Source organism: Euleptes europaea, chromosome 5, assembly GCF_029931775.1.
Source record: "Euleptes europaea isolate rEulEur1 chromosome 5, rEulEur1.hap1, whole genome shotgun sequence".
Classification (NCBI taxonomy): domain Eukaryota; kingdom Metazoa; phylum Chordata; class Lepidosauria; order Squamata; family Sphaerodactylidae; genus Euleptes; species Euleptes europaea.
This window is the reverse complement of record NC_079316.1, coordinates 106,695,373-106,767,115: the sequence shown is the minus strand read 5'-3', so window position 1 is coordinate 106,767,115 and position 71,743 is coordinate 106,695,373. Positions and strand designations below refer to the sequence as shown.

The window sequence follows — 71,743 nt, the reverse complement described above, 5'->3', positions numbered from 1 at the left end:
TAATAACCTTAGGAAGATGGGAAGTCGTCTCCTGGGAGGTAAGCCACTTCGTCCTGTCTGGTAGCCCGTCCTTGTTCTGCAGACGCTCCTTCTCTGGCTTCTTATCTGGAGCCCTCTTCTCCTCCTCCCTTCAGTAGTGAGCGAAGCCAGATTTATTTCCCCATCACCAGGTGCTCATTATTTACAGTGCAGTGTGAAAGTTAATGACCTGAGATTGCTCTCACATGGGGAAGGGCTGCATTGACCACCATCTACCTCCTCGTAGTACAATTGTCTTCCGCAGTTTCCACTACAGAACTTACAATATGCAGGTAATGACTTCGGGACTGGGAGGCCCAGGTAATATAGGGAAAAAGAAAAAAACCTTGTGCTGTAAATTATACTAACAAAAAAGAGAAAATAACAGCACAGAGGCCAGAATAGTCTAAAGTATCCATGTATACACTGTCTTGTCATAAACGAAACTGCATCGATCTGAAACTATGAAAGAGTTGGTACAAAAACAATTATGCTACTGCGAAGTATGGCAGTGCACCAAAATATTTATACAGAATAATAGTGATCAAAGACTGGTAAAGAACAATATAAAACAAAGGTACAGAAATAGCAACAAATACAACAAGCTTATACAAAGCTTAAATACTGATTTTAAGGAACACCAACACCAATTTGCTGAGTCTGTTTGCAGTGTTTTGGGGGAGGGGCTGAAACATCAAGCCTCAGCAGTATGCCAACAGTCAAAAGGATAACAGCGCAGATAGCACCACTGAAGACGGAAACAGAAATGGCTGGCCCTAAAACAGCAGCCGGAACAACAGGAAAGGTATACAGTCCACTTTGTGAAATAATAAACTTTACCGTGTGGAACAATTCTTAGAAACAGGGTTCAGTTTGTACAAAACTATTTTTTCTATTTCAGATATAATTTTCTCCCAGAATTCCTGGACTCTAGGACATGACCACTGACAATGAGCAAAGTCCGCTTTCCCCCCGCATCCTTTCCAACATTTATTTGGATACATCTGTTTTATCTTATGCAACCTGACAGGTGTCATGTACCACCTACTCATCACCTTGTACGCCTGTTCTTTAATATTGACTGCAGCTGATCTAAAGGGATAGGCTCTCCAATTTTTCCCCTTTTCTTTTTTGGGGTTGCCCCACCACTGTTTATTTCCCATTTACTAATATAAGATGGGGTCTGTGGGAGACTTTCTAAAAGTAATTTTATAATTTGGCAATAATTTTCTTTGGGTAACCTTACCTAGTCCGTGCCATTACTTCAAAGCATGTTGGAGGCCTGTGTAAATATTGTTGAATAAAATGTGTCAATTGCAGATATTGGTACCATGACAGTATCAAGGGGCACAACTTTTGTTGTAGTGCGGTCTTGCTTTGGACCGTCTTCCGCTCTGTAATATCCTGAATTCTGTTTATATGAAGTTGCCTCCATGTGTTACAATTGTCCCCCTCTCATCCTGGAGGGTATAGTGCACTTCTAGTGAAAGTAATTATTGAAGAGAGCTCTGGTATCAATTTTTTTATATATTTGTCCCACTCCCTTAGGGTATTCTGCAACATCGGGTTTTTATCCATGTGTTTAGTACGCTCCAGTGGTTTAAGCCAGCCTAATTCATCCAAAGTAATATTGATGCATGAAGTTTGCTCTATCTGAGGCCATGAGCCTTTATCTATGGGGCTTAAATAGTTGAACATACTTTTTAATTGAACCGCTGCATAGTATAGCCACCCCCAAGCCACCTGCACTTGTTGGCATTATTAAAGTAGAGGCCAGTAATCTTGCCTTCTTCCCTTTCCAAATGAATGTATGAATAAGTCGTTGCCATGTTACAAAATCCTTTTCCTCGATTTTAATAGGAAGAGTTGTAAATAAAAACAAGAACTTGGGTAAAATAATCATTTTAATTAAATGAATTCTAGCAAACCAGGACAAATTCAACTTAGACCACTCCGTTAAGGGTTTTCTTATATCTGTTATTAATGGGCCATAATTTAATTTATACAAATCATTTATATCCTTCGATAAGGTGACTCCCAAGTACTTCCAGTTTTGGGGTAGATGGTCTAATCAGAAATTTGTCTTCAACTTTAGAATGTTTAATTCAGACATATTTAATATAATTATATTAGATTTTGAATCATTAATCTTATATCCCGCTATAGCTCCGAAGGACTGGATCATCTTCATTAGACAAGGTAAGGTGGATGTTGTTTTTGTTATGTATAAAATAACGTCGTCAGCAAAAAGACTTATCTTACATTGTGTGCCGTCAATCTTTATTCTATTCCTGCATGCGTTCTGATCGCTTCAGCTAGGGGTTCGATTGAGAGAGCTAATAGAATAAGGGAAAGAGGACACACCCCTGTCTTGTGCCTCTTTGTATTTTAAACTCAGATGACTAAGTTATTTATTGTTAAGTGTGCCATGGGTGATTTATATAATGCCTTAATGGCTTGGCAAAATCCTGGGCCAAAATTTAGATGAGCCAATAATTTATGAAGATACAGACTTTCTAGGCGGTCAAATGCCTTTTCTGCTTCCAAAGAGATTATAGCGGTCTCTAAGTGTTTATTCTTGCAATGTTCTATAATATTAAGAGTTCTAATATTATCCGTGATCAATCTGTTTGGGATAAAACCTGTTTGATCTGGTGATATATACTGATGGACAAACCGATTATGGCTGGTGGCTAGCAATGATGTAAATATCTTAGCATTGTGGTTTAGGAGGGATATTGGGTGGTACGAAGATGCCAAGGTGTAGCCTCTTTTCCATCCTTTGGCAATACAATGATCCAGGCGTCACTCCACGAATCAGGAATCATTCCGTTCTTAATAGCTTCATTAAAGATTTTCTTCATAGGTTTTATTAAAATGTCTTGGAATTCTTTATAAAACTCTGCGGTGTATCCATCCCTGCCCAGAGTTTTATTATTTTTCAGCTTTTTAATAGCCGATTTGATTTCTTCCTCTGATATCGGGGATAGGGCTGTTGAATTTTAAAAAATTTGGTATAGTTCGGATTCGGCTGAATTCGGCCCGTTTAGATTTGGGATATGCCGAAGTCCGAACTCCACCGCTTCGGGTCTGTGCAATTCGGCGGGAATTCAAAGTTCGGGGAAAAAATTCGGCCGAATAAAGCCATTAAAAACACAACCGTACCTTTCTGCGGCTCTGGGGGGGGGCATTTTGGGGGTAGAGGTCCCAAACTTTCAGCGGAGCTTCAAGGGACATTTCTTGAAAGACCCCCCAAGTTTTGTAAAGATTGGGTCGGGGGGCTGAGATGTGGGCCCCGAAAGGGGTCCCCCCACCCTTAATGTGCATGTCTGAGCAGAGCTTGCCGCCCACGCACAAAGCTCCCAGCCCCGAAGCAACACAACCTTGGAAGCAACACCTTTGCAACTGTGCAAAGCAACACCTGACACCTGGGAGTTTGCAAACCATGGAAAGGGACAGAGGCAGCTAGCTATGCATAATGAGCAGGAGGGGTGGAATTTCCCCTTTTGCATGGGACTCCAAATGCATTCTTTAAGTCACCATTTGAAAACAAGTTTTGAGCAAGCATCCAAATAGACCTAACCACTCTTATGAATGAGGGAAAACCTGAAGACACACAACTGAAACCCCCCCTCAAACCAGGGAGAGAGAGACTCGAGGGGGAACACACCCCCAGGCAGAACCGGCAAAAGCCCCCTTTGGCTTCCCCCCCACCCACAGAAACTGCTCCCTCCCCACACACACACAGACTCTGCTTCCCCCCCCCACACACACACAGGAGAAAAATTATAGATTAAAGCCCCCAAAGGGGTCTTACTGTGGCTGTCTTCTGTTCCATCAGGAGGGGCTGGGGAGGACTTGTAATCCAAGACGATTCCAATTAGGCACGGGACGTTTTGCTCTGGAGATGCATACAGGATCAGCTGATCCATTCATCCCAATAGGGGAAAGGGGAAAGCCCATATCTCGGGACCCCCTGACCTAATGTTTACAAAACTTGGGTGGTCTCTTAAGAAGGCTTGTCTGAAGCTCCGCTCAAAGTTTGGGATCTGCACCCCCAAAAATGTGCCCCCTGCAGCCACGGAAAGAGAAAAGGGGGGAGCCAATATTTCTGCCCCCACTGAACCCATCTTTACAAAACTTGGGTGGTATCTTAAGAAGGATTGTCTGAAGCTATGCTGAAAGTTTGGGGGCTGTATCCCCAAAAAAGCGCCCCCTGCAGCCACATAAATGGAAAAGGGGGAGGGAAAAGGGGTGGAGCCCATATCTCGAGACCCCCTGACCCAATGTTTACGAAACTTGGGGGGTATCTTAAGAAGGCTCATCTGAAGCTCCACTGAAAGTTTGGGGTCTGTACCCCCAAAAATACGCCCCCTGCAGCCATGGAAAGAAAAAAGGGGGAGCCCATATCTCGGGACCCCCTGACCCAATGTTTATGAAACTTGGGGGGTATCTTAAGAAGGCTTGTCTGAATCTCTGCTGAAAGTTTGGGGTCTGTACCCCAAAAATACGCCCCCTGCAGCCACAGAAAGGAGTGAATGTGCACAAGCACCCCCACACACACACACACACGAGGATTTCCCTCTCTCTCTCTCCCCGGCCGGGCCGCACATCAGCTGATTCCTCCAGTACTCAATCCTGACTGATTGGCCAGAAGAAGACCCAGCTTGGCCACCGATTGGCTGGGGATGGAGAATGCTGCTTACTGACGGTTATGCTGCTTACTGCCGCCCTGAATTGGCCGGATTTATTCGTGAACTCCCGAACTCGCTGAATTCGGCTTCCCCGGTTGCCCTCCATTTTTGAGTTCGGTTCGTCCTGAACTAAAAACCACCGAATCAGGGGAAATTCAGCTGTTTTTCAGTTCGGGCCGAACTGAATCAACAGCCCTAATCGGGGAGTCTAAAAGTGATTTGTGCTCTGGTGAGTTTTTTCATGAAGCACTGCTCCAAAAAAAATTATATTTGTATATGATCTGAATTATTTGACGTATATAGATCCATGTAGTATTGTTTAAAGATTTCTAAAATCTCTTCATTTTTTGTTTTAATTTTTCCTGTTTTATCTTTAATTGCGCCTATCAGATTAGATGCCTTCCATTGTGCTACCCTACTGGCCAGCAGCTTGCTAGCCCTTGCAACTGATCCCCAATAATTTTGTTTCATGAATAAGAGATTTTTTGCACTGCATGTGATTCTAGCTATTCTAGTTTAATGTGTTCACTTTGGAGTTTTTTATATGTTTTCCTCCCACCAAATTTTTTATGCCTGGTTTCCAATTTCTCTATGGATTCCAATAATGTCTGTTTTTCTTTTTCTTTCTGTTTTTCATACTAAGCCAGGGAGATCAGTTTACCTTGGATTACCACCTTGAATGTGTCCCATACCACCTGCGATGTTACCCCGCAATCCTTGTCGTTCAAGAAAAAATCCTTAATACTTGTTATTGTTTCCAAAATTATCCTTTCCTTCAATAAAAGAGAATTATTCAGTTTCCAGTCTGAAAATTGCTGTTTATTTTCCAGTGAGCTCGTTGAGCAGGATACCCAAGCATGGTCGGACCAAATAATTGGTCCAATATCTGCTGTTATTAAAAGATCTATGCGGGAATAAGTTTTATGAACATTAGAATAAAAGGTGTAATTCTCTCTCTCCTGTGTAAGATTCTCCATGCATCAGAAAGTCCTAAGTGTCAGGACCTGCCTCTCGGCCTTAGCCTGACTTTGCTCCTTGCTGGCTCTTGGTCCGAGCAGGCCAGAGTTTGGCTCGATATCAAGGCCTTGGTCACATGCACCTGGTTCTCATGCCTTTGTACAGTAGTTGTGTCTTGCTTTTTATGCCCAGTATGATATGTCTATCCTGTTTACCTCAACTACCATAGCTGCATAGCCATGTTATGTCCTCCTACCCTGAGAAAGCTTATCATGGTTTCTACTTGCCTGTTTATCTTTGCCTGTCCATCGTTGAAGTCTGCAGTGCATTTTAACTATGTATCCTTGCCCTGATTCCTCATTAGTAGCCTTGTATGCCCAGGAGGCAGTCGGCTTCTAATTTTGCTCCTAATAAAGTCTAAACTGATTCAGAGCCTTTGCCTGGATGTGTTTTGCTTGAGGGATGCTGAGGACAAACTCCTGAGTCTGATACTAAGGTCTCTAATAAGTCTTTAAAGTTAGATTTCGAATTTTTTAGGAAGTCCCTTGCTTTTTTATATTTGGATTTATCCTATACAGGATCGGGCACTAAATTAAAATCACCTCTTATAGCCAGCTCTCCTTCCCCAAATGAGAGTAATTTAGAAAGAACCTTCTCATTATACTTACGTTGTTGATCACTGGGGGTATAGATATATCCAAGAGTAATTTTTTCATCATGGTGTATACCTTTTATAAATATAAATCTTCCATTTGGGTCTATCATTGAGTCTTGTAACTGGAAATGGTAATTTTTAGAAATTAGTATTGCTACTCCTCTTGCCTTAGAGGATCCAGGGGCCTGGAATTGTTGGGAAAACCAAGGTATGTTAAGAAGTCTCAAAGCAGTTTTTATGTGTTTCTTGTATAAATAGTACATCTGGTCTCTCCTTATTCAAAAATAATGAAATTATTTTCCTTTTGATCGGATTATTCAGCCCCTTGCAGTTATATGTCATATACTGGACGACTGAACCCGTCATTTCAGTTTTTTGAAAACTATTAGTATAGCTATATCATGATTTAGAGTGCATTCTAAATGTGATTTTGTGGTTCTGTCAAGTTGTAAAATCTGAACTCCTTTCCCCTCCTACATAATGTTGTAGTTTTGATCTTTAGTAGCTTGGTGTACCATGCTTGATGAAACAGTAACGTAAAACTAACAAATGGAAAAAAACTGGACACTCTAAAACAAAACATTAAGAGTGTCAACAAGCACACCTGAAAGCAGGTGTTTCCTCTCGGGAGTGAGGAAGTTCTCATGACTCCCTCAGAGAGTTCTTGGAACTCCCTATCCAATGAAGATTAAAGTCTTTGGGGAGATGTGGTTTACACACTAGAAATGTTCTCCCCCCACTCTATCTATTCCTATATGAAATTGATAGATATTCTATAATCAGTTAGAGCCCTCTGTCAAAATATCCTGTGAGATCAGCTGGGCCCCTAATTTAAAACCTGAAGGCAGGCAATGAGCATTCATCACATCTGTGGCTCTTTTGTCATAGTCAGCTTCACTAAAATTATAAGTATAATAAGACAATCATTCAATGAAGCAGTTAAGAGTACAGTCCTCCTCCCCTCGTAGTTAACTTATGCTAATTGGGTTTCAATGTAATAAAAATACTAGGGTAATGTTAAGTCATCAAATAAATAAATCAAATTATTCAACCTCATTTCAAGAACTAAGTTATCCTTTAGTCAATTTAAGAGCCCATAGAGGCCAGTCAGCCACGTTTAATCTGAAATGGCTGTAAGCTACCTTAGCCTCAAGATTTGATTTCAAGCCTTATTCCTGACTTTGTATGTTTTCCATGGCCTAAGTTAGAAAATTCTTCATAATTAGCTTAAACTTTCAGGACAAAGGGAATATATTTGTTGGTCATTTAGAATTGGAGAAAGCAACATGGTTTAACACAGATGTTGCTCCGGTAACTGACTTAACAAATTTTATAAAGCACTTTGACTGACCCAGCAAAAATGATAAAATTTATAATCTCCTAATTCATCTGTGACTAAAACATGCTTCATATTCAGCTTTTTTTGCGGGGGTTAAGAGAAATCTGTGTACTGGACTGTTGTCGCCCTAAAAACCACTTGTTGTATCACCTTCCTTGAAGATTAACCCTCTTCAAAACACAAAAAGTCCCTAAAACCATGTAGAACGTTCTTCACACTCAGTTTTCAACTATAACTAAAATATGCTTCACATACTGCTTATAACTAAGGAAGTTCATTATACTAGAATACCCTTCTAGAAATGCTCTTCCTCAAGGCTTAAATATATCTAGACCCATTAAAAGATATCAATTCCTATCCCCCCTTTTTTATAAAAACAAAATTAAATAAGTTTAACAAAACATTTGCAGCTGTATCTTATTTCAGACTCCGCTGCACCCTTTTCATACACAGAATAAACTTCCGTTCTTTTTAGCTTTGAGAAAGATAAAAATTGCCTTTTTACTCAGCATTGACCTTAACCCAAATTAAATATACTTAGTATACAGCTGTAACAAATATAGTTCTGAGGCAGTATGTCCCTCAGAAAACATTCAGTACAACACAGTGTTTATAACTGAAACATGCTTCTTATGTAGTTATTGCTCTTGGGTCAAATAGAATACTCTTGTTAGCCAGCTTTAACCAATTAACTTAAATATAAAACATATTTGGTGGGCCACAACTACAGCCATACACTTGGTAAAAACCCTGGGGGCGGTAGAGAGCCCAAAGGGGAGAACTGTATATTGGTAAATGTTGGGTCCTTGGCGAAAACAAAGGTGCTTCCTGGAGGACGGGTGCACAGCAATGTGAAAATAAGCGTCCTTGAGTTCAAGGACAGCAAACCAGGAGCCCGGAGCTAGGAGTTCAATAAAATAGGGGCAAGGACACCATTCTGAACTTTTGAACATGTAAACTTTTATCGAGTCTCCTGAGATCAAGGATGGGCCTACGACCACCATCCTTCTTATCGAAAAGGACTACCCTGGAGAAAAAACCAAAACTTGGAGGGGTCAAGGGAACCTGTTGAACTGCACCTTTATGTAGCAGTTCGCAGAGCTGAATAGTAAGCTCCTTAAAAGGATTATCCTTGGCTGAACATGGGGGTGGACAGTGAGGAAAACTTAAGTTCCAAACGATAACCAAACTGGATGATTTCTAACACCCATCTATCAGCAAATCTGGGACCATTCATGAGTTAAACGAGATAAACGGTCTAAAAAGGGGGTAGGCTCAGAGGGTGTAATTGGACACAGTCAGAAGCGACCCTGTTGCTGGTGGTCTTTCTGAGGGCCAGGGTTGGAACCAGACCTGGGTCTGGAGAAAGGGTTGAATTTCTTATAAGGTTGAAATTTTCGTTGGTAGCCCTGAGGGCGAGGAGGATACTGTGGTCTGTATGAATGTTGGTTCCTGAAGAACGGTGGGGAGAATCCCTGAGGGCGTTGGTTGAATCTGTTTCTTGGTTGTTGCACCTGCTGCTGCTGAGCCGGTAGTATTCCCAGAAACTTTGCGGTCTACTCATCCTTCTCAACACCTGTTAGGAATTCAGTGGTGTTGGCGGAAAGCAGGGTAGTACTTTCGAAAGGTAAGTCCTCAACTTGTGTCCGAAGATCAACAGAGAGGGCTGTGTTTCTAAGCCAGGAGTGGTGTCTAATGGTGACAGCTGTGGCCAGGGCCCTAGCAGCAGTCTCTGCAGCGTTTTTGCCCACAGCGATTTCTTGCTTAGAGACTTGCAGAGCCTCAGCCTGAAGCTGTTGAAGCTGGACCCTGAACTCTTCCGTGAACGGATAGAGGAGAGGACCAACCTTCTCCCAAAGATGGAGCTGGTACCCAGCCATGATGACTTGATAATTGGAGATTCTGTAACCCAGCGAAGCTGCACTGTAGACCTTACGCCCCAAGGCATCAGCTCTCCCTGTCCGCTGGGGTCGAATGTTGACCGAATCTCTGACGAGATTGCATGATGATGATTGCATGATTGATGATGGTCGGGGGTGAACGGATAAGAACTCGGCAGATTCTTGCTTGATACGGTAGAGATTTTCAAGTTTCTTGGAAGTGGCTGCCGCAGAAGAAGGTTTCTTCCAGATCAGCACAGCAAGTTCTAACAGACCCTCCAACAACGGGAAGGAGACAAAAGTAGGTGCATCAGGGTATAAACAGCTGAGAATCTTGTATTGGGGTCTATTCTGGGAGGTGGAGACATCCAAATCCAAGGCTTTGTCAGGCTGTTATCTCAGTTTAGATGTTTCCTTTCGTTTCTCTGCTGAACCGTCCAGACTCAAGGACGGCTACACATACCAAAGACTGGGAACGCCACTCCTGGGAAATAATGCTCTGTTTATGCTTTGTAATCTCCCGCCGTTTCTCTGCCTTATATTTCCAAATAACGGGCAAGACAAGCCATAGCTGTCATCTTGCCTTCCATGCACTGTATTGCCTATTTGACCAGTAAAGCCATCTGCTTGGAATCTGATTGTCTCTGTGGTGATTTCTGGTTCGATGGGTCAAGAGCTCACATTATGACAGCTATCACTATCCCTTCTTTGTCAGTTCTTTAGTCAGGCTGGAGCCCTGGAGGGTTCGCCTGCCACTCGGATGGGAGCTAGGAGGGCGCTCTCCGAGTGAACCATGACTACTGCTTCTTGGAACCCTGGAGTCCTCCTCAGAGGATCCTACCCTCCTACGGGACATAGTAGCTGAACTCTTTAGGACTAATTCAGAGGTTCGCCGCTTGAGTGGACTGGTCCAGACGCAGTGGCGATCTCTAGTGAGGGTTCTCTGGATGTTAACGTCGGAGGATACTAATGCTTGTTTAGACCTCCAGGATTTTGATCAGTTGCTGGATGATGCCCGGCTGGCAACTGAGGACTTACAAATACTAACCGGTTTATTGGATAAGCTTATTGCCCGTGAGACTCTCTCATCCACGGCTCTAAAGCGTCCTGTCGCCTTGGGGGAAGGTACCATGGCGGGAGTCGCAGGTTTTTCCTTGGTACCCAACGCTACTGACTGTCAAGCTGAAGCCAAGAGGATCGCTATCCAGACAGCCCTCCTCTTTGCGGATTGTACAAAGGATACTACGATAGCCACCTTGGCTCAACGTTTGACCCCGACGTTCGGGGCCGATGCACCCGCGGTCGCGGTCCGAGTGCAACCATTGTTAGGTGGGGAAACCGAACCCCTACTCACGCTCCTGGAAACAGAACTTTTACCGCACATTACCGCAGCTGCCGCTCTGAGACTTGAAAGCGCACAGGCTCTCGTGGATAGGGAAGCTGCTGAAGCGGCTAAGGCGGAAGCCGAGGCTCAAGCCGCAAGGGACAAAGAGCAGCAGTTGGCTGCGGATCGGGCGCGGACAGGAGGCCGCCCCAAAGACTCCGGACGGAGCAGTCCTCCATTGGGTCTGTCGTTTTCCCTGGTATTTGCCCCGTCGCGCACGACCCAACGCGCACGCTGCCTCACAGAACGACGCCAAGACTCCGAGGAGTCTGAGGAAGAGGACTTGTATGGGGACAGTTCTCAATGGGCCACAAGTTTTCACACAAGCAAACCTCATCGTACAGGTGGCCCGGGTGAGGATGTTCACCTGTTACGAGCTCAGAATCGGGAGCTATCTGGCCGTGTAGATCAACTCCAGGAGCTAATGGAACGCTTGCTTCAGGACAACAGGCAGTTACAGCAGGCCCTGACAACCCCGGCACAACCTGTTCCACAGGGGGCTGCAGTACCGATTCCACAGGGAGTGCCAGCCCAGCCACCCGCTAATGTGCCTGTTCAACCCCTGGTTCCCGGAGGTCCCGTGCTACCTGCACCCAGGGCACCCGTGTAACCGGGCCAACCCATGCCCGGTCCTTGGAAACAACTCAAATTAAAAACTACTTACAATGGATCTCTCGAAACCCTGCCCTGTTTCTTGCATCAGGTAGACAGTTATATGCGAGAACAAGGACAGTTCTTCCCTACAGAGGACAGCCGGGTTCGCTATGTGGCTTCCCTTTTGACAGGTAAAGCAGCTGACTGGATGGTCCTCCAGTTCGACACCCGATCCCGCTCTATCCGTTCCCTCAACAATTTCATGACTGCTTTACGGAGGAGGTTTGAGGATCCCTTTCTGGGGGAACGAGCCAAAGCGGAGCTTCTACAACTAAGACAAGGCTCTACTCCAGTTCGAGAATTTGCCAATGAATTCCAGAGACTAGCAAGCAGAATTGTGGGCTGGCCCGAAGCCACCCTAACTCACCATTTCAGGGAAGCCTTACACCCTGACATATTTAACTGGTCGTATATGCGGGGTGATCCCGACACCCTCGAGGATTGGATTCTATTAGCCGAGGAGGTGGAAAGCCGCCGGCGCTTTATTTCCCTTGTCCGCCAAAGAAACAAGGAGAAAAGCGTCCAAAAGCCCCAGCCCAAGGCACCGCTCCCCAATCCACGGAAGCCCGCGCGTCCGCCCCAGGATCGCGAAACACGGTTCCAAAGAGGAGCTTGCCTCACTTGTGGGGAACTGGGCCACTTTGCGGCAGTCTGCCCACATCGCCCTGAACCCTTTCGCCCCAGCATGGCACCCCGAGCTCGAGGACGACCTCAACGCAGAGGCACCGCGGCCACCCGCAGCGCAGCGCCAGGGAGACCCACACCCTCTGCACTTCACGTTGAGGACTCATCTCACCTTCCTACATCGAGTGACCCCGCCGGGTCCCGGATTACAAATGCCCCATTGGGGGACAACTCTCCTTATTCTGACGAAGAGAACCCATGGAATCCTCCAGCGTTGAACCTTGAAACCCCCCTTGATTTGTCCAAAAACGGCTCCGGTCTGTGGTGAGTGGAGCATCTCTACAGACCCCTGCAGAATCTCCTGCTAAACCGAAAGCTCCCACCAAGGTGAAGGAAGTGGAAACCACCGTTTATGTGGACGCAGTTTTACAACACTATAAAGGTGGTCCCCAACTACCCGTTAAGGCACTCATTGACTCCGGTTGCGGTTGCACTCTAATCAATGAGGCCACTTTTGCAGCACTCAAAGTCAAATCCAAGGCTTTACCAGCCCCCGTCCAATTTGCCCAAATGGACGGAAGCCATTTCAAGGGGGGCCCAGTTGATTATCGCACTACAGAGGTGGCAATGGGTATTGGCTCCCACTGGGAGCAAATAGACTTTACCATAGCCCCTATCCGATTTGAAGTGGTCCTGGGAATTAACTGGATTAAAGGTCATAGTCCCAGTATAGACTGGGAGACGAACACTATCTCCTTTGCCAACCCCAAATGCGATCAGCACCGACAGCAAGTCGCGGTGCTGTCTCCACCCGCTCCAACATTAACCTCCGATGTCCCATCGCCGCGGACCCTACCTGATGTATACCAGGACTTTACGGATGTCTTCAACATTAAAGAATGTGATGCCTTGCCCCCTCACCGGGCCACTGACTGCAATTGAGGTGGTGAAGGACTGCACATTAACCAAGAGTAAGATTTACCCTATGAGCGCTTCCGAGCGCACTGTACTACGGGACTTTTTGGACAAAAACCTTGCCAGAGGGTTCATTCGCCCATCGAATGCCCCCAACTCAGCCCCCGCATTTTTCGTCCGAAAAAAGGAGGGCGACCTACGCCTATGCATCGACTTCCGAAAGCTCAATGCAGTTACCCAAGCTAACGCCTATCCTATACCGCTGATTTCAGATATTTTGGGGCAGTTGCAGGAGGGTCGTATATTCTCCAAGTTGGACTTAGTAGAAGCCTACTACCGCGTCCGTATCCGCGAGGGAGACGAACCCCTCACTGCCTTCTCTAGCTGTTTTGGAATGTTTGAATTCCTCGTGATGCCTTTCGGGTTGAAAGGGGCCCCGGGGGTCTTCATGCAACTCATCAACGAAATCCTCCACTATTTACTGTACCGCGGGGTGGTGGTTTATTTGGATGACATTCTTATTTATTCAAAAACCATGGATGAGCATGTCGCTCTGGTCCGAGAAGTTCTACAACGCCTGCGCAATCACCAACTCTTTGCAAAGTTGGCTAAATGCGAATTTCATCAGAGCAGAATAACGTTCTTAGGATACATAATCTCCCACCATGGCCTTAGCATGGACCCGGCCAAGGTCCAATCCATCCTCGATTGGACTCCTCCCTGCAACCGCAAACAAGTGCAACAGTTTCAAGGTTTTGCTAATTTCTATCGTGGGTTCATCCCTAACTGCCCAAGTGGCGCTACCCATTACCGACCTGCTGAAAACAAAGGGTAAAGGAAGCTCGGCTACATTACCCTCCGCTAAGATACTGTGGACTGATCAATGCCAGGCCGCTTTTGTAGCCCTCAAACGCCTTTTCACTTTGGAGCCCGTGCTACAGCACCCAGACCCGAATCAAATGTTCATTGTGCAAGTCGATGCCTCCGACGTGGCTATGGGAGGGGCCCTTCTCCAAAGAGGACCGGATGGTCTCCTTCACCCTTGCGCTTACTTCTCAAAGAAGTTTGCGCACTCCCAATTGAACTGGCCCATTTGGGAGAAAGAGGCATCGGCCGTTCACCATGCACTTACCCTATGGCGACAATTCCTGGAGGGGTCTAAAGTACCCTTTGAAGTCTGGACCGATCACAAAAATCTAGCTGCCCTCACGGGGACCCATAAATTGTCCGCGAAACAGCAGCGTTGGGCGGATTTCTTTGCTTAGTTTCGTTTCGTCCTGAAGCATGTCCCTGGAAAACAAAACGTTCTCGCAGATGCTCTCTCCCGACTGCCTCAGTACCCGGTGAAACTCAATCGGCCAACAGACTCTTTATTTACGCCCGCGCAAAGAGAAGCCCTACCCGTGCTGGCTGTACAAACCCGATCCCAAACGCTGCCCCCACAACGGAAGCATGGGACCGACGCACCAGCTCCTCCAACCCAACCGGCCGCCAAGCCGCCTGCAGTCAGCGCACCACCGCACGTAAGCGCTTCCCCCTCGTCGACCCCCATATCTGCTCCTGCTTCCACCGTAAAACAGGGGAGGGTTCCCATCTCCGAGTCTTTCTTAAATTCCCTTCGGGCACAATGCCTAATGGAACGCTCCACTCAAACCCTGCCTCCCGATATAATCGAACAAGGCGGTTGTTGGTACAAAGACTCGAAATTGTACGTGCCCAAAACACTCCGAAAAGAAGTCTTACATTTGGCTCATGGAGTAAAAACAGCTGGACACTTTGGGTTCCTAAAGACCCTTCACCTGTTGCGCAGGCAGTTCTGGTGGGGGGGAATGCGCTCTGACATTGACTCTTTCGTTCGCAGCTGTCCTGTTTGCGCCACGGTCAAACGATCTCAAGGCAAACCTCCAGGACTGCTGCAACCACTTGAAATACCCAGCAAACCCTGGGAAGTGATTGCTATGGATTTTATGACGGATCTCCCTCTCAGCGGGGGAAAAACTGTGTTATGGGTTATCACTGACTTATTTTCTAAGCAAATACATTTGGTTCCATGTGCGGGGATCCCCTCCGCTCAGAAGTTGACCCGCCTCTTCGTGTCACATGTCTTTAGACTACATTCGTTTCCGCGCAAGATAATCTGCGACCGTGGAAGTAGTTTCGTTGCTAAGTTTTGGAAAGCTTTTCTTAAATTGGTGGGGGTGGAACAAGGGTTATCTAGTGCATACCATCCCCAAACGGATGGTCAAACTGAACGTGTCAATGCTGTACTTGAATGTTATTTGCGCTGTTATGTCAATTACCACCAGGATGACTGGGTAGAACTGTTGCCTTTTGCAGAATATGCCTACAATAATGCTGTACATCAATCCACAGGTTTCAGCCCGTTTTATGCGGTGTATGGACAGGACTTCGGTCCTATCTCCCCTGTAGAAGGGTCAGAGGGGGAGGGGGATGCCGACATTGCCTCATGGGCTCACACCCTCCGTACAACATGGCCCTGCCTGATTAGCAACCTGGACCGAGCCAAGCGCAAATACAAAGCGCAGGCTGACAAGCATCGTTCCCCAAATATGGACCTGCAAGTGGGTGACCTGGTATACCTTTCCACCAAGAACCTGCGCTCCACCCGTCCTTGCCATAAGCTCAGTGCTAGATACATTGGCCCATTTTCCATCACCCGCCTCATAAATCCTGTCACGGTGGAACTGTCTCTCCCCAAAACTCTGAGGCGTGTGCACCCCGTTTTTCATGTCAGCCTTCTAAAGCCCCATGTTGCTTCCCCTCAATGGCACCCGGAGCCCCCTCCTGAACAACCCATAATGGTGGGGGGGGAGGAACATTTCGAGGTCTCCAAAATCCTGGATTCCCGCATACACCATGGGGCCTTGCAATACCTGATCCGCTGGAAACACTTCCCCCCTGCCTATGACGAGTGGGTTCGCGCGCGGGATGTCTCCGCCCCCAAACTCGTCAGCGCCTTTCACGATGCCTACCCGGACAGACCAGCCCCCTTGCCGGATGGGAGGGGGACTTAAGGGGAGCAGGATGTCAGGCTGTTATCTCGGTTTAGATGTTTCCTTTCGTTTCTCTGCTTAACCGTCCAGACTCAAGGACGGCTACACATACCAAAGCCTGGGAACGCCACTCCTGGGAAATAATGCTCTGTTTATGCTTTGTAATCTCCCGCCGTTTCTCTGCCTTATATTTCCAAATAACGGGCAAGACAAGCCATAGCTGTCATCTTGCCTTCCATGCACTGTATTGCCTATTTGACCAGTAAAGCCATCTGCTTGGAATCTGATTGTCTCTGTGGTGATTTCTGGTTTGATGGGTCAAGAGCTCATAGGCTTGGAAAATCCTGAGCATTTGCTCAACATGTCGTTTGGCATCTTTGGTAGATGGATTAGCCCCTGTATCTGTAGGCTTCTTCTCTGGGAAGATCTCAGATCTACAGTCCAAACCTTCCAGGGAGGGGTCTGCATCATCTTCACCCTGTTCGGATCCGAATGGAACCGACAGGGATGGAACTGGTGGTCTGGAACCGAGGGAGGTATTGGGAGCCATGGCCGGTTGGAAAACAGGCTGCACGGGACGTCTGGCAAATGACTCGGTGGCGTGATTGGCAAAATTCGGCCCAATCCTGATATAGATCAGGGGGAAGAAAGGGGGTTAGAGGGGGAGGACCCATGGCTGGTTCCAGGTAGGAAAGTCCTGCATGCCAAAGGCCGGTTCAGGGCTAAATTGGGCCATGAAATGGTGGTCAAGATCCATTTCAGAGAGGGATGGAACCGGAGAAATGGAGCCCATTGAGGGCGTCTTAGGCGGGCTGAGCACCTTCGTTCTATCCGAGCAGGGCTTAGTGGTCTCCAAGTGCTTAAGCTTCTGCTTGTGTTAGGAGCAGGCTCGGTAGATTGCCTCTTCTCGGTAGAGTGGCGCTTCCACGCAGACATGGAAGAGGCTGACTTGTCGGAGCCGGCAGGGAGAGGAGGAGGCCAGAGTTTGCTCGATATCAAGGCCTTGGTCACATGCGCCTGGTTCTCATGCCTTTGTACAGTAGCTGTGTCCTGCTTTTTATGCCCAGTATGATATGTCTATCCTGTTTACCTCAACTACCATAGCTGCATAGCCATGTTATGTCCTCCTACCTTGAGAAAGCTTATCATGGTTTCTACTTGCCTGTTTACCTTTGCCTGTCCATCGTTGAAGTCTGCAGTGCATTTTAACTATGTATCCTTGCCCTGATTCCTCATTAGTAGCCTTGTATGCCCAGGAGGCAGTCGGCTTCTAATTTTGCTCCTAATAAAGTCTAAACTGATTCAGAGCCTTTGCCTGGATGTGTTTTGCTTGAGGGATGCTGAGGACAAACTCCTGAGTCTGATACTAAGGTCTCTAATAAGTCTTTAAAGTTAGATTTCGAATTTTTTAGGAAGTCCCTTGCTTTTTTATATTTGGATTTATCCTATACAGGATCGGGCACTAAATTAAAATCACCTTATAGCCAGCTCTCCTTCCCCAAATGAGAGTAATTTAGAAAGAACCTTCTCATTATACTTAAGTTGTTGATCATTGGGGGTATAGATATATCCAAGAGTAATTTTTTCACCATGGTGTATACCTTTTATAAATATAAATCTTCCATTTGGGTCTATCATTGAGTCTTGTAACTGGAAATGGTAATTTTTAGAAATTAGTATTGCTACTCCTCTTGCCTTAGAGGATCCAGGGGCCTGGAATTGTTGGGAAAACCAAGGTATGTTAAGAAGTCTCAAAGCAGTTTTTATGTGTTTCTTGTATAAATAGTCTCCGAGCCCGGGAGCGGTCCGGTGGAAGTGAAAGTTTTCTTCCACAAAGCGGCTTTCAGTCTGGCATCTCTGTCAGATCAAGCCTTGTTGGTAAATTTTTGGCAAGACGCGGCAGGTAGAGATGTTATGAGTCTCGCCTAGGCAGACTACACAGTTTTCGTGTTCATCTGTCTGTGGCATTTTAGTGCCACAACCCGAACACTTTTTGAAAAGGGGTTTTGCTGACATTGCAAATGGGTTGCTCCACAAGTGGGGACTCCGCAAGGGAAACAGTTAGACAAGCCAATTTTAAGCTGTCTACACCCACAGTAGTTGGTAGAAAAAAACACACGCAGCAAAGAGGATCAATGAGAGAAACGTCCTATCTCGGTGGCGGCAAAGAAGGAACTGGGGGGCAGGGGGCGCAGCTCCCCGAGCGCGTGACTGTTTGGGTGGGAAACTGTCGATGCGCAGGTTTGGAAACAGAGCCCCCTGGTGTCTTGGAGCTAAAAAGTCAAGTCCGGTGGCAGGCCTGCATTCAGACGCAGTCCCAATGTGGGGCTGCATGAGACTGTAGATGAACTGTACACTCTTCAAGGGTTGGCCCACATTCAGACACGGACCTATCTATAACCATAAAGGAAATGCCTTAGTGATCTCCATTAGGACCAATGCATTTGTACTAAGAGGGAGCATGCACAGAACTCAAGCGAGTCACAGCTCTGCGGCCGATCGGCCAGGTTGTATTCTGGAATTATACTAAATATAGAAAAAGCTTATAGGTATGTCAAAATATACAGCTGAAAAGCAGAAACCTGGAACCCCCGGCTCTGTTTAAAATGATCAGTTATGCTATGGCGAAGTTGAGGTTGGAGTTGAAGCTTTTGCAGATTTACCAGGCAAAGGATTCCTGATGCCCAAATCATATAGCAGTTGCTTGCCTTGTTGCTCATCGGAGGCTGTGAAAAGATGGTTGTCATGGTATACCATGATTTCGGCGGGAAACCCCCATCTATATCGGATCTCGTTCTCCCGTAGGGCCTGAGCAGCCATCTTAAGCTTCTGCCTCTTTTCCAGAATTTCTGGGGCAATATCTGCAAAAATTTGTATCTTCTTTCCCTTTTGGGTTAGGGTTCCGCTCTCCCTTGCCATTCTGAGGACTTTAGCCTTTGTCCTCTCATGAGTAAAGCTTGCCAATATGTCTCTTGTAAACGTTGGGGACTCTGTGTGGAGGGCCCACCCTGTATGCTCTAATAATAACTGGAGCTATGCCTTCTTCCAAGTCAAGCACCCCCGATAGCCAGTTTGAAAGAAGCAGTGCTGGATCACTTCCTTCTTCTCCAGCCAAAAATCCTCTAAATCGTAAATTATTTTGCCTTAATTTAGCATCCAGTGACAAGTACCTTGTGAAGGAGGTCAGATTCTCTCCGTTCCAGGTTTTGAATTTTCATTTGGTTAGAGCTGGCCATGTCCTTAGCCTCCCCTGCTATTGCTGCTGTCTCCAAGAGGCCACTTTCGATCTCCGTTAACTGCGTGTTGATTGGGGCCAGCAGGCTCTCCATTCTGCTGATTATTTGTTGCTGTGTGTCTAAAGAGTTTCTCTTTAGAGGCAGGCACCTTTCTGGGTCGGCTTCTCCTTTCCTCTTGTTCCTGTTCCTCTCCCTGATTTATGGCAGCCATTTTATTGCCTTCATGGTTTGCAGCTTTTCTTTGTTGAGTTCTTTCTGCCCCGCAAAGAACAGCTTCGCATCTGGTTTGCCTCTGACAGGTGTGGGGTGATCTTTTGGCCCTTTCCTGACCATTTGGACGTTCCAATGGGTATCTAATTGCCTTTTATTTTATAAAAAAGCGGGAGGAGGGAGCAGTTCAAGGTTATGCTACCATCCAGTTCTGTAGCCCCCTAGAGGCTTACGTTTTGATATTTTTAACCATTGATCCAAAATTGCACATTGTTTATCGGACTCAGAGCTGGTCACAACATTAAAATTCAGAAAACATCAATTAAAACATATTCTAAAACATACTTTAAAATCATAAACTCCAGCCAACACAATAAATACAATAAAACAAGATGGCACCAATACAAGATACAATCGCAGGCACTGGCGAAACTTAGCCAGGTAGTGGACCCCCCAAACCAAGTTGGGGGGAGGATGGGTAGGCCAGCACCGGTAGTAATGGAGAACTTGTGGTTGCCCTCAGTTGTAGGCGTGGCAGAACAGTTCCATTTTGCAGCCCATGTGGAACTGATTTAGGTCCTGCAGGATCCTGATATTATTTGGGAGACTGTTCCATGGGGCCAGGCTGAAAAAGCCATGGCCCTTGTCACAGACAACTGCACACTCCGCGGGCCAGGGACCAACAGTAAGTTGTTCATTGAGCGTAAAGGAGAGGCGGTCCTGTAGGTACGATGGTCCCAGACTGTGTAAGGCTTTAAAGGTCAAAACCATCTCTTGAACCTGATCGGATGCTCCAGTTGGAGCCAGTGCAGTTATTCGAGCACTGGAGTTATGTGCTCTTGCAGTGAGGCCCCTGAAAGGAGCCTTGCCGCTTCATTTTGTACCAGCTGGAGTCTCCTGATCAGTCCCAAGGGCAGCCCTGCATAGAGTGAATTACAGTAGTCTAGTCTAGAGGTGACCGTCTCATAGATCACTGTGGCTAGATTGGGGCGGGAGAGATAAGGCACCAGCTGCCAGGCATGGCAGAGGTGGGAAAAGGCCTCTTTGACCATGGTTGTGACCTGGGCCTCCATAGATAAGAAAGCATCCAGAATCACACCCAGACTCCTGACTATGGACAGAGGTGTTAAACTCACACCATCAAGAGCCATGATCGGGCACCCCATGCCCGGCCTGGCCCTGCCAAGCCACAGGACCTCCATCTTTGATGGATTCAGTTTCATCCGACTTTTCCTCAACCAGTCACAGCATCCAAGCACCTGACAAGTGTGTCTGGGGCGGAGTCTGGATGGCCGTCCATTAACAGATAAAGCTGGGTGTCATCAATGTCCTTTTTAATCTGTTTTCAGGTATACTGGTCTCTCAACTGGCAGATCTCTCTGGGGAAGGAGGAGTTTCCAAACTAGGACAATAAAAAAGGGAGCAACAGGAGTACCCAGAGCAGATTCTTATTTACTTACTGTATTAGGGGGAGGAGATTGAGACAGGCTCTAATTGTAATCTGGGGAAACTAATGGTGGCCTACCCTGCAGGGTTCTTAAAGAATTGCAATATGATCCATGCAAGGCATGATGAACTCTTAAAAGTGCTTCATAAATTGCCAAGCATCATGACATTCCCCAGTCTCTTAGTCCTCTCACTCGGAGCCACCAGATCAGGACTCCCTTAGGGAAAGAGATCTTAGAAAATGGCTGGTCAGAAAAACCAGAGGAGAAATATAGAGGGCATTTCCCCCACTAACCTTCTCTCCCCTCCCCCCCTTCATTCACAGACAACAATAATAAGTGGAATTTGTCCCTTGAGCATCCACCAAAGGGATTCTTAACCCACCAAGGACATTATTGCATAATTACACAGCCCCTTGAGCCCGGCATTCATGCTTTTAGGTCAACTTGTTGTGATGCCACTGGTTTCCTTATATATTCCTATTTTTTTCCAATAGCCATCTGCCCCTGCTTGTCACAAGAACTTTTTGCAGCTTCTGCTCAAAGTAACCAAAAAAGCTGTCACTCCACTTGACTTTCAGTTTTCCAGACAGTTCCAGAAACTCCTTTCACTTTCACAATCCAACAGCTGAAGAATGTTGTTAGAGTAAACCTTCCTATTTGCTTCTCTTCCTTCATGCACTGAAACCCAGTATTCTACATCTTTTATAGTATGGTTGCAGCAAAGGACATGTGTACAGTGAGGAATACCTTTCTGTGTACCTTGCAGAACAGCTCCTTCTCTGTCTGGGACTATCATTGTAGAATCATGCACATTTGGGGTGTTCTTGTCATGAATCAAAATAGCCAGTGTTATTGCTGGCTTGCTGGCCCAGGGTTAGTCCCTGGAGTGAAATCCACTACTTAATCTTACAAAAATCACTAAGAACCAGAATTTGGAAAAAATGGCAACGGCCACAATTTTATTTTAACAAAACAGCTGTAAAGGCATGGCGTGGCATGAAAAGGCTGGATCCGGGTGACACGGCCGACCCCAATGCGGCCTGCTGTGGTGCCGACCTCCCAGCAGTCCCGCTGGGGGTGGTTCAGGATGGCAATGATGCAGTACCACCCGGACGTGAGCCACTTAGTGGGCAGACATACCACTTGGTATTAGGCTTCTGGAGACGCCCGTCCTCATAGGGCACTCTCCGATACTCAGGTTTCTTTTTATGGGTTTTAAACACATTGGAGATCCATCCTAAAGTCAAAAAAGGAAATATATATGTATGTATGTATGTATATATATATATATATATATATATATATATATATATATATATATATATATATATATACACACACACACACACACACATGGGTCTTATTTCTTACCCCCATTTTTAGTGTGGACCATGGTCCTTTCCTCTGGTATCTCATTCTTCGTCTTTCAGCTGTTGAGCAAGTACGTGTTGCTCATGTGGGTGTCTGGAATCCTCTTCTTCTGTTCCTGATTGTATTGGTTCTGTTCATACAACGCTAACATGGAGATCTTAACACTGGCTTCTTGTTTGCTTCAAGGTTCAGTTCAAGATGCTGGTGTTCTTTAAAGCTCTTCGCACGTACTTGAAGGACTGTACGAACAGACTCTATTCCTGTATACAGCTGCTGCTGTTCATCCTTCCCAGACAGATGCAGCCCCTTCCATGTTTCTTTTTCCCGTTCTTTGTGAAGAAATTCCTGAGAGAACGAAGAAGGCTTTCAGCATTTAGACAGGAATCAAAACCCAAGCTAATTAGTTGTAACCCATCTTGAGCCTGGGTTTTGCCAGGGAGGGCAGGGTATAAACTTAATAATAATAGTAATGATGTTGGAAGAAAGTTGAGCTTGCAAATATTTGATGTATAATAATTTATTTAGTCATTAGTAGCTTGATTGTATTGAGTGTTCAATGGCACATTCCCTGTTGCGGACTTGCCTTTTGATGAATTCAGAGAGCCAGTGTGGTGTAATGGCTTAGAGCGGTGGACTCTAATTTGGAGGACCAGGTTTGATTCCCTGCTCCTCCACATGAGCAGCGGTTGCTAATCTGGTGAACCAGGTTGGTTTCCCCACTCCTCCACATGAAGCCAGCTGGGTGACTTTGGGGTAGTCACAGCTCTCTCTGAACTCTCTCAGCCTCACCTACCTCACAGGGTTTCTGTTGTGGGGAAGTGAAGGTGATTGTAAGCCAGTTTGAGTCTCCCTTAAGTGGTAGAGAAAGTTGGTATATAAAAACCAACTCTTCTCCTTCTTTATTATCCCTCGAGGTTTGACAGATTTGAGTTTGGCCCCATTTCAACAGGCTGTTAAGACTTTTCTTTATCAGCGGGGCTTTTAACCTCCCAGTGTGATAGTATGTAATTCAACGGGCTTTTTATTCTACCAGCTGTTAACATAATGCTGTTTTCATTTTTGTTTTTCCTTCAGTGTTCTAATGTGTACTTTTCAAAATTCTGTTCTCGGAGTGGAACAGCCGGTGGACTTGAAATAAGTGGGTAATCTTCAAGTAAACAAATCAAATACAGCAGTTCTGAGAAATAGGTGTCAACTTTGGTAATTCTCGAGGAGAAAGGAACATAGACACACCCATTTGTGTGCTTCCTTACAAAGGACCCTCAAGGAGCCATAACTGATGTAGAATAGAGAATAAAACTCCAGCTATCATACTGCCCTTGTACAAATCTTATGGTGAGACCACACTTGGGATACTGTGTACGATTCTGGTCACCACATCTAAAAAAGGATATTGCAGAGCTTGAGAAGGTGCAGAAAAGAGCAACCAAAATGATCAGGGGGCTAGAGCAACTACCCCATGAGGAGCGGTTAAAACGCTTTGGGCTGTTTAGCTTGGAAAGAAAGCGGATAAGGGGAGATATAATAGACGTCTATAAAATTATGCATAATATGGAGAGAGTGAAGAACTTTTTCTCCCTCTCTCATAATACCAGAATGCGGGGTCATCTGCTTAATCCAGAGGGTGAGAGATTCAGAATAGATAAAAGGAAGTATTTCCTCACATAGCGCATAGTTACGTTCTGGAACTCACTGCCCCAGGATGTGGTGCTGGCTGCAAACTTGGATGGCTTGAAGAGGAGAGTGGACATGTTCATGGAGGCGAGGGCTATTCATGGCTAATAGCCAAAATGAATGCTAGTCATGATGCATACCAGTTCTCTCTAGTATCAAAGATTATATAAAAAGTTGGTTTTTATAAGCCAACTTTCTCTACCACTTAAGGAAGAATCAAACCGACTTACGATCACCTTCCTTTCCCCTCCTCACAACAAACACACCCTGTGAGGTTGGTGGGGCTGAGAGAGCTCTAAGAGAGCTGTGACTAGCCCAAGGTCACCCAGCAGGCTTCATGTGTAGGAGTGGGGGGAACAAATCCAGTTCACCAGATTAGCATCCGCCACTCATGTGGAGGAGTGGGGAATCAAACCTGTTTCTCCAGATCAGAGTCCACTGCTCCAAACCACCGCTCTTAACTGCAACATCCCACAGGATACTGCTGCAGTTGTCTTGCTTGTAGGCTTCCTAGGGGCATCTGGTCAGCCACTGCTATTCTATGATTCTGAGATATATGTGCCTATATTACTACCTGCCCACAACAGGGGCTCTCAGGAAAAGCTTGGGGAGAAATCAGAGCGCCCCCCCCACACACACACACACACCTGTGGAAATTCTAGTGCTGTATTTGTTTATATCGGGGGTCTTAAGCCTGATCTTATGGGCACCTTTGGAACTGTGATACACTGGCGGGTGCAGCCACAGTAGGTGTAGCCAGCCACAGACCAGCTGCCAGAGCTTACCCTCAGTTACAGTGAAAACCCTTGTGCGATGTGGAAGCTGCTGCTATAGCAAACATTTTTTAAAAACCCGCAATTGGTCAAAGAGCCAGGGTGGTGTGGCGTTTAGAGTGGTGGACTCTAATCTGGAGGACCAGGTTGGTTTCCCCACTCCTCCACATGAGTGGCAGACTCTAATCTGGAAAACCTGGTTTGATTCCCCACTCCGCCACATGAGCGGCAGACTCTAGTCTGGAGAAGCAGGTTTGGTTCTCCACTCCTCCACATGAGTGGCAGACTCTAGTTGTACTCCCAGCACTATAGTTGCATGCCTGGATCTTGGACCGTACTAAGCGCAAAACCTTCTTTTGCTTAAACCACAGAAGCATGGGTTAAACCAATTGCATAACTCAGATGAGAGTCCATGAAGTAACAGACTTCTTTTTGTAATCTTCTCCCCATTCTGCAACTCAAAACAGGTACGTTGAAGCATCTGCTTCAGAAGAACGGTGTGAGTTTGGGGGGGGTGAATCATTCTGTAGTATAAACACCTTTTCCGCATCTTGGTCTCACCATCTGTGCCAGGAAAACCTGACGTTTATCAGCTAAAGGACAGTCAAGTGTTCCCTTTGTGCTTGACTCATTGGGAGCATGGGACAGCCCTCTGAGCAGGTGAACACGGTGTTCTTTTTCATTCACATCAGAGCCAAGGGTAGTCTTTCCCCGCAAAAGAAAAATTGCAGTCCTTTTCAACTTCTCATTGTGCAGTATCCTTAAATGTTAGCTGCCCTTAGTGATGCGTAGGGTTTTCAAGGCAATAAATAGGCTTTATTTCCAATGGCGGGAGCTTTGCTGTGGTGGTGGTGGGGTTATCTGCATGCAGTGTGCTCGCAGAGATAATGTCCACGGCACCTAATATAATAGGCATGCCCCTCAGGTACTGCAGAGAATAGGTATGCATCATAACTAGTATCCATTTTGACTAGTAGCCATGGTGACTTGAAGATCACCTTACCTATTTATACCTCACTTCTTCTCCAAAGAGCTCAACCATGTGGGTACATGGTTGGGGTCATCACGTTCCCCCCCCTTCACAACAACTCTGTGAGGTAGGTTAGCCGTACAGTGACTGGTTCAAGGGAACTCGATGAATTTCACATTTGGAGGGGGGAGTTTTCTCTGGTTCCAGTCCAGCACTGTAAATACTAGGCTACAATGTCACTACCCACTGCTCCTCAGACTCCAGATCCTGTTTGTTAACTATATACTATCTTCCATACTCCTCTGAGGGCCAGCATGGTGTAGTAGTTAAGAGCAGTGGTTTGGAGTGGTGGACTCTGATCTGGAGAACCAGGTTTGATTCTCCATTCCTCCACCTGAGCGGTGGATGCTAATCTGGTGAACTGGGTTGGTTTCCCACTCCTCTACATGAAGTCAGCTGGGTGACCTTGGGCTAGTCACAGCTCTCTTAGAGCTCTCTCAGCTCCACCTACCTCACAGGATAAGGGAAGGTGATTGTAAGCCAGTTTGATTCTCCCTTAAGTGGTAGAGAACGTCGGCATATAAAAACCAATTCTTCTTCTTCTGCAATTGACAGGTTACTAAGTTCTCTTATTGAGGTTGATGGTAGGGTATGGTAGGAAATCAGTGAATAGGCAGAAGGATCAGGATAATGAAATAATCCAGGCTGGGAGTTCCATGGAAACCTTCATATCTTTTGAATTATTTTCATTACAGCTTTTCTTTTTCTATTCTTATCTACATTTTTGTTCAAGAACATTTTTTTTGCTATCAGAATGTAATTCCCCTCTCCACCCAACCATGAATGGAGCCTATCATAGGGTTCTTGACACCATTTGAAGTATTTGCCCAGCCCATGGAGTGCATAATGAAAATGAAAATCATTCAAACTCACCCTGATCAGATTTCCACCTACGTTCAAAAGTGTTTATCGACTTTCCACTTCAATATGAAACCACCCTCTGCAGCAGCACTATATAAGTGTGTGGATTTGAAACCCTTCCCTCATTGCGTCGTGCAACGGAAGGGTAAGTGGAACTCAGAAATTGGAACGTGACTCCAGTCAGATTTGTTCTGTCGGACATCATTGGCTGAAAGTATTATTATTTCAAGATATTTCTTAACGACACCTGGTAATGAAAATTTTCAAACCTGTGGTGCTGAATTTTGTATAGATGTCAATGTTGCCGTCATCCTAACCACAGATGAAGCTGCCTTCTATTAAGGCGTTGGTTCCTCTATCTCAGTGTCTTTCATAGTGAATGGTGGAGGCTCTCTCCAACATTTCAGGCAGAGGAAAACCCATTCCTAGCATCAGCTGTCTGAGATCCTAGAGATGCCAGGGATTGAACGGGAGACTTTAGTCAACGTTCTGCCACTGATGCAATTGACAGCATAGGAACAGATGACAAGATGGATAGAGGGAAAAACATCTTCCTTTGGAATTAAGGACCAACACTTTTTTTCTGACGTATTTTCAGGGGGGGGGGGGTTGAAAATTGCTTTCAAGTCACAGTTGACTTAAGGTGACCCCATAAGGTTTTCAAGGCAAGACACGAACAGAGGTGGTTTGCCATTTCTTGCCTCTGCATAGCAACCCTGGAGTCCCTTGGTGGTCTCCCATCCAAGTACTAACCTGTGCCAAGCCAGCTTAGCTTCTGAGATCTGATTGGATCAGGCTAGCCTGGGCCATCCAGGTCAGGGCAGAAAAACCGAGGTGGTTTGCCATTGCCTGCCTCAGCCTAGCGACCCTGGACTTCCATGGTGGTCTCCCATCCAAGTACAAACCAGGGCTGACCGTGCTTAGCTTCTGAGATCTGATGAGATCAGGCTAGCCTGAGACATCCAGGTCAGGGCAAGCCTGCCTCTGTGGAAGAGCCCTGGACTTCCTTGGTGGTCTCCCATCCAAGTAGCAATCAGGGCTGACCCTGCTTAGTTTCTGAGATCCGATGAGTTCAGACTAGCCGGGGCCATCCAGGTCAGGGCAATTTTAAAAGGGGCAATATGATACAGTTTGGGCGAAGAGTAATGTAGTGCCATGCAGTTTAAATGCATATTCTTTCGTTTAGAACTGATCAGAAATGAGGCTTTTGCACCAGTTGCTTTGTGCCGTGGTAGCGGTGGCTGCGTTTTCCTTGCCGTGTCATGCAGAGGACAAGTGTGGGGGGATTCCCGGGATCCCTGGAACACCAGGAGCAAACGGGTTGCCTGGGAGAGATGGAAGGGATGGTATGAAAGGAGACCCGGGACCGCCAGGTAATTGTTCAATATGCGGTGCTTGATCTTTCTAGTAAACGAATGAATAGCATTCAAAGAAACTTGGCAAACTTGAATTGGGCAGCAACTCTGATTCTGCAAAATCCCCCCTCCCATCTTGATATCTTTGTTGTGAAAACTGGGTTTCTCCAAGATGAGACCTCCCTATAGATATATATTGCACGTGTGCATTTAAATCAGTGGGATACCTTTTCCCCCAAAACCTGTGAGTCTGGTGTAGGAAGAACAGTGTCTGCAATTTATGGGCACCAAAAAAAAGTTGAATAAATCAGGATGAAGAAGAAGAGCGGGTGTGATTCTTCATTAAGTAGCAGAGAAAGTCAGCATATAAAAACCAACTCTTCTTCTTTGTCCTCCTCCTCCAGCCTGTAGTGGCATCTGCTGCCTTGGAAGCATTCATTCACTTTTCCTTTTCTCACTGTGTAATGTGGAGAAGAGTGGTTTGCGAGTTTTGTTGTTGTCTGTCTGTCCTTCCAGGTCCTGTGGGGCCTCCTAATGGCTTGCCAGGTGCTGCTGGAAGAGATGGACTTCCTGGTCCAGAAGGGGAAAAAGGGGAACCGGGCAAGAAGGGAGACAGAGGGGAACCTGGACCACAAGGTAAAAAGAAAGAAAATGTTTGGCACCTTGCCCTAGAGTCCAGTAATGACCAGACATCCAGGATAACATTGTCGAAGGCTTTCACGGTCAGAGTTCATTGGTTCTTGTAGGTTATCCGGGCTGTGTAACCGTGGTCTTGGAATTTTCTTTCCTGACGTTTCGCCAGCAACTGTGGCAGGCATCTTCAGAGTAGTAACACTGAAGGACAGTGTCTCTCAGTGTCAAGGGTGTAGAAAGAGTAATATATAGTCAGAAAGGGGTTGGGTTTGAGCTGAGTATTGTCCTGCAAAAGTATTGTCCTGTAAGTATCAGGACAATACTTTTGCAGGACAATACTCAGCTCAAACCCAACCCCTTTCTGACTATATATTACTCTTTCTACACCCTTGACACCCTTGACACTGAGAGACACTGTCCTTCAGTGTTACTACTCTGAAGATGCCTGCCACAGTTGCTGGCGAAACGTCAGGAAAGAAAATTCCAAGACCACGGTTACACAGCCCGGATAACCTACAAGAACCAATCCAGGATAACCTTTCTATGTGCCAAGGTTCCCACTTACGTGGAAAATACTGAGCACTCTTCACAAAGCGTCGAATAAAGACCATCGCTTACGCACACTTTCTGTCATAGGGATGGGGATCAGAACCCGACCAACAAATGTTTATCATCCCTGTTAATTATCCCTGTTCTTCTCCGAGCCCTTTAGGGAATCAGTTTTCTCTGCCTTTCATCTGGCAGGGGGAATAGTCTTCAAAGAGTTCTCAACTGTCTGAGCCTGGGTTACCAGCAGTTGGGAAATTATGCTGGCATAACATTACATATTTGATATGCAACGCTAAATACAGTTTTTATAGAAAGTTATGCCGTACATTTCCTTTGAAGAAAATTAAATTAGGAAGATCCACCTGTAACTAAGTTAAAGTAGAAATAACATTGACATCTTCTGTTTGTTTCAGGGGACAAGGTTGATAATACCTGAACTGGTTCATTATCTGCTCTTCAAAATTCCCTAATTCTTCCATCTATTCTCACGTTATTTGAGAAGACCGTCTCTTTGATATTTGTTATCTTTGATGTTTATCTTCGGGACCTGGTGGAACTCTCTTTCTAGTGAGACTAGGGCCCTGCGGGATTTTGCACAGTTCCGTAGGGTCTGTAAGACTGAGATGTTCCTCCAGGCCTATGGTTGAGATCAGCTATGGTGTCCATCTTGGCTGTCCTCTCTTCTCCCCCAGGGTTGCCAACCTCCAGGTGCTGAGAGAACAAACAGCACCACAGCTCAATTCACTAGAAGCGATTTTAGTGATTATAACAAAGAAATTAAACACATCAAAGTATACACGCAGGTATGGAGCCAGTCTGGAACCTCAAAATACAATGTAAATACAAAAGTACTATAAAGCTAAAGTAGTCCACATGTGGTGGGTTCCAAATGGAAACAAAGTAGAATTGAACGTCAGTAGTAAGAAAACAAACTGTTCCACTGCCGGGTGTTCACCAAAATTCCAAAGTAATAAACGCAGGTTACTTCACCGTTGTTCCAGGTAAACGAAAAATAGTGGAAGATGCTTCCAAGGTAAGTATTCAAGGTAGGTGTAAAAACAAAATGAAACGATCTCTCCGGATATTATAATCATTTCGCAGTCGCTTCTTCAGTCAAAATCTTTGTATTCTCTCAGGTACAGCGACCTCCATAGGTGAACAGCGACCCATAAGGCTTCTTATTATCTCTGATAGCTTTAGCTTTATAGTACTTTTGTATTTACATTGTATTTTGAGGTTCCAGACTGGCTCCATACCTGCGTGTATACTTTGATGTGTTTAATTTCTTTGTTATAATCACTAAAATCGCTTCTAGTGAATTGAGCTGTGGTGCTGTTTGTTCTCTCAACTAACGTTAATCAGCACACGTAGCAACCTCCAGGTGCTAGCTGGAGATCTGCTATTACAACTGATCTCCAGCCGATAGAGATCAGTTCCCCTGGAGAAATTGGCCGCTTTGGCAATTGGACTCTATGGGCTTGAAGCCTCTCTCCAAACCCCACCCCCTCAGGCTCCTCCCAATATCTCCAGGTATATCCCAACCTGGAGCTGGCAACCCTACTCCCCCTTCTATAATTTCCATATGTATGTGTCAACTGGAGATTGCTTTTCCCCGGCCTACCATGTACTCCTGTGACGAACAATAACGCCAACTGATCTTTAATAATATATTGTGTATGGCCTAGCTTTTAATGTATATGTATTACATTTAAAGGAGCCCCATGGCGCAGAGTGTTAAGCTGCAGTACTGCAGTCATAAGCTCTGCTCACTACCTGAGTTCGATCCCGACGGAAGTCGGTTTCAGGTAGCCGGCTCAAGGTTGACTCAGCCTTCCATCCTTCTGAGGTTGGTAAAATGAGTACCCAGCTTGCTGGGGGTAAAGGGAAGATGACTGGGGAAGGCACTGGCAAACCACCCCGCAAACAAAGTCTGTCTTGGAAACGTCGGGATGTGATGTCACCCCATGGGTCAGAAATGATCCGGTGCTTGCACAGGGGACCTTTACCTATTACGTTTAAGTAAGTGTGTGCAATATTTTATTACTGATAGATGCTCTGAGCCTAGCTTTGGCTGGGGTATAGGGTGGGTTGTAAGACCAATAATAATAATAATAATAAAATTTCTAAAATATGGGGAGGGGGCTTTCGCTTAAATGAAGCTGTACCTCATTTCTGGATCTGTTGCTTACTGTACTGTAAAGACATTGACTCCTACTCTTCCTGTCACATGACATTGATCCTATGTGTTTGCACCTTAGTTGGTCCCAAGCTGTCCCCTAGGGGTGAAGGGTGGGTCTCTGGTCCAGATAGGCTGATGACCACTGATGCGAGGCAACTTGCGTGCACTCTGACACTCTGAGAATGAACCACATTCAAAAAATTAAATGTTCAGACTTGTAGGTATGCAACTAGACGTCTTATTTTTGGAAGAAGAATGGAATAAATTTTCTCCTGAAACGACACCAAAAGCGTGTGATTTTGGGGTGGCCAGAAATGTCATTTAATGTTACTGTTTTTCTTATCGTACTGCTTTGCAGGTCTTCCAGCTTCTCTGGACCCTGAAGTGCAGAAAGCCCTCAGACATCTGAAGCAGAAAATCCTGCGACTTGAAGGAGGTAGTTGTTCCGATTATATCATCTTTCATGTGTGTGTGTTAAGTGCCATCAAGTCGCTTCCGACTCATGGTGACCCTATGAATGAAAGTCCTCCAAAACGTCCTATCTTTGACAGCCTTGCTCAGATCTTGCAAATTGAAGGCTGCGGCTTCCTTTATTGAGTCAATCCATCTCTTGTTGGGTCTTCCTCTTTTCCTGCTGCCCTCCACTTTTCCTAGCATGACTGTCTTTTCCAGTGACTCTTGTCGTCTCATGACGTGACCAAAATACGACAGCCTCAGTTTAGTCATTTTAGCTTCTAGGGTCAGTTCAGGCTTGATTTCATCTATAACCCACTGATTTGTTTTTCAGCAGCCCACGGAATCCGTAACCCTCTCCTCCAACACCACATTTCAGAGGAATCTATTTTCTTCCTATCAGCTTTCTTCACTGTCCAGCTTTCATTATCTTTCATTATCTTTCATACCAGTTTAAAATACAGGTGAAGAATAACCTCAGCTGAAAAATCCTAATTTTATACCCTACCTGAGTAGGCTTGGCTGTAGACACTTAACAGTTTTTAAGGGAACTGAAAGTGGTTTGAGAGGGGTTTTGTTTCCCCAGTACCCCCATGTATTTTTCACAGTGATCAGACAGGCCTGTTAATAGGGTTGCCAGCTCCGAGTTGGGAAATACCTGGAGATTTTGGGAGCGGAGCCTGAGGAAGGTGGGGTTTGGAGAGGGGAAGGGATTCAAGGCCGTAGAGTCCAATGGCCAAAGCAGCCATTTTCTCCAGAACTGATTTCTGTTGGCTGGAGATCAGTTGTAACTGTGGGAGATCTCCAGCCACCACCTGGAGGTTGGCAACCCTACCCAGTAACAATGCAAACAACGGTCACCAGAGGAGAAAATGTGTGCACAGTGTGATGTGATGATGTCACTTCCTGGCACCAGGTTCTAGTTAGGCACTCAACAGCTGCATGCGTGCTTACGCAGTTCTTCAGCTGGGGCCCCAGTAGCTCTGTCGCTTCCTCTTGACACCCTCTGGGAAGGGCATGACATCCCTCTGTCCTCTTTACTGGCACCCTGTTGAGTTTAAATGCGAAAAGATCATGATCTTGTGGATTATGGTTCACACACACTCACAAAGACTCTGAACATGTAGCTTTCTTTTAACAAAACAAATGTTTACTATATTATAGGGAGTGTAAACGTGGGATGCAAAATAGCAACTGTCATGTTGCTCATAACTTGAGGAAGAAGTGCTTATACATAGCAAGTCTCTCCCAACTACAAAACGGCAGTTTAACTGCTGCTTCTTGGAATGCAGCTGAAGGTCACATGACCAGTACCAGCTTAACTGACCAATTACCATTGGCTAAGTGGCCAGCGCTGTCCCCTGTGACTATGCAAACAACTATAAACATTTTAACTATCTTCGTTGTCCTGACTTAGACAAAGCTCGTTGTCTAATTCCCAGCACACTCAGTGGTAGGGACTTGGATATCGCCCAGCAAATGGCTCCTCAAGAGTTTGATTCCCCACTCCTCCACATGAAGCCAGCTGGGTGACCTTGGGCTAGTCACAGTTCTCTCCGAACTCTCTCAGCCCCACATACCTCACAAGATGTCTGTTGGGGGTGAGGAAAGGAAGGAGATTGTAAACTAGTTTTCTCCTTTTTTTTCTCCTTAAAAAAAAGATAGAGAAAATCAACATTTAAAAACCATCTCCTCCTCCAACTTCTCCTCTTCCTCTTCTTCATCTTCTTCTTTTGCAATTTGATGTAGTGGCATAGCATTTTAATCATTTGATGACAACAATACCAGGATGTGCACATAAGCATAGTAGCTGTAGCAGTATCAAATGTGTGTGTTAAGTGCCATTAAGTTGCTTCCAACTCATGGCGACCCTATGAATCACTGTCCTCCAAAATGTCCTATCTTTGCCAGCCTTGCTCAGATCTTGCAAATTGAGGACTGTGGCTTCCTTTATTGAGTAAATCCATCTCTTGTTGGGTTTTCCTCTTTTCCTGCTGCCCTCAACTTTTCCTAGCATGACTGTCTTTTCTAATGATTCTTGTCTTCTCATAATATGACCAAAATACGATAGCCTCAGTTTAGTCATTTTAGCTTCTAAGGTCAGTTCAAATAGTTAACTGTTATTTTCTCTCTCTCTCATTTGCAGTCCTTGCTTTGGAAGGAATGATAACTAAAGTGGGAGATAAAATACTTGCTACCGATGGGAAGGAAGTGGATTTTGAAACCACACGCCAAACGTGCCAAAATGCTTGGGGTTCCATTGCAACCCCCAAGAACGAAGCAGAGAATGAAGCTATTCTGGGTATTGTGAAAGAGAGAAATCGATACGCTTATCTGGGAATGAAGGAAGGCCCTGTTCCAGGGGATTTCCTTTATTTGGACAGGTCACCTCTGAATTATACAAACTGGCGTCGGTACGAACCCAATGGCAAAGGCGTGGAAAACTGTGTGGAGATGTACACGGACGGCGGATGGAATGACAAGAAATGCAACCAGTATCGCCTCACCATTTGCGAATTCTAAACACGCACACTTCATTTATATAACATGCCTAAACTAGTTAAATTGTCATGGCTTCTTGGGAATTTGTAGTACTACGAGGTGTTTGATGATCATTGCTTCTCTCAGGGAACGTTTGTATTGTGAGGGCAGGTTAGACTTCTGTCAAATAGATACAAAGCTGGTTTTAAGGTTGTAGAGTAAGGTTGTTTATGCATGGCTGTTTCACTTGCCATCACCCCTCCACAAAGAGTTTGGGTCTTTGTATTGATTATGCGTGCCGTCTCTGACCTTCAGAGGTCACCTTGCTCTCCCCCTACGTTTCCCTGTGTTTTGCCTGCGTTTTCAGAGACCTGTTTTATCTCGAATTTGAAAACGCACGGAAAGGCAGGGGGAGAACGAGGCTACCCCTGATGGTCGGAAACGGAACGCATAATCAACACAAAGACCCGAAATCGTCGAAGGGGTGACGATGAGTGAAACAGCCATGCATAAAAGACCTATGTCCTGTGGAATTCATGTCACATTTTCTGCCACTCAACTGGTAATTTAGACCGTTTTCTCCCATAATGTAATAAACTTCTTTTTAACCAACATACTGGCATGCAGATTCAACCAAAATTGGGATTTCCAAGCTTTTGAATACTTCCAGATTGTTTAAATCAACCATTTACAGATAATTACAGTTAGACCAAACATGCTTCTTTCAGTATGTCTAAATCCATTCAGAATTAGAGCTAAACCAAAGCAGACCAAAGACTGGGGAAGGCAATGGCAAACCACCTCATAAACATATGCTGTTTATGCATGGCTGTTTCCTGCAGTCACCCCGCTGTACAATAGATCTTTCTTCTGCCCTTTCCAGGCGACTTCAAATCGAATCAAATAAAAACTCATCTAAGCAAGAACATCTTCCAGAGTGGTCCTGAATAATTGACTAGCAAAATCAAGAGTAATAGCAGATGTTATCGATATACACGTTGCAGGGGTTCCAAGACCCACTATTCTTGAGGGACTGTTCTTTCAGTATCATCATAAAATAGTAATAGCATTTGATTGTCAGTAACCTCGAGCAGGAGAAGGAAGGCAGCATGGTACACACAGTGGTTCTCAAAATGGGCAATACCACCGCCTGGGGGGCGGTGGGATTACCTAAGAGGCAAGAGGGCAGCAGGGGGATGCTAGAGGTGGGCTCCTTCAACTGTGTTGTTGAATAGGGTAGGGGGTGCTGGGATGAAGGGGGCAGTGGCCTGAAAAGTTTGGGGAACCACTGGTATAGCCTGATCTTGGAAGCTAAGCCGGATCAGCCTTGGTTAGTATTGGGATGGGAGACCAAGGAATACTAGGGTTGTTATGCAGAGGCAGGCAATGGCAAACCACGTCTGAGTGTCTTTTGCCTTGAAAACCCCATAAGGGGTCGCCATGGGTCAGCTGCTACTTGATGGTACTTTACACACACACAAACTTGAGCAGATAGGCCAGTTTACTGTGTTTTTTAAACATTTTCCAAGTCCACAATTTTTCAGCGCAATTTTAGCTAGGAAGCAAAACCAAAATCCTGAAAAAACAAGTGTCGACAATAGAAACATTGCATGCAAAATTAACTCGAGTTGTTCTAATGGGGAATAGGGTTTCTTGAACATGGGCAGTTGTCGGGAGAAGAAGTTGGTTTTTATATGCTGACTTTCTCTACCACTTAAAGAAGAATCAAACCAGCTTACAATCACTTTCCCTTCCCCTCCCCACAACAGACACCCTGTGAGGTAAATGGGGTTGAGAGAGTTCAGAGAGAGCTGTGACTAGCACTGGGTTACCCAGCTGGCTTCATGCGTAGGAGTGGGGAAATGAACCCAGTTCACCAGATTAGCATCTGCCGCTCATGTGGAGGAGTGAGGAATCAAACCCGATGCTGTCTTTTCCTTATCTTGGACTCTGAGCAGAACATGCCAGTAGCCCTTCGTCATCTCTAGGGTTGTCACGCAGTATGCTTCCCCTTAGTCTTGTCAGCAGCTGTGGTACTTGGGTTATGGGGTAGGCATCAAATCAGGATGCCTTATTCACACCTCCTGAAGAAGAGTTGGTTTTTATATGGTTTTTCTCTATCTTTTAAGGAGAATCAAACTGACTTACCATTGCCTTCCCCTCCCCACAACAGGCACCTTGTGAAGTAGGTGGAACCAAGAGAGTTCAGAGAGAACTGTGATTGGACCAAGGTCACCCAGCTGGCTTCATGTGGAGGAGTGGGGGAACCAACCCGATTCACCACATTCAAGTCTGCTGCTCATGTGATGAAGTGGGGAATCCAACCTATTTCTACTGATTAGAATCTGCTGCTCATGTGGAGGAGTGGGGAATCAAACCTGGTTCACCAGATGAGAGTCCACTGCTCCTAACCACTACACCAAGCAGGAGAAAGAGCCTCTTTGGGGTACCCCAAAGACTCAACCGGTGGTTATAGGACCAGCCAAAGGGGATGCAGTGGGGAGGGGAATTGGGCAAGATTGTGCAGAAATGCAGATAGGAATAAGCCCAGCATTCTTAGGGGGAGGGGGAGACCATGTCCTCAAATACTCTGCATCAATGCTAAGCTGTGTAAAGCTAATTAAATGTTACATAAATCATTTGTAAACACTGGTTCAGTATTTACTGAGAGAACTAATTTCCAGTGGAATGTTTGAGAACTGGGACATTCAGTGCACTTGAAGAGTCTTTAGGAACTTGTCCAGCTCCTCTTACCTTTAATGAGAGAAAATCTATTATGAGCCATTATTTGTAAAAAGGCTTAATTGTTCTGTGCGGTGTATGAGTGGGCCTTTTTCTCACCAGATAACTTAAGACAGTTCACTGTGCTTAGAAGGCCTCATTTAGGAAGTCTTCTGTCCATGCACCGAAATGCCATTGATTGATTGATTGATTGATTGATTTGGGCTGTCTTCAGACCTTCATGTGAATTCATTGAGGGCCAGCGTGGTGTAGTGGTTAAGACCGTTGGGCTCTAATCTGGAGAACTGGGGAGACTCCTTGCTCCTCCACATGAGTGGCAGACTCTAATCTGATGAACTGGCTTCAATTCCCCACATGAAGCCCGCTGGGTGAACTTGGGCCAGTCACAGTTCTCTCTGAACTCTCTCAGCCCCACCTGCCTCACAAGGTGTCTGTTGTGGGGGAGGGAGGCAATTGTAAGGCAGTTTGATACTTCTTGAAGGTAGAGAAAAGTGGAGTATAAAAACCAACTCTTCTTAAAGTTGGGCAACAAGGTGATGTATTCAAATCCACTTTTCCCCTCCATATATGGTCATACCTCTATTTGGTCAACCAAACAGGACAAACTTATATAACTAACTGTAAAGATTGAGGAGAACGTGTGGAACTGACCAGAATGTACAGCTGAACATCTTGGGTCTCAAATTAACAACGTGCACACATGAGTTCAAGAGAATCTCAAACACTTTTTTGAGAAGGGTTGTTCAATAACCTGTCAATTTGCCAGATTACAGCCTGCTTTCTAACAGCAACTTTGCCTCTTTCTCTACCTATTTGCTGCTCCCCTCAAGATTCGAAAAAGCACAGAAGAAAAAGAACTACTGAGATTTGTGAGTTGAGACTAACTACTTAAGTGTCTCTGAGTGCATTCAAAACTCATGATCAGTTCTTGTAGTCAGTTCACAATAAATGCCGCTGAATAAATATGCAGGTACAAAAAGCAGGCTATGTATCCAATACTGGTCATTTAAAGGATGCACCCAGCTATGTACATACAAAGAGGAGATGAACTGCAATTAATTTTGTGCTTCAGAATTTAATAACCCAGCCATTGATATTTAGTTTGGGGATTGTGCAGGCGCAATAGCCACGGCAAGCTGCAACTGACGTGGAAGCAAGTGGTTTAGGAGTTCCTCCAGGACATAACCACTTGCTTCCACGTCAGGGTTATGGGCCCAGATCTGGATTCCTTGGCTGTAGATTAGCATCCTCTAACAGAGATTGCAGCATGGATTTCAAATAGCCTATCCTTCGCTCTGCAACTTCATTCTCCTGAGGAACACAAGGGTTAGCAAGTCTGTGCTGTATTCCCTTGCTGTCTAACCACTGGGCTAACTCATTAGAGAGGAATTCTCCCCCCCTGTCACTCTGGAGGTTGGCAAGCGGCAAATCTAGCTGCCTTTCCACTCTCTTTACCCAGTATTTGATTGTCTTACAGGCTTCACTTTTATTCTTGAGCAAATAAATCCAGCCGAACCTAGACCAGTCATCGACCAGAACCAGAGCCCATCTGTTCCCAGACACACTTTCATTGAATGGGCCACAGATATCCACATGGACAAGCCTTAGGGGTCTGTCTGTCACTCTCTGGCTTACTTTGGCTACTGGGGACCTTCTGCTCTTTACAGATTTACACACTGTACAATCAAGATAGGTGTTAACACTTGTTAAGCTTTACCTCATTTTCCCCTAACAAGCTCAGGGTTTTCTGTATAGTAGAAAAAGAGGCATGGCCTAAACGCCGGTGTAACAAATGTAGGCACTCAGAATGAGGATTAACATTTGAAGTTCCCACTGTTCTTGTGGCTTCCCCAGCCCCTCTGCGCACCACATAAACGTCCTGCTTTAACTGCCCTTCTAACAGCGTCTTTCCCTCTCTGCTTATCTGGCAGGTGTTTCCTGTAAAACTCACAGAGAAACCAGCCCTCGTCAATGCAGATACGCTTAGCAGGTTATTCTCCAGGAGAGGCACACAGAGCACATTTTGGAACTTATGGCTTAACTCAGGGAAGTTTAAACTGCCCTGACACTGGACCTCTAAATGCTTCCCGTCTGCCAAGCTTACATGCGTTCTTGCAGACTCATGTTTATTTGATAGTAAGGCGCTGTCTTTAACAAAAACCTTGCTTGCACCACTATCAACCAGCCATACATCCTCACCCTTAGCAGTCCCAGCCAGCACAACCGCTGTGTGTGTGGCATTCTTATCCTGTTGCTTAGCCGTCTTCTTCTTTAACTGGGGGCAATTCCATCTGAGGTGCTGGGTGCTCTCACACGAATAACATTTTTTCACATAGAGCTCACAGTCCTCCCCCTCTTGATTGAAGACCCCACTCCTTCGGGCCGCTCCAAAGCCTTGCTTCAACGAAGTCTGCGCTGAGTAGGTTTCATTCCCACTTACAGGCTGTCTCCGCTGCAGGGCTGAGGTCAACGGCGTTGGCTGTGATGAACCTCTCTGCCGGGGGTGTAATTCTGGGGTGTAAGACTCGTGGGCTGTTGTCACCGCAGATGGACGAGGCACTGCTCTATCCATGGGATGTCTGGTTCCCAGCGGGGCTGCAGTCATCTGAAAACGTCCCTCCTGCCGACGCTCCTCGTCTTCCAGGATCTTTCCAGTCACATAATCATATGTGAGCTGCTGCACGGCCATGCATTCCAGTGAGGCCACTAACACATCAAAGCTTGCATCAAGGGAACCCAGCATGATGCAAACTTTATCCTCATCTGCAATTACTTTCCCTCTCAGTTCCAGCTGCCTAAACAAGTCAGCCAGACCTCTCAAATGCTGAGACAGGAATGTGAGGTGATTTATAAGTCCTGTATAATCGCCTCATTAGTGTTAGTATAGAGCCAGCAGAGTCTCTGCGATAAACTCCTTGCCAAGTCTCCCACGCAGCTTTTGCCGTGGTCTTGCTGGCAATGTATACTAGCTGGCCATCCCCCACAGTCAATATTAAGTTGGCAAGTGCCTTCTTATCTTTCTCTTGCCCTTCATCAGCAGCAGCAGCGGGGGTCCGGGCCACAACATCCCATAAACCTTCTCTCTTAAGGTAATGCTCAATTCTTACCAATCATATAGAGTAGTTGTCAGCATTGAGCTTCTCCACTGGGATTGCAGATTGAGCCATCTCTCCCACTCAATCTCTCACTGTTTCAAAAAAGCCTCTGGACGTCCTGGAAACTCAGCTGAGCTCTCACCACACGACTCCTGCGCAGTGAAGCAAATTCTGGGCCCATAACCCTGACGTGGAAGCAAGTGGTTTAGGAGTTCCTCCAGGACATAACCACCAGCAGTCTTGCTTTATAAGAAACAGTGTCTTTTATTTACAGTGCACAGATAAAACATACCATCACGTACACTACTCCACTACTACTTCCAGGCTGTAATTGATTTGTATTTGAGTGAGTTACAGAAGCACAGTTACATAGCCTTATATACACCCACTGCACCTGATCTGCATTAGGCCACCTATGGACCTTCCCAAGCATTACATCAGCAAACTGCCCAGATCCAGATTACTGCAGTTCCCTTTGGTACCAGCAAGGCTATTGCTTCTGCTGACATCATCTTTGGCCTCTCAGATCTCCAAGATCTGACAGCTCTCACACAGCTGTTACTGTCAGATTATTACAACCAACTTGATACTCTGACAGCAACTTATTTGTTACTTATTACTGAGGCACAACTTGACCCTTTAGTACACGAGGGTACTACACACATGCAAAGTCGTTCAGCACAGTACTTAACATCAATTTAGACAGAAAAACATTGAGGCTGTCCAATCCGGGGCAATCATATTTGTGTTGAAATTCTCAGCACCGCTACTTCTAAGTGTGCAATGTAAAAATTCCTCTGAGTGGTATATAGGAACTGATATATAAGGGTCGGCAGTCTTAATAGCCTTTACCATCCAAACCCTGCAGAGCTTGGAAGCTAAGCCGGGTTGGCCATGGTTGGTATTTGGACGACACACCTCCAAAGAAGATGGGTTGCTGTGCAGAGGAAGGCAGCAGCAAACAATCTCCATTCGTCTCTTGCCTTGAAAACCCCCATAGTCCAGGGGTGCTATGAGTTGGTCACAACCTGAAAACACAAAATTATTGTATTATTATATAAGAAGAAGAAGAGTTGGGTTTTATACCCCAATTTTCTCTACCTTTTAGGAGTCTCAAACCGGCTTACAATCACCTTCCCTTCCTCTCCCCACAACAGACACTTTTGTGAGGTAGATGGGGATGAGAGAGTTCAGAGAGAGCTGTGACTAGCCCAAGGTCACCCAGCAGGCTTTGTGTAGAGGAGTGTTGAAACCAACCCAGTTCACCAGATTAGAGTCCGCCGTTCATGGCCACTACACCACTCTGGCTCTCACTTTATACATTTATAGTCCCAATCTAACATCTTTCAGTTATTTCAGTGGTGTGGTTCAGATGGAATGCACCTTCCTTCAGCTATATGGAGAGCTCTTCCACCATAACATGTGATACATGCAAAATCTCCCCACCTCTCTTCAGTGAGAAGAATTACAGGAACCAGCATTCACACTGTTCCCATGGGGAGCCATAAGTCATGTTTTATGTGGGTGGAGTGGTGGTAGGGGAGGAGGGCATACTTCCCCCACCCCACCCCACCGAAGAGTGGCACCACATCTGAACTGAGCCCCTGTTGACGTTGGTCTGTTGCCCTGTCTTGTAATTTTAGTTCAGGAGATTATGGTGGCAGGCCATTCTTTCTTTTCAGAGAGCCAGTGCAGTGTAGTGGTTAGAGTGTTGGGCTAGGATCTTGGACATCCAGGTTCAAATCCCCACTGCTGAGGAAGTTTGCCGGGTGGCTTTATGCCAGTTGTGTGCGGCCTAACCTACTTCACAGGATTGTTGTGAGGATAAAGTGGAGGCAAGTACCACAGGGTGAAAAAGGAGAGAGAAGAGATCTGGGACATCCAGGTGAAAGAGAATCATCTTTAACAGGCCATTTTATGTTTGTCTAAAGTAGGGATGGACCTATTAGTTATTTAATTGATACACAGATAATCATCCCCTTTGTATTCACACTGTAAGAACATAAGAAAGGCCATGCTGGATCAGACCAAGGTCCATCAAGTCCACCAGTCTGTTCACACAGTGGCCATCCAGGTGCCTCTAGGAAGCCCACAAACGACTGAGGCTGCATTATCCTGCTTGAATTCCAAAGCACCTAATATTATAGACCTACTCCTCTGATTCTAGAGAGAACAGGTAAGCATCATGATTGGTAGCCATTTTTACTAGTAGCCATGAGTAGCCCTTGACGCAAATGCCAGCAGATTGGCAGTCAGTCCAGGATAACACCATCAGAAAAGTCCTCTGCTACTTAGAAAAGTGTAGTTTATTTTACAGTGCAAAGATATATTACAGATACTTGTCACACTCTCTCTGCTCATAGCATTCCACACAGAGCTTCAGTTTCACTCCATTATATACACCTGGTGGACGCAGCCACCAATCACAGTAGATGCCTAGTCATTCTGACATGGCTCCTGTATTGCATCAGCCACCTGGTCATAACCGGATCAGGTCAGCTCCCTCTAGCTCTCCAGGGACTTGCCAGGCTGATTGCATCATTACTAGATCCATCTGATTTAACCTTCACCTGTCAAATTGATCTGACAGCCTTGAAATCTTGACAGCCCTATCCTCCATGAACATGTCCCCTCCCTCTTAAAACCTTCCAAGTTGGCCGCCATCACCACATCCTGGGGCAAGGAGTTCCACAATTTTAACTATGCGTTGTGTGAAGAAATACTTCCTTTTATCTGTTTTGAATCTCTCACCCTGCAGCTTCAGCAGATGACCCCATGTTCTCGTATTATGAGATAGGGAGGAAAACGTCTACCTGTCCAATCTTTCCATACCATGCATAATTTTATAGACCTCTCTCATGTCTCCCCTTAAACGCCTTCTTTCCAAGCTAAACAGCCCTAAGTGTTTTAACCTCATAGGGCAGTTGCTCTGGTCCCCTGATCATTTTGGTTGCTTTTTTCCTGCACCTTCTCAAGCTCTGCAATAGCCTCCTTTAGGTGTGGTGACCAGAACTGTACATAGTATTCCAAGTGTGGTTTTACCATAGATTTGTACAAGGGCAGTATGATAGCAGCAGTTTTATTCTCTATTTCTTGTCTAATCATGGCCAGCGTGGAATTTGCCTTTTTCACAGCAGCCACACACTATAAAATATTCATTTATGTATTTATACACTCCTAACCAGCCTTTCTCCAAGACAAGGATCCAGGTGGCTGACAGAGCAGTTCAAAACCTTCGGGTCCCATTGGGGAGAAAGGTAGAGTATAAATTATGTAAATAAAATAAATAAATACATTTCTATCCAAGGCCAAACGTGCCCATAGCATTGATCTCAGGACAAAAGACTGCATGCTTGACCAAGAGACACTTAAGTTCTTACCTTTGTTATGCTTTAGGTATCGAGGAAACGGTATGTCCTTCTGGTATTGCATGTTCTGGGTCATGTATATCAGATTACTACTAATCTTGTAGTTCTGGTCTCCAGTGTGCCTACTATGAAGCTGTGGGCAAATCCTATATACAAATGATGTGTACTTTATATAGAGGTGTTCAGAGAACAGCTTGCAGCTTATGTGAATCGTCTTTGCTTGGATTTATTTTCTCCCCCTACAACACTGAAAATTGCACTGTACATGTCATTATTGATGAATTAGATTAAAGACCTGTGGAAATTTAATAGTTTGTCAGCAATTCTCAACAGAAATATTTTTTCCAAAGATCTATTGTCCCGCCCAGTTTCACACCATTACTCTGGATCTTATTTCTATAAGAAAGGAAGTCAATATTGTCTGATGCCCATTCTGCCCTCACAAAATCTTTTCCGTAATGAAGGGACTATGTAAACAAAATGGAGGGAGAAAAGATCCAGCGTAGCCAAGAAACAAATAAGCATGACCACATACATCCATTGAAGCTACCCTATAAATTGACCCTTTTCTTCAAGACTGTTCATTGGACTAAGAAGGTAAATTCAAGCTTACTTCTTTATACGGGGTAGATTTAAACTTCCAGAACCTGTACACGTACTTGAGAGTAAGCTCCCTTGAAATCAGTGGAATTTACTTCCAAGTAAGCATGCATAGGGTTAGACTGTAATGTTTTTCTTGAAACAATTGTTTTGTTTTAATTTACTCATCTTGTATGCATGTTTGAAATGGGTAGCTAAAAGAAATAAAAGGGCTGCACCAGTAACAGGAAATAAAAATAAGGCCAATGGTGCAAAATAGGTAAAAATATTTTTTAATTACTCAGAATGAAAATTCCCTACACGTTTCGCCCAAGGGGCTATAGAATTTAATGCTCATAAGGACTACTGCAAAAACTACAGATTCCCCTGAAGATGCCCCTTGGGGTAAATGCATAGGGACTTTTTATTCTGAATAATAAATTTTTTAACCTATTTTGGACCATTGGCCTTGGCTATATTTTTATTTCCTGAAATGGTTAGCTGCCTTGGCAGCCCTTGTAAGGACAGAAAGGCGGGATACAAATTTTGTAAATAAATATAATAATCATTTACTATGAATATTGCTACTGCCAAGTGAGCATACGAAATAATGTACTTCAGTAGAATGAAAGGGGGAAAATTTGAAATCGCCTTTAAAAGACAATTAAAATCAGAAATACTTCCTTACGGGTAGCTCCAACACACTCAAAGGAAATTTACATTTTTTGAAATTGTGAGGAAGCAAGAGCTAAAGTCACTTTTGTTTGCACGAGGTAAGATCCTGCCCTTTGAAACCAATTGCAGTAGTTTAGAATGATGGGTGTTATGATTTAAAAATCAGGTTATTAATTGTCTTCCCACAAAAGCTTGAACAAGACAAAGCTGCTGTACAGAGAAGGCAATGGAATTGTGTTGATGCTGTTTCATTTGGTGGGAACGTGTTTTCCAGCTGAACTAAAAGGATGCTGTCCTCTGAGTTTGGGCTCCTCGTCGCAACAGCAGCCGTCTTTCTAGCCACGGGTCATGCCGAAGAAAGGTGTGTGGGACCCGTAGGTAAGTCTCAAATTAATCAAAGAGTTGGGGGAGATGAACTGGAAGACGCAGCAGGCAATGAAGAATGTCAGAAGTTTCAGCATCTTCAGTTGAATTTACCCAACAATCTTCTGAAGAACACGAGGACCACATTCTTAAAAAAAAAAATTAACCTACTTCATAGAATCGTAGATTAAGGTCTTTTATGCATGGGAGTTTTAACGGGGGTTCGAGGCTCTCTTGACCACACTTTTCTGTTCTGAATCCTAAAAATGCTATGCATGTTGTTGTTTGCCCTGGAGAAAGTCCTGGGTTTTCTGGAGTACTGCAGAATCACTAGCAGAAATCTGGAAGAAAACGCTGCTTTGTAATTGGCTATAGTGCTTACTGTGAGGAAAATGTCAACCCACCCCCCTAGCTCCCCTCTCCCACACTTTGGCTTATGCATGGAAATGGGGATGATTTGACCCAGGCTGATCTCAGGGGAGATGGATGAATCGCGTTACAACAGGATTGAGAAGATCCAGACATTGTGTGGGCTGGGCGCAAGGTCATCTCTAAGGGATGGAAAACTCATGCATATCCCCAACGAAAAACCAAGTTGGACTGACAGAGAAAGTAAGTCAAAGTGCCCATCTATAATAGAGAAAACAATACTTTAACATAGAATCATAGAAACATAGATAAAATCATAAACAACACAGATACTTCATAGAATCATAGATATCATCATAAACTTATGAGGATAAACAAAATGTTTTTATACAATACATTCACAGTGGCAGGAGGTTGGGGCTTGTAATCTTACTTCCTGCAACCAAGCCAGATAGTAAGATCTCAGTCTATATCATGCGGCCATCTACTTCTCCAGATTGCTGAACTTTTTGGGGTTTCTTCTTAACTGTAGATTAATTTTTACATCCTCCTCTGAATTGTTGTGTCTGGTCACAGCAAGAGGGGATTCATAGCAGTTCGTAACAGAATGAGATAGTTATGTAATCAGATGCTACAGAATTGAAAAGGATACTGACATGCTGTTGGTTGACGCATACAGTGTACACAGCAGGAAATTAATCGATGCAGTTCTTTCCCACTCTTCCCCCTTCTTCCAGCAGTACTCTGAGAACTTGATGATGCTGGAGGTTACAGGACTTCCAAGGACAAAAATCTGGGTGGTGTGGGAGCTGCAGAGAGGAGGGAGGAATCAGGTGAAATTTTCCTCCCTTTCCTTTTCCCTCAGCTGTCCTTCCAGTGACACAAGAAATTTCATCAGCACAAGAAATCAACCTCCTTGTGCAGCTCCTTGAGCTGCATAGCTTTTTGTCCATGCAAGATACATATTCATCCAGTATCCACTGTTTGTCAGTCTCAGGAGAAATGGGAGGGCAATAAGGAACCATGTCTTTCCATGGAGATAGATCGCGATGGGTAGCTGTGTTAGTCTGTCTGTAGCAGTAGAAAAGAGCAAGAGTCCAGTAGCACCTTAGACTAACACAAATTCTGGCAGGGGATGAGCTCCCGTGAGCCACAGCTCACTTCTTCAGATATAGCTAGAATGTGAGTCCATCTGTCCTTAAGTAGAGAAGAGTGAATTCAGACACCCAATGGCAATAGCATGTAAATGTCAGTAGCAGGTGAATGGCAATAGCAGGCATGACTGGATCAGGTGTGATATGCAGCAGGGTAGTAGGCATGGAGAAATCAGTATTGGTAATGGAGACAAGAATCCCAGGTCCTATTCAATCCCAGAGAATGCATTGTCTTACACTTCATTATTAGTTGTAATTCAGCAGCCTCTCTAATCGTCCTTTGAAATCCCTTTGTAAGAGAACTGCTACTCTTAAGTCAGCAAGAAGAAGAGTGGTTTTTATATGCTGACTTCCTCTACCACTTAAGGAAGAATCAAACTAGCTTACAATCACCTTCCCTTCCCCTCCCCACAACAGACACCCTGTGAGGTAGGTGGGGCTGAGAGAGTTTGAAGAGAGCTGTAACTAGCTCAAGGTCACCCAGCAGGCTTCATGTGGAGGAGTGGGGAAACCAACTCTATTCTCTATATTAGCATCCGCCACTCATGTGGAGGAGTGGTGAATCAAACCCTGTTCTCCAGATTAGAGTCCACTGCTCCAAACCACTGGTTTTAACCACTACACCACACTGAATGTCCTTCCAGACATGCTAATAGGATCCAACCCATTATCGTCTCTTGACACTTTTGTAACATCCATAGCTTCCTTACATTTCTTTGTAATTGAAAGATAAACATTATTGAGAAGAATAAGCCTTATGGGGACTACATATTGCAGAGTGGAATAAAAATGTAAAACTGGAGTTACAGAGTTGATTGCAAACAGTTTTAGGGGGCAGCTACATGATGCACCCAACAACTTTTGTGTCACAGGTGTGTCACCTAGCTTGCAGACAGACATACATCAGCGGAACTCACCTAAAAAAACCTTCTTGTTCACTTGCTGCTGCAAAAGAGTGCAGCGGGAAGGGGTGCTTTCACCAGTGGAAAGGGAGGTCGGAGTCTTTTCCATGGAGCCAGAGGAAAAGGGTGAAAAGTTCCCCTGCCTTCTTTTCCTCTGGCAAAAACAGGGTGAGAGGGAATTGAGAAGCTCCTTTTCATGCCTAACAACCATGGAGGGAACAAGTCCTTTATTTTAAAAGACAAGTTCCCCCTGATGTCTTGTCTGCGCGCTCGTGACCTATCATATTGTACAGGGAACATGTATCATGTGGTACTTTTTAAGTAGAGGCTAAATGGTCATCTGTCAGCAATGCTGATTCTGTGACCTTAGGCAGATCATGAGAGGGAGGGCAGGAAGGGTTGCATCAGTTTTTGGCTTTTATGGCCCTTTCTTGCATGCCCAGGGTAGTGCCGATCCCTACTTTGGGGTCAGAAAGCAATTTTCATCCAGGCCAAATTGGCCAGGGATCCTGAAGGGGTTTTTTTTCCTCCATCTTCTGGGCATGGAGTAGGAGTCACTGGAGGTTTGTGGGGTGGGGAGGTAGTTGTGAATTTCCTGCATTATGCAGGGGGTTGGACTAGATGACCCTGGTGGTCCCTTCCAACTCTGATTTTAGGTGGGAAAGTAACTTGGATGCCATTGAAGAGTGTCTTTCATATATGGGGAATACATATTTCACAAAGCTTCTGCCTGTTTGTTCTGTACCTTCTTTGCGCACAATGGAAATACGAGCTTTGAAAGGGCAAAAAGTGAATTGCTAACTATCAAGGAAGGGACATTGGCATTACCATGAAGGTCCTTTCTATTCTGAGGGCAACTTGGCACGGGTGATTCCTCTCATTGGGTCTGGAGGCCACCCACTTCTCATTTCGGAGTCATCCCAAACATTAGATGTACTCAGTTCCTTCTATAGTGATAGAAAGTAATAATGGCTAAATGGTCAGCAATATTGAAACGTAAAATGTAGAACGTAGACTGGATTACCCTGATTGTTCAATTCTCCCCTTAATTCAGGGTGGGATTAGATGCCTTCCTTTTCTCAGAGTAGAAGGAACCTTCGTATTACTTTCTCACTCTGAGAGGGAGGGCATCTTAGTATGGGATCTCCAATGCTAATGTTGTTATGGTCTTTTATGTGTGGGCACTTTGACTTACTTTCTCTGCTGGTCCGACTCAGTTTTTCGTTGGGGCTATGCATGAGTTTTCCGTCTCTTAGAGATGACCTCATGCCCAGCTTGCACAATGTCCGGGTCTTCCCGATCCTGTTGTAATGCAATTTTTCTATCTCCCCTGAGATCAACCCAGGTCAAATCATCCCCATTTACATGCATAAGCCAAAGCGTGGGAGAGGGGAGCCGGGGGGGTGACGTTTTTCTCCCAGTAAGATGGGTTTTAAAATGGCACTTGGGTTTCCACCACAGGGAGAGGGGAGCTGGGGGGTGATGTTTTTCTCACAGTAAGCACTACAGCCAATTACAATGCAGCATTTTCAAGGGGTGGGGAGTCAAGCACTTCCAGATTTCTGCTAATGATTTGCGGTACTCCAGGAACCCCAGAACTTTCTCCAGGGCAAACAACAACATGCATAGCATTTTTAGGAATCAGAACAGAAAAGTGTGGGTCAAGAGAGCCTCGAACCCCAGGTAAAACTCCCATGCATAAAAGACCTATGTCAAGTGGGATTCACTGCTTGCTGGAGAAGTCCTCAACCAAAGGCAGCAACAGCCAACACAAGGGATTCTCTTTTTGAAAGGGGGTCTTCTTTGTCTGCTGATACCTATGAGACCATCTTACAGGTTTTCATGCTTCTGTTTCCTTACCATAGGCCCCCAAGGACCTCCTGGAAGAAGTGGGCCTCCTGGTCCAGTAGGACCACAGGGTGAAAGAGGAGATCCGGGACAACCAGGTGACAGAGAATCGTTTTTAGAGGGCCATTTTATGTTTTATGTTTGTCTGCCTAGTAAACATCGAGATGTGACGTCACCCCATGGGTCAGGAATGACCCGGTGCTTGCACAGGGGACCTTTACCTTTAATTTTAAAGTAGGGTGGGCCCTATTATATAACCGGTGTACAGATAATCATCCCTTTGTCTTGACAGTATGAAGTATTCATTTATGTTTTTGTACACTTCTAAGCAGCCTTTCTCCAAAGGCACTTTCGCGCATACTGTAATGCACTTTCAATCCCCCTTCAATTCACTTTAACAATCGTTTACAAGTGGATTTTGCCATTTCACACAGTAAGATCCAGCTGCAAAGTGCATTGAAAGTGGATTGAAAGTGCATCATTTGGGATGTGTGAAAGCAACCCAAGGCAAGGAGCCAAGGTGGCTGACAGAGCCGTTCAAAAACCTCTGTTGCAAACCTTTTGAACAAAATGGCTGCTCAAATGCTAATGACAATCCATAACCTTCTAGCCAAAAAGCTCTCCTAAACAATTCTGCCTTACATGATTTTTTGAGGATTAAAAGAGTTTGATGCATTCCTGCCATGTTTAAGAAGGCCATTTCTTGGTGTTGGGGCTGGCATTGAAAAAGCTCGAAATCAGATGGTGGTGAATCTCATAAGCCTATAAAAGAGGTATAACCACAATGTCCTGATGAAGTGACCAGAGGCACTACAGGAGTTCTTACTGGGAGAGTGAATGCAGATTCCAGGCCATGAAGAACTTTAAAAGAACCAGTACCTTGAACTGAACTAAAAAATAAACAGGGAGGCCATGGAATGATTGTGAAATAGGAGTCATATGTGCATAACAGTTCATCCCTGATAGCAACCAAGCTGCTATATTTTGCACTGATCAAAGTTTTAGACCTATCTTCAAGGGCAGCCCTTGTAGAATGTGTTACAGTAGCCTAGTCTCAAGGTTCAGCTTGGCTAGCTCGGCCCAGCTGGGGGGGGAAAAAGCTAACTTCCACACAAAATGAAGCTGGCTGGAAGATTTCCCCCCCCCCACTGATTCAATAAGACACCCAGACTTTTGACCGAGCCAGACACAAGGATGAAGTTAGCCCATCGAGAATAGTCAGCCCAAAATCATCAGCATTATTAATCCCTGTTCTTATCTGGGTTCAGTTTTACTTAGTTTTCCCTTGACGTGCAACCAAACTGCTATATTTTGCACTTAGCAAGATTTTAGACCTACCTTCAAGGGTAGAATGTGTTACAGTAGCCTCATCTCGAGGTTCAGTATGGCTAGTTCAGCCAAGCTGAAAAAAGGAGCTAACTTCCACACAAAATGAGGCAGGCTCATTTTTTTTTTTTTTTGCCTCTATATCTGGTTTTCAAACAAAAGAACTGATTCGATTAGATGCTCAGACTTTTGACCAAGCCACACAAGGATAACCTTATCCCATAAAGAACAGCCAACATAAAATCATCAGTCATAGAATCATAGAGTTGGAAGGGACCACCAGGGTCATCAAGTCCCACCCCTTGCACAATGCAGGAAATTCACAACTACCTCCCCCTCACACCTAGTGACCAGAAGATGGCCAAGATGCCCTCCCTCTCATCATCTGCCTAAGATCACAGAATCAGCATTGCTGACAGATGGCCATCTAACCTCTTAAAAACCTCCAGTTTACCACCTCCCGAGAAAGCCTGTTCCTCTGAGGAACCGCTCTAACTGTTAGAAAATTCTTCCTAATGTCTTGACGGAAACTTTTGATTTAATTTCAACCCGTTGGTTCTGGTCCGACCTTCTTGGGCAACAGAAAACAACTCAGCACCATCCTCAATATGACAGCCCCTCAAGTACTTGAACATGGTTATCATATCCCCTCTCAGTCTTCTCCTCTTCAGGCTAAACATACCCAGCTCCTTCAACCTTTCCTCATAGGACTTGGTCTCCAGACCCCTCACCATCTTTGTTGCCCTTATCTGGACACTTCCAGCTTGTCTACATCTTTTTTAAATTGTGGTGCCCAAAACTCAACACAGTACTCTAGTTGAGGTCTAACCAGAGCGGAGTAAAGTGATACCATCATTTCGCGTGATCTGGACACTATACTTCTGTTGATGCAATCCAAGACTGCATTTGCCTTTTTAGCTACCGCATCACACTGCTGACTCATGTTCAATGTTTGGTCTTACCAATCCCTTGTCTTGTCTGGGTTCAGCTTGACTTTGTTTTCCCTTGACGTGCAATCCTAAGCCCTTCTAAATCTATTGAACGGTGCTCTCTCCACGGAACCACAGTTGCGACATGCGGCGGTAAAGCAGAGACGGCTACATCTGGGCACTTCGTTTAAAAGTGTTGGGATTTTATATTTGGTTAATATAGCAGAGTTTGCCCAGTCATGGAAGCGAGATATTGAGTGCAATAAATTCATTCTTCCCAAGTAGTAAATTGAAAAAAAGAGTAGAACTTACATTTATTCAGGTTCAGTTTGTTAACATTCTTGTTGCAGTTGATAAAAGATAGAAAGCCTCATCTAAAGAATACATGTCCCTATACAAGTGGCTAGCTAATCCAGCGTCATGGGAGTGCGAGTATGATTGTATGGTTTATGCAGGAGAGACCTGTAGAAACGTCTGCCTCCTTTGCAGACCATGTGGAAAAGAGCAGAGAGACAAAATGGCTGGTGAGAAAGGAGAAGGAGGAGTTAGAGTGCAGCCCCCCCCCCAAGTTCAGCCAAACAGCAACATCTCATTAAAGAAAGAGCAACTACAAACTTAAGAGTAACATAGCGCCCCCCAATGTCCAGGCATGCTGAGTCGCTCTCACTCCAACACTCCGTCAACTCTGTATGCCGTCAATGTTCACAACATTCAGGTTGTCACTCAGGCCTTGGTACTTGTCTCTTGGTAGCGGTTTGGTAAATATGTCCGCTGTCATTTTCCCAGTGGGACAGTAGTGTAGTTTGACAACACCTTGTCTCTACAAGGCCCTTACATACTGGTTCCTGATTCCAATATACTTTGGTCCCACACTGTTCTTTTCTGAAAGAGAGAGGGCTATACAACTCTGGTTATCATCTAGCATTTGAACTGGCAAAGGCTCTTTAATACCAAAATCCTCCAGGAACATTATAAGCCACTCTAATTCTCTGCACGCTTCAGAAGTGGATACAAATTCTGCTTCAGTAGATGAGTGGGCAACAATTTCTTGTTTACGACTTGCCCAGCTAACAGCACCACCCCCATAGAAAAATATATAACCACTAGTAGATCTTAGGTCTGATCTTTCTCCAGCCCAGTCTGCATCAGCATATCCCAATAGTGTGGGATTATTCGTTGCTGGCAGTCTCAGTTTAAAGTGTGCAGTACCCTTTAAGTATCTCATCACCCTTTTAACTGCAGTCCAATCATTTGTGGTGGGGTGTGCTAACCCTTCTGGATAATATACTTACAGCTGTTGCAATGTCATAGAAGTTTGCCTATGGCAGCTCTGTAGTTATTGTTGTTTGGCAGTGGTTCATTGGGTACCTTTTCTCTGTAGAAGCCTGATTCCATTGGTGTAGGCATTGGATTAACACCTTCCAGGCCCAGGCTTTGCAATAGGTCTAGTATCTTCTGCTTTTGGCTAAGAAGATAACTTCCATCTTGTTCCCGTTCAATCTGAATTCCCAAGTAAAAGTTAGCATTTCCTAAGTGTTTGACTTCCACTTCTTTGTTTAGTTGGAATATAATCTCAGCACAGTCATTTTGATTTTCATGGCAAATAATCAGATCGTCAACTATGTTAGAATAAATGTCCATCTCCCATCTTTATGTCTACTGTAAAGACAGGGGTCAGCATTGCCTTGACTGAAGCTTTGATTGAGTAGCATCTTGGTCAGCTTGTCCGACCACGCTTTTGCAGCTTGTTTAAGCCCATACAGCCCCTTTTGAAGTTTACAGACTAGATGTTTATTCTTTTCATCTGTAAACCCTGGTGGCTGTTTCATGTATAGTTCTTCCTCTATTTCACCATGTAAAAAGGCAGTCTTAATATATAAGTGTTCTGTTTGCATGTTTCTGGATGCTGCGATGCTTAGGAGCATCCTAATTGTGGGGTATTTCACAACTGGTGCAAAAGTTTGGTCATAGTCTGATCCATAAGTCTGAGAGAATCCTTTTGCCACTAGTCTGGCTTTGTATCTCTCAACTTCACCTTTTGCATCCTGCTTAGCCTTAAAAACCCATTTGCACCCAATGACATTCTTACCCTCAGGAAGTTGGGTGAGAATCCATGTCTCGTTCTTATGCAACATCTCATTAAAGAAAGAGCAACTACAAACTTAAGAGTAACATAGCGCCCCCCAATGTCCAGGCATGCTGAGTCGCTCTCACTCCAACAAAAAGTATGTAGATGGATGTCATCAATGTATTGATGACACCCTCTCTCAAAGCTATGGATGATTGGCTCCCGTGGTCTGATACAAATATTAAAAATCCTGGGTGATTATGGGACAACAACAAAAAAGGGGAAAAACTCAACCAGATAGGGTCCGCTTGGAAACAGGTATGCTAAAAATCGAGGCAAAAATTACTCTAGCCTCAATCTCCCTTTGGTTAAAAGCCCATGAGGCATCAGAGAGATTCTTACCACTGCTTAGTTTGGACAATTATAGATCCAGATGGTGGATACAGTCTGAAAAAAAAAAGGAGAGTCTTGGGTTTGCACCTCAATTCCTCTTAGAGCAAAAAAAGATCATGCAAAGTTCCTGATCAGACAAAGGATCTTTAATATAGAAAGACAATCAGAGCTTATGAGTTCACCAGCGTACCTGGCTCCTATTAAAACACGCTTTCGTTTAGCACCAGCCGAATATTTATCTGCTATCGAGCTAAATAACCAAAGGAGAGCATTAACCCTGGGTAGAGGGTCAGCCTTGCCCTCAGCAAATCTGGAGGGAAAGTACAAGAAGTTAGCAAGATCTGAGTGGGCATGTCCTTGTGGATCAGGTGAAATGGAAAGCACTTGTCATGTTCTATTTAGATGTATTTTTTATGAGGGAATTCGTCAGAAACTAATTCTACCTCTTATTGACATGATGGAGACTAGTTCAGAGGAAGAGAAAATTAAATTCCTCTTATGGGAGGGAGACTCTCAACAATCCTTGCAAGTAGCCAAGTATTGCTCTGTAGCTATTAAAATTCGTTCAGAGAAGGGTAATAGTGATTTTAATTGATTTTAATCATTATATGCCTTGTGAATATGGTGATTTTTAATTGATACAACTTTATCTATATTTTGTATAGAGAGATTTTAATTTAATTATTTAATAATGTAATCAATTTTAACTGATAAGGTTTGTAGTTTGTCTGGCTATCGCCGTAGTAATAAAATCATTCATTCAACCAGATATGTAGAAAGAGATTCAAAGGTTGAGCTAGAAACTATAAACTGTTGCAAAATAATTATATTTATCACAAGGTGCACACTGTAAAATTGTTAAAAACACAGGGCCTGTATTGCAGGCTACGTATAAAATTATCCGTTACAGAATTCTTATACACAGTTGATATATGTTCAGTATAAATGACCAATACTGGACCATACACGTTTTGCCTGAATAGGCCTTCCTCAGTGGTCATAAAAACAGAAACTAAATTTAAAAAAACACATCCAGAAGTGCACCTTATGAGGTATTTTTATCTAATGTCTCATGTGGCGTAATATAAGTGCTTAACCCAAATCATGGGTCTTGCCATTTGGACGGTTGTTCACACAATCTGGTACAGAATTAACAGTGTTTCAGGATGTGTGTACATCAACCTGTGATATATCATATTGGCCTCACTAGTTAACACCAGTCCCATGCTAGTGACTCATAATCTCTGATCAAAAATTTCTAAAGATGGTGCAGTTGAGGAAAATGAAAACCACCGAATTGCTTTGCCCTTAATTTTTAATTTATTGCTATCAACACAACGTTTTGTAAACATTACTGGCAATTAGTACTTACGCAGATACACACACATCTCTTAAATATTTATGCATATAAGTATCCCTGAAGAACAGCACAGTTTGAAATGTTTACATAGCAATATCTTCTTCTCCCTGTTTACCAACTTCTGATGGGTAGGGTTGCCAACCTCCAGGTACTAGCTGGAGATCTCCTGCTATTACAACTGATCTCCAGCCGATAGAGATCAGTTCACCTGGAGAAATGGCTGCTTTGGCCATTGGACTCTATGGCATTGAAGTCCCTCCCCTCCCCAAACCCCATCCTTCACCCCAAAAACCTCCCGCTGGTGGTGAAGAGGGACCTGGCAACCTTACTGATAGGGTACACTTTTCTTGGTCAGCTTTTTTTCAGTACCGTTATATTTTGTACAGATATAAGGCCTTCCTTTCAAAATACGTAAAACTGCACAGTCCACATTTTTAGACTTGGGAGATCTAGAACAGAAGCCAGGCTGAATCTTCCCACCTTAAATTTACAGAAAGCCGCAACAAAAGTTTCTCATCGCCTCTAGAGGGAAAAGCACGGGTGACCTGGGAATAAACGTGGCCATATTTTTGAACAGGCAAGCATATTGTTAAATATAAAGTCATGAATCGGGGACAACCATAGACTATGGATTGTCATTATTATTGAGCTGCCCTTGAGAAAATGCTTGTAAACTGAAAAAGAAAATCCCTCCTGCATGTTAGCTGTATGAGAAATGTGTGGTCTCTAAGCCGGACCTCTATAACATCGCTGAACCACTAGAGGGAAGCAAGGTCTTTTCACAGCCTGTTTCCCTTGATTCTGCAAACTCTCCGAGCTTTTTATATTTTGACAAAATAACCGTTGTAGCCCTAATTAAATCTCCCGGCAGCCAGAATAGCCCATACTAGCCCACAAATGACCAGTCCCTTAACACTGCAAAAGACACAAGAACAGTAGCAAGCCAAAGCTACTTGGAAGTATTTCACATTTTACTCAGTGGGACATCCCACGAAAGCGGTCTTGGGATTGCAGCCCAGTGTCTCCACATTGTAAACTCTGTCACTACCGACGACTGGGAAGTAGGCCTTTGTGTCGCAGTATCAGAGCATGTCCTTAAAAAGGCATCTCCTAAAGCCTAACACACATTGTGGTGATGGTGGACAAAGCAGTCTTTTATGGGAGCTCGTCTGCCATAACAGATTTGTTTTTAAATTGAGGAACCTCAATAAGGTTCCCAAGGTAGAAGAAGAAGAAGAGTTGGTTTTTATATGCCAACTTTCTCCACCATGTAAGGAAGAATCAAACCGGCTTACAATCACCTTCCTTTCCCCTCCCCACAACAGACGCCCTGTAAGGTAGATGAGGCTGAGAGACCTCTAAGAGAGCTGTGACTAGCCCAAGGTCACCCAACTGGCTTCATGTGTAGGAATGGGGAAACCAATTTGGTTCACCAGATTAGCATCCACCGCTCCAAACCACCATTCTTAACCACTACACCATGCTGGTTCTCAGGTACCCAAGAACAAAGGTATGGAAACATAAGATACCCAAGAGCATAGTGTGGAAAAGTTATAAACTATTCTGTTAGAGAGTTCCTAGCTGGTGCTTTTGGGGACATGTCAGAAAAATTTTCCCACTGTTAGTAATCATCAGATGAATACCAGGGCAATTCCATATATTCAGATCTGTTTATTTGGGACAGACAATCAAAGGCACACATTTGAAGTACAGAACAATTGAGGCAAATTATTATCTCATCCAATGAGTTTTACATTACGGTACAACCTGACCCTCTTGAGGTATGGTCAGAGTAGGATATAAACGAGCCGAATTAAGAAATCAATAGCAAAATAAATAACTGTTATTTCTGTTCATAGGCCTGTCGGCATATGAGGACCCTGAACGGCGAAACAAGCTCTGGGGACTGGAACACAGAATCACCCGGTTGGAAAGAGGTACATTTGTTAAAGTTTTTAAAATGCTTTCTGCCAGTTCATATTGTCTTTCTTACCCAAGTGGGTGACATTTTTTTCTCAACTAAGCCTTGCCTAACGTTCATTTGAAGAAATATAGGCTTCAGATGAGGGGTTAGAAAACGAAGCTGGGATTGTTCATCTTCATTAAGTACAAAGGAGGCAGGTTCATCACTGGGGTTGCCAGGTCCTTCTTCGCCACCTGCGGGAGGTTTTGGCAGCAGTTTGGGGAGGGGAGGGACTTCAATGCCATAGAGTCCAATTGTCAAAGGGGCCATTTTCTTCAGGTGAACTGATCTCAATCAGCTGGAGATCAGTTGTAATAGCAGGAGATCTCCAGCTAGTACTGGAGGTTGGCAAACCTATTTGTCACCTTGGGATAATGCACTGGTTGCTGCTTGGGATGACGGACTGGCAGAGGGTACCGATACAATAGGAAACTGCGGGCATGCTGTTTCAGGAGGTTTTTGTTGCCACTAGGCTCAAAGGTAGACTGTAGAGGGATAGCTTCTACAACCCATCATAGATAGAGTTGTCACCCTCAAGGTGGTGGAGAACTGGTCCTGCCATTAGAACTGGTCTCCAGGCGACAGAGATCAGTTCCCCTGGAGAAAATGGCCGCTTTGGCGATTGGACTCTATGACATTGAAGTCCCTCCCCTCCCCAAACCCTGCCCTCCTCAGGCTCCACCCCTAAAATCTCCAGGTATTTCCCAACCAGGAGCTGACAATCCTAATCATAGAGCTGCTGGGGCCACACTGGATGAGATGGAAACCCCCCCCCCCCCATGCCGCGACTTCTGGAGCAGAGGGTACATGGGATGAGGCACTCACACCCGTGCTGCCACTTGAGTACAGTTCAGGGTGGGCTGCAAAGGCCGTTCCTATGGAGTCCACCCTGAATCCTTTTGGGGTGACCCAGAAGGAGGGCACCTGAGTAACCTGAGCAGGGCCGGTCCAAGGTTTTTTGGCACCCTACACACACTGTGACTTTGGTGCCTCCAATTCAATAAAGATAAGAAGGTTAAAGTGTTTTACTTACGGAGCATTCAACAGGAACGGTGTAAAGACTGTAAGCTCTTCAAAAGCCCTCTGTGTTCTGTCGTGGCAACTACAGAAGACCAGAGTCAACAGATATGGAGGTTCTAGAACCTGGTTAGAACATAAGAACATAATGAAAAGCCCTTCTGGATCAGACCAAGGCCCATCAAGCCCAGCAGTCTGTTCACACAGGGGCCAACCAGGTGCCTCTAGGAAGCCCACAAACAAGACAACTGCAGCAGCATTTATCCTGCCTGTGTTCCTCAGCACCTAAGATAATAGGCATGCTCCTCTGATCCTGGAGAGAATAGGTATACATCATGGCTAGCATTCATTTTGACTAGTAGCCATGGACAGCCTCTCCTCCATGAACAGGTCCACTCCCCTCTTCAAGCCTTCCAAGTTGGCAGCCATCACCACATCCTGGGGCAGGGAGTTCCACCATTTAATTATGCGTTGTGTGAAGAAAGACTGTTTTGAATCTCTCACCCTCCAGCTTCAGCAGATGACCCCGCATCCGGGTATTATGAGAGAAGGAGAAAAGCTTCTCCCTGCCACTCCATACCTTGCATATACACCTCTATCATGTCTCCCCCTAACCGCCTTCTTTCTAAGCTAAACAACTCTAAGTGTTTTAATTACTCCTCATAGGGTTATAATGTTAATGGTTAATGCCAAGCTTTTGTTCCAGCCAGTAGAGGATTCTCCTTTCTCCTTTTCGGGGGCCCTCAAAGTCTGGCACCCTGAGCAATTTCTTAGGTTTGCCTAGTGGTCAGGCCGGCCCTGAGATCAGGGGCCTTTGTTTGGACCAAACTGTTCCTTACTGTAAGTGCTGTGCCTGTGGCCAGCTCTTTCTAACACAGGGATGCTGAAGTTACTCAGATGGCTTTCGTCTTCAGCCAATAGACCTCAGTGAGGTAGTTTGGAATTTCCTGCATTGTGCAAGGGGTTGGACTAGATGACCCTAGTGATCCCTTCCAACTCTATGATTCTGTGAGTCCTCCTCTGACAAGAGATAGAAAATGAGAAGACTCTGGTAGCTTCCGTTGAAACTGACTCTTGCAATTGCTACAGCTTTCAGGGTGTCTCCTGCCATCCCTTCCTCCTTCTAAGCTGTGTCTATTAACATAAGAATTGACATCCTGCTATTTTGGCAGGCTGGAATGTGGAAGATATTAAGGAAAAACATTAAAGGAAAACAGGCTAGGCTAATCTTGTCAGATCTGAGAATCTAAGCAGGGTCAGCCCAAGTTACCACTTGGATGGAAGACCACCAAGAAAGTCCAGGGTTGCTATGCAGAGGCAGGCAATAGCCAACCACATTTGCTCGTCTCTTGCTTTGAAAACCCTGCAGGGTTGCTGTAAGTCAGATGCAACTTGACTACACTTGCCATTACCACTAAGAGAGCCAGTGTGATGTAATGGTTAAGAGAAGGGGTTTGGAGCGGTGGACTCATCTGGAGAACCAGGTTTGATTCCTCACTCCTCCACATGAGCGGCAGAGGCTAATCTGGTGAAATGGATTTGTTTCCCCATTCTTACACGTGAAGCCAGCTGGGTGACCTTGGGCTAGTCTCAGTTCTCTCAGCCTCACCTACCTCACAGGGTGTCTGTTGTGTGGAGGGGAAGGAAAGGTGATTGTAAGCCAGTTTGATTCTCCCTTAAGTGGCAGAGAAAGTCGGCATATAAAAACCAACTCTTCTTCTTCAGGGAAACAAAGGCCTTTGCTAGCAGAGAAAGAAGTCAAGATCTTGTACCTGTAACAACTGTGTGGTTACATAAGGGTGCGAAAAGTTGCATTGGCTGGAATTCCTCTGGTTATGTAACTATTTAAATTCCAGCAGCTTTAACTTCCATTGTGTCCTGTTACTTCTAGTCTCTGCAATCTATCCTCAACTAATCTTAGCTATGAACTCTGAAAGCCATCTTTAGCCAGTAAATGCAAATAGCACCGCTCTGGGGAATAAAGAATTTTTAAAGTAAAGATAAATGTTGCAATCCAAGCTTTGGCTTCCAAAGATGGTTCAGCAAATTCCAAACGAATTGCTGGACCAGAAATACATGTTGGCAAGTTGAACATGGAGCGTAAACAAGAAATTAAGCAGGAATCATACTTTTCATTAACTTTGGCAATAGTCAAATAATAACGGAGCTACCTTAGCCTTAAATGCCTAGACAGCAGCTGTTATAGAATTGCCTCCTGTGGTTCGAAAAAATCTCAGGAGGGCTGCTCAGTGTACAGATGCTAGGTTCATGGCTTTAGTCACATGGCTAGTCCAGGATATATGATAGGAAAAAAGGATGCCCAGGTAGCGAAACTTATTAACCTGCTCAATTAAGTGGCCATGGTTACTTCTAGATGGATATTCTCAGGGTCCACTCTGTTCTCCAGACAGTCATCCAGACCTGAGAACAGATATTGCCGCACCAACCAGGCCTCTCGCAAATCATCCGGCTCTGTAATAAAGCTAGAAAAAACACAACCTCGTGGTGATCTGTAATAAAGCTGGCAGCATCTGACGTCAAGAGTTTCACAACTGTGGAGATCTGGTTTAGTATTACAACGCACAAAGTTCCTGTTTCTTTCAGCTTGAAAATATTTTCCCCCTTTTCCGTAAGAGCAAGATTGGCAGCAGAATATTTACCGGGTCTCAAGTAGTTTTGGTGGGATGTCAGTGGCAATATAGCATTGCTTTTGGAGGAAGGTGTGAGTGTGTATCTGGCCATTTGATCTAGAATCATAGAATAGAATCATAGAGTTGGAAGGGGCCATAGAGGCCATCTAGTCCAGCCCCCTGCTCAATGCAGGATCAGCCTAAAGCATCCCTGACAAGTGTTCGTCCAGCCACTGCTTGAAGACTGCCAGTGAAGGGGAGCTTACCACCTCTCTAAGTAGCCAATTCCACTGCTGAACAACTCTTACTATAAACATTTATTTCCTAATATCCCGCTGGTAAGTTTCTACCCATAATTAACTTAAGAGCATAAGACAAGCCCTGCTGGATCAGACCCAGGCCCATCAAGTCCAGAAGTCTGTTCACACAGTGGCCAACCAGGTGCCTCTAGGATGCCCACGAGCAAGATGACAGCAGCAGCATTACCCTGCCTGTGTTCCACAGCACCTAATATCATAGGCATGCTCCCCGATACTGGAGAGAATAGGTATACATCATGACTAGTATTCATTTTGACTAGTAGCCATGGATAGCCCTCTCCTCCATGAACATGTCCACTCCCCTCTTCAAGCCTTCCAAGTTGGCAGCCATCACCAAATCCTGGGCCCGGGAGTTCCACCATTTAACTCTGCCTTGTGTGACGAAATACTGCCTTTTATCTGTTTTGAATCTCTCATCCTCCATTTAAAGCCATTATTGTGAGTCCTATCCTCTACTGCCCACAGGAACAGCTCCCTGCCTCCCTATAAGTGACAGCCTTTCAAATACTTAAAGAGAGCAATCTCTTTAATCCTCTTCTCCAGACTGAACATTCCCAAGTTGCCCAGCCTTTCCCTGTAGGGCTCGGTCTCCCAGAAATCTCGCCCAAATTAACACGTTGCATCTCTTGTTCTAGACTTTGCCACCCTGTTTTGCATTTTGTTTCTCTTTTCATCTGCCTGCTTATTATCCAAGTTAATTTCATGTCAGCGGCTCTCCAGGGGCTCAGGTAGGGTTGCCAACCTCCAGGTGGTCCACAACACAAAAACAGCAGCTACGACCAAAAGGTAAAGCGGAAACCAAATATAATAATCTAGTTAATACTCCACTGTTAGGTACATATCTCAATTCACAGCTCAACTAATACAAAGCCTGTTCGCACATTCGATCAGCAGTAGTCCAAATCAAAAGCTCCCGCGATGTGTAAACAACACGGCAAACAGCATTGTTGGATTGTAACCAGGTTGATTTAAGCAGTCCTTTATTACTTTATTGCTTTACTCCTTGTTTCATGGACACTTTAGGAAATGCTTAGAACTGATTGCTGCTTTCAGCGGTAATTGTTTTGCAACAACCAACCTCTTTCATGAGGGAGGCGCTTCCAACAACGCGGGAGTTTTTGATTTTGACTATTGCTTATCGAATGTGTGAATTAGCTTTGTATTAGTTGAGCGGTGAATTTAGATATGTAGTAGAGAATAGTATTAAATAGATTGTTATATTTGGTTTAAACTTTACCTTTTGGTCATAGTTGCTGTTTTTGTATTGTGTTTTTCTTAACCTCCAGATGGTGGCTGGAGATCTTCTGGGATTGCAACTGATCTCCAGGTGACAGAGATCAGTTCACCTAAAGGAAATGACCACTTTGGATGGTGGATGCTATGACATTATACCCCAAATAAGTCCCTCCCCAAACCCCACCCTCCTCAGACTCCACCTCCAAAATCTCCAGGTATTTCCCAACCTGGAGCTGGGAAACTCTATCTCAGCTTGAGATCTTTCACATCACTTATCACATGATCCCTTTAACTGGAAGTGCTGGGGATTGAAACTGGGGTCTCCTGCATGCCAAGCAGATGCTCTGCCACTGAGCCACAGCCCTACCCTTTAATTCTAGGTGAGGTTAGGGAAGTAAATGTAGTAGAGAAATGTTTCCCAGAGCAAGTCTGCGTGCAGCAAGAGAGTCAAGGAAAGCACCAGACAGAAGCTGATAGTGGTCATGTCAGCCTGTCGTTTACCCAGCTGGGAAGAAAAAGAAGAATTGGTTTTTATATGCCGACTTTCTCTCCCTTTTAAGGAGAATCAAACTGGCTTACAATCACCTTCCCTTCCTCTCCTCACAACAGACACTTTGTGCGGTGGGTGAGGCTGAGAGAGCTTGAAGAGAACTGTGACTAGCCCAAGGTCACCAGCTGGCTTCATGTGGAGTGGGGAAACCAACCTGGTTCAGCAGATTAGAGTTCACCGCTCATGTGTAGGATTGGGGAATCAAACCCAGTTCTCCAGATTAGAGTCCACCACTCATGTGGAGGAGTGGGGAAACCAACCCGGTACTCCAGATTAGAGTCTGTAGCTCATGTGGAAGAGCTGGGAATCAAACCCAATTCTCCAGATTAGGGTCCGCAGCTCTTAGCCATGACACCACACTGTGGCTCTCACTACACCACAGCTCACCATCTGAGCCTCAGAACATCTGGCAACCCAAGCACAGAGCTGATGGGTAGGATCTCGTGTTAGGAAGACGTTCAGTCCACACCAGTAACGCCTGTGCAGCCACATAATACAAACTACCACAGGCCATCTGAACATCTAGCCTAAATGCGCCCATGTATGGTGGCTCACCAAGAGAACCTCCTGGATGTTTTTACTGTGCAATCCTAGAAACCGTTTCCTGGGAGTAAATTTTATTGACTAGACTTGAGAGTGTTTCTGAGTAGACCTTTTCAGGAGTGCTCTCTTGATGTCTAACCTAGTGGCGGGAAGCGCCATCAAGTTGCAGCCAAAGTACGGCAACTGGTAGGGTTTTCAAAACAAGAGACGTTCAGAGGTGGTTTGCCATTTGCCTGCCTCTGCGTAGCAACCCTGGATTTCCATGGTGGTCTCCCATCCTAGTACTAACCAAGACCGACATTGCTTAGCTTCTGAGGTCTGGTTAGTTTGGGTTAGCCTGGGCCCTCCAGGTCAGGGTAACATGTAAGAAGAAGAGGAGTTGGTTTTTATACCCTGATTTTCTCTACCTTTAAGAAGTCTCAAACCGTTTTACAATCCCCTTCCCTTCCTCTCCCCACAACAGGCACCTTGTGGGGTAGGTGGGGCTGAGAGAGTTCAGAGAGAACTGTGACTAGGCCAAGGTCACCCAGCAGGCTACATGTGGAGGAGCGGGAAAGCCAACCCATTTTACCTGATTAGAGTCCATGCTGGCTCTCTTGTGTGTGTATGCGTGTGTGCCGTCACGTCAAAGCTGATTTGTGGCGACCCCGTAGTGTTTTCAAGGCAAGACATGTTTGGAGGTGGTTTGCCATTGCCAGCCTCCAGGTGGGGCTGAGAGAGTTCAGAGACAACTGTGACTGGCCCAAGGTCACCCAGCAGGCTTCACGTGGTAGAGTGGGGAATCGAATCCAGTTCTCCAGATTAGAGTCTGCTGCTCATGTGGAAGAGTGGGGAACCAAACCCAGTTTTCCAGATTAGAGTACCACCGCTCATAACCACTACACGATGCTGACCCCAGCATCTAAAAGCAGGATGGTGGAACTCAAGCAGGTGCTCTTAGATGGGGGCACAACAAGAGTCAATGGAGGATGTCTACAGAGCTTTTCAGAACCTTCCGTTTTGCTTTTCAGCCTTGGCTTTGAACGGAAAGATCGCCATCGTCGGCGAGAAGCTGTTCGCCAGCACGGAGAAACCCGATGATTTCGATAACACAGTAAGAATCTGCAAAGCAGCTCACGGCTCCATCGCCACTCCACGGGACAGGAAGGAGAATGACGCCGTGATGAGTTTCGTGTCTACGTTCAACACGTACGCCTATCTGGGCATCACAGAAGGGCACGTCCCTGGGGAGTTCCTGTTCCTGAACGGGGCTCCTTTGAATTACACCAACTGGTATGAGGGCGAGCCGAAGGGGAAAGGGGCAGAGAAATGTGTGGAGATGTACCTGGACGGTACTTGGAATGACAAAATATGCAGCAAGTCCCGCCTCACTGTCTGTGAATTTTAAGTCACAGACAGGGTTTTTTCCTGGGGGGTCATTATTTGGGGTTGCATCTACGAATAAGTATGGACATCCCACATGGTATAATGCTTAGAGGGATGAAGTCGGCACTGGGAGAGTTAGGGTCACTTTACTCTCTCTCAGACGAACTTACCTCACAGGGTTGTTGTGAGATTAAATAAGGGAAGGGGCCACATTCATTGACCTGCACTCCTCGAAGGAAGAGCTAAGGGGGGAAATGGAATTAATACTGAACTGAAAGTTTCTTGTGATGCGACTGATTAGCGTGTGATTCTTCTGTGCCAGAAAAGGGAAATCAATAAAACATGATGCATTTAACTTTTCTGTCTTGTGATTTACTGCATACAAATACTGAGTTATGTCTGAACTTGCTGGTTTCTTTGAGACAAAGGAATTGAATTTCTGGACGTATATAAATTACCATAAGAGTTTGTAAGCTGTCAATTATTGGCATAAAAATTCATCTGACAGCATTACATACAGAAGAAGAAGAAGAGTTGGTTATTATATGCCAACTTTCTCTACCACTTAAGGAAGACTCAAACTGGCTTACAATCACCTTCCTTTCCCCTCCCCACAACAGACACCCTGTGAGGTAGGTGGGGCTAAGAGTGTGTGACTAGCCCAAGGTCACCCAGCTGGCTTCATGCGGAAGAGTGGGGAAACAAATCCAGTTCACCAGATTAGCCTCCGCTGCTCATGTGGAGGAGTGGGGAATCAAACCCGGTTCTCCAGATCAGAGTCTACCACTCGTAACCACTACACCATGCTGGCTCTCATATACATATGTATGACGTAGTCAGTGAGCCATTGGAGTGGATTTTCATCAGTATATGAACTGATTCAGCAGAATCCAGAGACCTGTTTAGATTAGGGTTCATGAAAACTGAAAACTTCCCTGTCCCTGTGTCTTAATAGCAGATTGATTTGCTAATGTCGGCAGGTCAAGTTGCTCTTAAAGTAGGGTAACCGACCTCCAGACAGAGCCTGGGATCAACAGCTGATTGTAGGGATGCCAGCTTCCAGGTGGGACCTGTGGATCCCCCAGAATTACAGCTCATCTCCAGACCAAAGAGATCAGCTCCCCTAGAGAAAATGGATGCTTTGGTGGGTGGATTCTATGGCACTGTACCCCACAGAGTTCCCAGTCATCCAGGCTCCATTCCCAAACTTCCAGGAGTTTCCCAGCCCGGACCTGGCAACCCTAGCTGATCTCCAGACTACAGGAATCACTTCTCCTGGAGAAAATGAGTTGGCAAGCTTAAAGACTTAGGAGCAAAGCCCTGTTAAAAAAGTTTTTCAACTGTCTCCAATACAATCAAAGTTAAAATGCGAAATATTGTCGAAGGCTTTCACGGTCAGAGTTCATTGGTTCTTGTAGGTTATCTGGACTGTGTAACCGTGGTCTTGGTATTTTCTTTCCTGACGTTTCGCCAGCAACTGTGGCAGGCATCTTCAGAGGAGTAACACTGAAGGACAGTGTCTCTCAGTGTCAAGTGTGTAGGAAGATATAGTCAGAAACATACCACACCGTCATTAGCAAGTTATCTTGATACTTACAGGACAATGATTAGCACATTACTTTTGCAGGACAATGACTCAGCTCAAACCCAACCCCTTTCTGACTATATCTTCCTACACACTTGTCACTGAGAGGCACTGTCCTTCAGTGTTACTCCTCTGAAGATGCCGGCCACAGCTGCTGGCGAAACGTCAGGAAAGAAAATACCAAGACCACGTCACACAGCCCGGATAACCTACGAGAACCAATTAAAATGCGAAGCACACTAACGCACACACAAAAATCCCCAGTGTATTTTAAAAGCATTTGTTGTGACTCACTGTAATTCCAGTAGGGTTATCAACATAGGAGCAGTGGACATTTTGAAGCAAAGGGATTTGTGCTTTTTGTATGCACCCCTGTTTTCATACTTTGTTTTCTGCTGGGCCAGTTCTTTCCTATTTAAGAACAGCCTGATGTACTAAAATGTATTTTTCCCACCCCTAATCTTCGTACTGGGAAAACCTTCTTTAGGGAGACTATTAAACCCACAGAAAAAGTTAGAAAAGAAAAAAAAAAGATTGCCTTATTTGTTGGGGAAGTGCTTTAACAAACGGCAGAATCATAAGATGTCTGGATTCCCCCCAAACATTTGTCATTTCACAGAGGTTGCCATTTAGAGAAAGAGAGCACAGTGAAGTGGGAAAAGACTACTTAGGTTTTTCCTTTCCTGCTATTTTCCTGCCAACCCCACCTCTGACTAGGGTTGCCAACTTCCAGGTGGTAGCTGGAGATCTCCCGCTATTACAACTGATCTCCAGGCAACAGAGATCAGTTCTCCTGGAGAAAATGGCTGCTTTGGAAGGTGAACTCTATGGCATTACACCCCATAGAAGTCCCTCCCCAAACCCTTCCCTCCTTAGGCTCCACCCAAAAATCTCCAGGTATTTCCCAACCTGAAGCTGGCAACCCTATCTCTAACCCCCCCATAGGGGTGGGGGAAACATTCATGGGTTCGTGTCTCTGCACCCCACCAACTTGCAAACAAAAGCAGCTTAAAGGGGGATAATTTGAGGCAGGAAGAAATCGGGTTGCCGGGTCCAAGTTGGGAAATACCTGGAGATTTTGGGGGTGGAGCCTGGGGAGGGTGGGGTTTTTGGAGGGGAGGGACTTCAGTGGGATATAATGCCGTAGAATCCACCCAAAGCAAAATATTTCTCCAGTGGAACTGATCTCTGTTGTGTGGAGATCAGTTGTGACAGAGGGAGATCTCCAGCTACCACCTGGAGGTTGGCAATCCTAGGAAGAAGCATTGGGGCAAATATGACATAGCCCCTCTCCTCCTGTGTGGTCTTTCCCTTTCAATCACAGACTTACAGCTGCAATCAGTAAAAAATAATAGTCGGTTTTTATACCCTGCTTTTCTCTACCTTGAGGAATCTCAAAGCTGCTTACAATCACAATCCCTTCTTCTCCCCACAACAAGGCACCTTGTGAGGTAGGTGGGGTTGAGAGAGGCCTTTTCCGCATGCCTAGCTCACCTCAGATTTTCCACATGGTCAATCTGTGAGGCTTGGAAGCGCATTCCATGAAGGCGACCTTTGCAAAATCAGTTTTAGCCTGTCCGCACTGTTTGCCCCCAAACAAGATGTTTTCTGGTGTGTGTGTGGGGGGGGGGAGTCACGTCATTCGTGAGTCATTTTTGGTGTGTTTTTGCACATGCGCTCCAGCGTGGATGCGCTCCACCATTAATTGGAATTGGTGGAGAAATTATACTCAAAATGGATGCTTCGCACCAGATTACAATCCGCTATTAGGCACATCTGCATGCCCCCCCCAAAAAACAACTAGAGATCCAGTGTACTCAAACATCAGTCTATCGTATTGCTAATCTCGCCGTTTGAAGCAGTTTTCTACTTTTCCTACAGCATAAAATATTAGCTGGCTAAAGAAATGAGTTTTTGAAAGGAAGGGGGGATCGAAATCTGAGCATTAACACGCATGAAAAGCTTGGCGAGGAAAGGGGTATACTTTCTAAAAATTAAAATGAGAGGAGGAAGCAAATTTCTGAAAATAGCAAATTATAAACATTGCACCCCCCCTTTGCACCTGAAGCCTGCTGAGTGACCTTGGGCCAGTCACAGTTATTTCCAGACTCTCTCAGCCCCACCTACCGCACAAGGTGTCTGTTGTGGGGAGAGGAAGGGAAGGAGATTGTAAGCCAGTTTGAGACTCCTTAAAAGTTAGAGAAAATCAGGGTATAAAAACCAACTCTTCTTCTAATTCTGTATTTCCAGCACATAAACAGCCCTGCTTTAGCATTGTACTGCCTTTTTTCTTAGTGCTGTTTTTCATTATCTTCATCTGTTGAATTTCTGCCTGCCGTGTAGGTGTTAAAAGCTGAGCACCCATTTTAATGGTCTGCGCTGTGATTTAAAAAAAAAATCAGCTGAGCTGTCAATTCTTGCACAGCAACAGTTGCTAACCCTTTGGTGGGCTTCTGCTGCTATGAAGAAGATGAGTTTGTTTTCATATGACAACTTTCTCTACCTTTTTAAGAAGAATCAAATGGGTTTGCAATCTCCTTCCCTTCTTCTCCCCACAACAAAACACCTTGTGAGGTAGGTGGGGCTGAGAGAGTTCGGAGAGAACTGTGACTGGCCCAAGGTGTTGCGTATAGGCAGGGACCAGGCTGAGGTGCTTGGCCTCTGACTCCACCCCGAGCAATGGAGGGTACTGGGGGGGAGCAGAGCCTGTTGCAGTTTACTCTTCCCGGTAGTGTGGGTGGACTGAGTGCGTAACCCAGGCAGCCCTCTAAACAAGGAACAGGTTCACTCACCAGTACGAGTTCCTTTGCGTCAAGGTCTAGGCTCGGTCCTCCCAGGTTCTGCAGGGATGCCGGAAGGGCAGGAGCTGGTATCTGGCACCTAAGTAAGCCAATACTGTGCGCAGAGATCGCAGCACGAGCAGCAGAGCTTGTAGTAATTAGCAAAGTTGTTCCCACACTGACTGACTGGCCAGCCCAAGATTTATGGCTGTTCCTCCTCACTCCCCGGGCCAGCTGTTCTGTATCACTTGCTGGTGTCGGCTCCTGCAAACACCTATGACCAATTGCCTGCAATCTCGCGCTGCAACGCCTCTTGCAAACTGAGCCGAACCTTTGATCTTTGCCGGCTAACTGGGCTGGGCGGGTCCAGAGGTGATAACCTTCTCTGTTCCTCTGCTCCTTCCCAATATGCACCACCTTCTTCTGCATCTGTTGTCCTTGCTGGTTCAGACCTATGGTCCAGTCGCCCTGGTATGACTTCCACCGGTACATCACCCTGCTCTGCCGCCCCTTCCTCCTCTTCTTCCAAGGAGAGTTCAGTCTGACTCACGACACCATCCCCCCTGAGGGCCCCTTCCCCAAGGGCCCTGGAGCCCCAGGCTTCCGTGGATGGGCTTGATGAAATTGCCGAATCAGATCGGGAGCATGAAGGTTTTCCACGGGTTCCCAAGACCTGTCTTCCGGCCCGTAACCTACCCTTTCCACTAGGTACTGGAGGTGCCCTTGACGTCGACGAGAGTCCAGGATTTGGGCCACCTCGTACTCCTCCTGGCCGTCCACTACTACTGGTGGTGGGGGTGCAGCTGGTGTGTGAAGGGGGTGTGAGGGCGCCACCGGTGTGAGGAGGGAGCGATGAAAAACTGGGTGAATGTGCATAGTCCTGGGAAGGTCTAGGCGGAATGCCACAGGATTGATGTGCTCCAAAATCTGGAAGGGCCCAATAAATAGGTCATCTAACTTCTTGGAGGGCCGTTTTCTGCGGAGATACTTGGTGGAGAGCCACACAGAGTCCCCCACCTTCAGAGCGGGCCTGATCTGGCGTTTCCTGTCTGCGACCTCTTTATAAGCATGTTTGGCTCGTTCGAGTTGTTCCCCGAGTATCTGGTGCAGTGTCTGCAGCTCCTGTACAAAGGTGTTTGCCGCAGGGACGGTGAAGCTGGCGCGGTCTGTGGGAAGTATTTGGGGTGGCGCCCATAGGTTGCCAAGAATGGTGTCTGCCAAGTGGAGGTGTGTACCGAGTTATAGGCAAATTCTGCCAGTGGTAGGAGCTCAGCCCAGTCATCTTGTTGGTAGCCCACATAACGCAGATACTGCTCCAATGTGGCATTGGTATGCTCTGTTTGGCCGTCTGACTGGGGATGGTGAGCTGACGACAGGTGTATCTGGGTTCCTAGGAGGATCTGCAGTGAACGCCAGAATCTGGAGGTAAATTGCATTCCACGGTCTGAAATCAGATGCCTGGGGATTCCATGCAGGCGGAACACATGGTGCAGATACAGTCAAGCTGTTTCCTTTGCCCACGGGGGCGTTGGGCAAGGTACAAAGTGAGCCAGTTTCGTGAACAGGTCTACAATAACCATTATGCAGGTGTACCCCTGAGAACATGGCAGATCTGTGATAAAATCCATGGAGGCAGCCTCCCAAGGTCCCATGGGCGTGGGGAGTGGCTGCAAGAGCCCCACCGGCTTCCCAGGTACACCTTTGGCTCGTCGACAGATTTGGCAGGATTACACATAGTGGGCGACTTCTCCCTGCATCCGTGGCCACCAAAACTCTCAGGATAGGAGATGAAGTGTTTTATACTGGCCGAAATGCCCAGCTGCTCGGGCATCATGAGCCAGTTGGAGAACCTCCCCTCGTACTGTTCTCGGGGGCACATACAGTCCCCCCTCATAGAGCACTAGGTCCTGTTGCTGGGTATACCCTGGTGGGGGTTTCTGTTTTGGATCCTGTAAGACTTGTAAGATCCATTGAGCATGGGGTTCTCCCTGTTGGGCCTTTTTGATTCAATCTTGTAAAGATTCAGTGGGAAGTGCTGCGGCTATAGTTCCCGGGGCCAAGATCATAGGTGCTGGCCTTTCCTCCTCTGGCCTCAGGGCAAATTCGGGTTTTCTGGAGAGCGCATCTGCTTGTTTATTCTGAGACTCTGGCAGGTAGCGGATGACAAATTGGAAGCGGGAGAAGAATAATGACCAC

General features: G+C 45.3%; 2 protein-coding genes across 2 annotated transcripts; both read left to right on the top strand.

Annotated features, from left to right (window-relative positions):
• The first annotated feature begins 27,935 nt into the window (after window positions 1-27,935).
• LOC130477489 (pulmonary surfactant-associated protein A-like) lies at window positions 27,936-34,431 on the top strand. The gene is made up of 4 exons (XM_056849469.1): window positions 27,936-28,110; window positions 28,609-28,728; window positions 31,812-31,889; window positions 34,053-34,431. Exons 1-4 carry the CDS (start codon window positions 27,936-27,938, stop codon window positions 34,427-34,429), a joined length of 750 nt encoding a protein of 249 aa, XP_056705447.1. The 3' UTR covers window positions 34,430-34,431.
• Window positions 34,432-45,133: 10,702 nt separating this feature from the next.
• LOC130478388 (pulmonary surfactant-associated protein A-like) lies at window positions 45,134-65,204 on the top strand. The gene is made up of 4 exons (XM_056850529.1): window positions 45,134-45,224; window positions 49,500-49,580; window positions 57,418-57,495; window positions 64,828-65,204. The coding sequence occupies exons 1-4, from the start codon at window positions 45,134-45,136 to the stop codon at window positions 65,202-65,204; spliced, it is 627 nt and encodes a 208-aa protein (XP_056706507.1).
• The last annotated feature ends 6,539 nt before the right edge of the window (window positions 65,205-71,743 follow it).

Coding starts and splice junctions, on each gene's coding strand:
- LOC130478388 (XM_056850529.1), top strand. CDS start 45,134: ATGCTGTCCTCTGAGTTTGGGCTCCTCGTCGCAACAGCAGCCGTCTTT. Junction 49,581..57,417: donor AGGAGATCCGGGACAACCAG/GTGACAGAGAAT, acceptor TTCTGTTCATAG/GCCTGTCGGCATATGAGGAC. Junction 57,496..64,827: donor AATCACCCGGTTGGAAAGAG/GTACATTTGTTA, acceptor TTTGCTTTTCAG/CCTTGGCTTTGAACGGAAAG.
- LOC130477489 (XM_056849469.1), top strand. CDS start 27,936: ATGAGGCTTTTGCACCAGTTGCTTTGTGCCGTGGTAGCGGTGGCTGCG. Junction 28,111..28,608: donor AGGAGACCCGGGACCGCCAG/GTAATTGTTCAA, acceptor CTGTCCTTCCAG/GTCCTGTGGGGCCTCCTAAT. Junction 28,729..31,811: donor AGGGGAACCTGGACCACAAG/GTAAAAAGAAAG, acceptor ACTGCTTTGCAG/GTCTTCCAGCTTCTCTGGAC.